Source organism: Bombus impatiens, unplaced genomic scaffold, assembly GCF_000188095.3.
Source record: "Bombus impatiens unplaced genomic scaffold, BIMP_2.2 scf_0049, whole genome shotgun sequence".
NCBI lineage: Eukaryota > Metazoa > Arthropoda > Insecta > Hymenoptera > Apidae > Bombus > Bombus impatiens.
Genome location: NT_176468.1, coordinates 31,407 through 94,619, shown reverse-complemented (window position 1 = coordinate 94,619; position 63,213 = coordinate 31,407). Strand labels below are relative to the sequence as shown.

The 63,213-nt window shown below is 34.4% G+C and overlaps 2 long non-coding RNA genes across 2 annotated transcripts; one reads left to right on the top strand and one right to left on the bottom strand.

The window, feature by feature from the left end:
* Positions 1 to 17,772: 17,772 nt before the first annotated feature.
* Positions 17,773 to 43,695, bottom strand: LOC112213805. The gene is made up of 4 exons (XR_002947720.1): positions 43,685 to 43,695; positions 39,618 to 39,627; positions 38,768 to 38,770; positions 17,773 to 17,946 (listed from the first exon to the last, which is right to left on the bottom strand). It is a non-coding gene; the product is annotated as an uncharacterized LOC112213805 (long non-coding RNA).
* On the top strand, positions 23,098 to 43,931 carry LOC117152306. The gene is made up of 3 exons (XR_004462648.1): positions 23,098 to 23,190; positions 38,797 to 38,800; positions 43,918 to 43,931. It is a non-coding gene; the product is annotated as an uncharacterized LOC117152306 (long non-coding RNA).
* The last annotated feature ends 19,282 nt before the right edge of the window (positions 43,932 to 63,213 follow it).

Below are 63,213 nucleotides of genomic sequence, written 5' to 3'. Positions count from 1 at the left end.
CGGCTCGCGACTCGCGACGTACGCCATCGATGTGATCGCGACCAGTGCGCATTCGGTTGGTGTCTCCGATTTCAGCAATTTGTTTCTCCTCTATCGAAAATATTTCATTCGAATGGGAAAAAGAGCAGTGGTCAATCCAAGTTGGTATTCTGGCTTGCCGTGGCTGGGTGACACTTGGGTGCCCGCAACCACCTGTGCTAGACAGCCTTGGGTTCTCTCGGTTAAATAATTTGTATCGCGTGGTTCACGAAGTTCGGAGTCTAAGGTCTTTTTTCTTTGGTTCTTCCGAAGCGGATGATATTTGTAATTAGATATTTTTTAGCAGATCGGATGTTTTTCAGGGGGATGCGTGGGACGAGTTTCTTTCACCAAGGCTGACGCACGGGGATAAATGAATTTTCGCGCTTTTTCTTTGGAATTCTTTCGTTATGGGTGATATCAGGGCGCTTGTAATTAGTTATTTTCGATGCATTAGACGTTTTTTGGGGGTTGTACGGAACGACGAGTTTGACGTTCGTTGCTTGAGATTCTTCGTTGAGGGTAACGCACGAGGTAGATAAATTTTGTCGTTTTTTGTTCGAGATTCCTTTGTAACAGGCGATGTTACAGTGCATATAGTTAGTCACTTTTTATGGCTATTCTGCTGTTACATGGAATTATGAAATTCGTCGTTTTGTTCAAGAATCTTTTCTAACGAATGACACTAGGCTTCCTAGGACGAAATATTTCTGATAAATTGTTCTATTTGGAATAATAAAGCTTGCAATTCGATATTTACGATACTTTTGCAGTACATAACGCTTGACTAGGGTGCTTTCTTGGTGTTGCACGAAATTACGAAATTCGTCGTTCGTTTCTCAAATTTCTTTTCCAACGGGTAATAGTACAATTCCAAGGATTAATTATTTTTCATATGTTCAAATTTCTTACTATGTTATGTGGAATAACGGTGCAAGAAAAATCGCTATCGTTTAGTCGTTTTTAAAAAAGACGACATTAAGATGCCGATAAAAATTGCAAATAATCTTTTAAATGTATGACTTTGAATTTCTTATTGCATAATTCCGATCTCTTTCTTGTGTTACGCTGCAAAATAAAATATCCCGTTTCTTGTTTAACATTCTTCCATATTTTTGACAGATTTACTTCACGTTGAATAATAAATGCCGGCGTCGTTTAGTGGTCTTCCATAATGAGATATCACAAGTGCTGATGCTCGATAATTTCTTTCGGTATAATGGTGTTACGTGACGCGATGCAGCTTGCCATTCAACATTTATTATTCTTCTGCAATGTGTGACAGTAGGCTACATATAATCCCTTAATCTCGATAGCTCGGGCTTCCTTTGCTGAACGTAGAGAACGTAGATGGGGTTTGACGTTTGTCATTTACTATTCTTCTCTGAAGAAATACGACGAGCCACTTATGTTTATCCTCGATCATTGACGTTAGAGAGCATAACAGAACAGAATTTACCGTTCGCTCTTTAATATTAGAAGCAGCAAGATCTTGAGATAAAAAATATGCCAAGGTCTTTAATCTCAACATCTCCTCGTATCTATTTCTGTCGTATACGCCTAATTTTAGTCATCTATGTATATTTATCATCTGTGTATAATATATTTGGATACTTTAGATTCACAATTATCATTTCGTTGAACGTTCTTCAACTCTGTGAGATATAAATAGCATTTTATTTAGCATTTCCTACTAATTGATTCGTATTTAAATAAACTTCTCTCCAAACTTATTCATTAATTCAATCAATTTTCATATCATTCATATTCAGTGTTTTACGTAACCAGTAACGTATTTACACCCAGTCCTACTATCGTATTTCTACTAACACAAAGGCGAATTGGATGAAATACGGTACACAATCTAACTCGATATAGAGTCACACAAGGCTAATTATAGCTACCTACATGCGATATAGATTGGCGGATATACAAATAGCAAGAATTCTTACTTACCATATTTCACTTAACTTGGTTTCTAATTATCACCGAAAATGAAACTTTGTAAATCACCGCGCGTTTATAATTCTTCAAAGTGCGAGAAATATATTCGTAAATCCCGTATCAGATATATAGGATGGTTGGTAACTGGTGGTACAAGCGGAAAGGGGGTGATTCTAAAAGGGGGTGAAAAAAGAAGTCGAAAATATAGAATAAAAATTTTTCTTTTTAATTTTTCCATCGAGACAACGATCTACAGTGAGATCCGTTATAACGAGATGCGATAAAGTGCACGCGTACCGAGCGAAAGTTCAAAGTCGATTTTCTCGAAAACAAAGCCACAAACGAAAAATTTGTATTCTATATTTTCGACTTCTTTTTTCGCGTAGAATCATCCCCTTTCCGCTTGCACCACCAGTTACCAACCACCCTGTAGAAACGAAACTTCTCATGAAACGATTAGTTGAATTTACAAGCAACAGTGGTACTTTTCAAATTATTGCAATTATATTCGAGTTTGAATTACAAATTCTACTGTTTTAATATTCCTTTAATATTCCTGCACCGATTTAACGACACAACCTGTCGACCTTTAATGTCCAACATACACTCAAATATATTCTACACTGAACCACGTAATGGTTAAGTAGAATTATAGTTAGTCGGAGATAAATAAGTACGTATATGTATCTAATCATACGTTTGTTCGAATAAAAGTTAACGTTAATATTACAAAAAATCCTATAGCGATAATTTTGACTGGTTCTATCGTCGAATAAAAGAATTCTACGTTCGTTGTTCGATGTTAACCAGCACTGTGGGTTGCACAACCACCTGTGCCCACGAACTTCACCTCTCGCAACAGGGACCTAACTGCGTGGGTAGATAAACCGATGAAGGTTGCCACTCAGCCTTACGTTCTCCAGGGATTTCTTCGTTGCTTGTCTTTCCTCTCTCTTTCTCTTTCTATCCATCGACCATCCCAGCTGTGTAGAAAATTGACTAGCGGGATAAAACTCGTCGCTGGTCAAGGCTAGCTCGTTTCAACTTGTTCACAAGATTCTTCAGAATCCGACTGTCTCTAATTAAGGCCATTGACACGCAGAGTCAGACAAACGCGGCGTCTCACGGGGACGAATTGCGCGCGAAGAGGAAAGGAAGCATCGTGAATTAATCGGCGAGCATTAACGATTGAGCGGAGAGATGAGCCGGGGAATTCTTCAGCGAACGAGCAGCCAGGTCAAGGCCAGGGCTTCGAACGCATGCGAAACGCCAGGCTTTGTTCTCTTGAATTTATTCCCTCCATCGCCACATTTTTTCCCCTTTTCTTCTCGCTGTGGAACAGCTTCCACCAAGGGTAATGCCTTTCTTTGAGAAATGCGCCGTCTTCCGGGAATTCAAGGCCCTCCGCGTCATTCTACGGTCGCCAACCGTACGACCGGAAATTCGTAAAAAGACGGAGAACCAGGTCTGCAGTTGGTCTCGGTGACGCATTGGAATTTCGTGGTGTTTTGGTTTTTCTGTCGTCCTGTAAATTACCATTCGTTGTTCGTATTGTTGGTAATTTTTGGAAATTGTTGCAAACTTGTAGCTTGCATCGGCGATTTACAATCAGCTAGGATTTTTGAAAAATGACAACAGCTAGAACAACAATAGCCGTGCGGTATGAATGTCCTGTTTCGAATCAAATACGCGATACGTTTCTCCATGTGCCATAACATTTTTACGATTACGTAGTTTGCGTATATTGCGAGAATAAAAAATGTTGGAAATCGCTACATTACGACCATACGATTGAAATTCGCAAAAGGAGGTAGAAAATGAGTCGAACTAGAAGAATTCGGTTGAAATTAGCGATGTGCCGGAATTTCCAGATACAATTTATCTTTTGTATAATATACGTCATAATTAGCACGTCGTTCAGTATCTGCTGCTCGTTTATAACGTAGTTAATTATGGAAATTTTCGGAATTATAGCTGTGGGAATTACTGGAGGTTTTTTCATTTCTGTTTGTTTTAATACCGGCAAGATCGTTGTAGGAGAAGATGGAAACATTTTTCTACAGTTGGATGATTCTTCGTTAGCAATATGTATTATGTAGTAACAATACATAGACGTTGGATAAATAATTATAGTTAGAATAGCACAATGAAGATAAACGTTACTATCGTAATAAAAGTCATCGTTATATTTCTCAAAAGTATCTGCATCTCTTTAATAATCATTGCAAGAACAAAAGTCTCGAGTTCCTAATTTTCGTCAACTTATTAATTCCAATGTTATCTACGAGAGAAAATCTGTCGGTTCAAAACGGACAAAAATTTTTATCCTAATCAAATACCTAATATAAGCGATGATTTGTAACGATTATTACAAATTCTTTCTTACATAAACTAAGAAACGTTCTGATTCGAAGTTAAAGTTAAGTGTTAGCAAAAGAGAGGACAAATATTTCTTCATGCTTTTCCCGTTTGATCTTCAATTATCTATTTGATATCGGGAACTTCCAGATTCGAAATTAAACACTATCAGAAAATGAGGAAAGAGATTATTCCTGTCTAATAGAAATTTTTACCATAAGTTGACTTGAAATTAGCGATCTATCTAACACGAAAATTAAGGTCATCGCAAACCTCACAGCAATCAATTCTAATCCTTATGATTCCGCTACCAATTGCGTTTCTCCATGAAAACCAATTTTCAATATCGCTTTATAATATTTTCAAAATCGCTTTATAGTACGATTGCATAAAAAAACAAATATTTGTTCCACTGCATGAATCGTGTCTACCATCGTGCACTTGAAAGATCTCGATCGCCGGATTTTCCCCAGTGTATCCAGTTTCCGGCAGAAGTGTGAAACACCGTGTCGTGTCGTTTAAACGTGCGTCGAGCAAACATGATTAAATTGATGGTTCAGCGATCGTGCGCCAAGATGGACGAGTTGATTTCGATTGAACTGGAAATCGTGTTGCCGTTTTAGCGACGTGAAAGCATTCGAACAAGCTGTATTCATCGAGACTGGACGCGTCGTTCAAGGAGATCGCACAACGTCGACAGGATTCTTTTCCGGAAATGATCGCTTCCTCGGAGCAGTACGAGGTTGGTATTTTAATTAAGTTTAATCGAATTGTATTATTATTTGGCAATTGTTTTAGTAAGTTTTCAGTGTTACTTATTATGTATTTAGTTAATTCTCAATATTTATTGGATTTTTGTCGATTTCAATAAATGTCAACTGTGGAATATTTGTTGCTTCGGAATACACGAAAATTATACTGAAAATTAGCAGCCGATTACCATGATGTTAATGAGAAGGGTTATAGATAACACAAATTGTCAAGGACGAATATTTATGCAACGATACGAATTAATCGTCTCTACAGAGAATATTTTCACGAAGGACAATACACGTACACTAGAAAATAAACTAAACAGTATGAATCACTTTTATGTAGAAAAATATCCTCTATAAAATAATAAACTATTCTAAATAACACGATAAACCTAGCTAACTTAAATAAATCAACTTAGATAACAGTCAATTTGATCTTCTTCGAGTAGAACATATTATCCCACATTATTTCTACGTTAAAACGCTAGAACATTAAAAAGCTAGTATAAAAAATAAAATACGATTAAAGTAGTAACTAGCTAAAACGTAAATTAAATAAACTCCCTGAAAACTTAATGATGTCTTTCTCCCGATACAATTTCAGTCATTACAAATTTATACTCTTCGATAAACGTGACAATTTACGATTTATCGTTAATTTAAGTTTAATCTTGAGAAGTGGACCGTCTCTCGATAAAAATAGAAAGTAGACGCTGCATGTACAGTGTGCTTCCAAACTAAACGATTAAATTGTACCGTCTCGAAGGCAATATTGGATGGACGAAGGTTTAAAATCGTCTCGCTGAGCAATTATAGAATAAAAATATTGAACGAAGGAAATATTATGATAGAGGGAGAGAGGTGGATGATATTTATTTGGTCTGTTTGCTCTCCACTTGCACGTTATTCGATATTATTGAAGTCGATGGATGTAGCTCGTATCGGTAATAACGAGACATATAACCTTTGACTTTTTGATTGATGAAAGGTTCTTTGAGATGGAAAATAGCTGTAAATCAGTTTGTTACTTTGTTCTTGGTATTAGCCCTTGGCAAAGGACTTGTTAATACTTTTCATTTCTTTTCAACCTTTCTACGACGATATTAGAATATTTTCAATTTTAATTTACTTCTACTCTACATGTAACAAGAGCCTTTTCTTAGAAATTTTCTCACAAGAGAAATCTTTTCCTTGTAGCGTCTGAACGATTTTCAAACTATCGAATGTTTTATTTTAAAAGGCTCTTAATTATTCCAAGCGAAATATCCTATCATTATAAATAGTGCAGGTAGCGGCCTAAGCAAGCGTAGTATAGGGTCCAATAAGTATAAATAATGTCCCAGCTAATAACGTTGCGTTATCAATAATGCTTTCACGAGGAACAAACCTAAACGTTCAAGACTGAATGAAAAAATTTCAATACTTAAAACGACAACTTTTATATTACATACACGATGGAGCTGAAATTTCATTTATTTCACGTTGCAAGTGTGACCATTGCATCGCGTTAAGTGGATCGCCAATGAGTCACTATGAAACACACGCGCATTAGATCCGTTAAATACATTTAACTGCACATTAATTGTGCATTAATGCCATTAATTGTACATTATTATGCCATAGATATTCTTTAATATCGTACTCAACAAAAGTACCTGCGTTTTCACGAAACAATCTTTTCTATGACTCACTTATGGTTCACAAACATCGAGCAAAATGAAACCTGTCAGAGTTTCTCAATGAACATTAGAACTAGCTTCTCAAATACTCAAAGCTATTGATGTATACTTTTATTAAAATTTACTATGAATATCAAATATTTCAAGTAATCGAGCGAAGTGAAACTTGCCAGAGTTTCTCAATGAACATAACAAGTAGCTTTCCAAATGCTCAAAGCTATTGATGTATACTTTTATTAAAATTTACTATGAATATCAAATATTTCAAGTAATCGAGCGAAGTGAAGCTTGCAAACACACGCGCATTAGATCCGTTAAATACATTTAACTGCACATTAATTGTGCATTAATGCCATTAATTGTACATTATTATGCCATAGATATTCTTTAATATCGTACTCAACAAAAGTACCTGCGTTTTCACGAAACAATCTTTTCTATGACTCACTTATGGTTCACAAACATCGAGCAAAATGAAACCTGTCAGAGTTTCTCAATGAACATTAGAACTAGCTTCTCAAATACTCAAAGCTATTGATGTATACTTTTATTAAAATTTACTATGAATATCAAATATTGCAAGTAATCGAGCGAAGTGAAACTTGTCAGAGTTTCTCAATGAACATTAGAAGTAACTTTTCAAATGCTCAAAGCTATTGATGTATACTTTTATTAAAATTTACTATGAATATCAAATATTCCAAGCAAGGACAAAATAAAATAAAGTATCTAAGGATAAAAAATTTTAAAGTTAAAGGTGAAGCATAAAGAAAATTGCTATATACGAAATATAGAAAAAAAACGCAAGAGTGTCCCATGCATCGCGAATGACCCATAAGCCACAATAAACTTCGACAGAGAAAATTAATTTTGTCAGATGGGGCGCGCGACTTTTCGAAGGGAAGAAACCCACGGGGTAAAAGGGACAAAATTTCCCAGAGGGTGGCAGGGGAGGGAGAAAAAGAGCACGGAGGCTCGCCGGATATTAAAGCACGTGTACCTTTTACGTCTTCGTGTTGTATAGCGGTTCGCTGTTGTAATACGAAGACTTAAAAGTGCTCGTGGCTTTAATATTGGCTTTGTTTCCGATTTCTGCCTCGCTATCTTTCGCGAAATCCTTTCGCCCGAGCGTATTCCAACGGGCAGAAAAAATACATAAAAAATAGATAATAAAAGAAGCAGAAAAGCTTCGGTCGTTATTGCAAAAATAAAAGAGACAGGAGAAGACAGAAGGAAATATCGATTAATATGGAGCGAACCGTGAACGTATTTCGATACAAAGATCGATACAATCGTGTTCCTCGTTTGCTCGTCAATTTTTCTTCTTTTTCGCACTGTTTTCTTTCGTTTATTTGATGTACTTTTAACAAAAATAGGATCTTAATTTCCAGTGACACGGAACAAGCAGTATCATCGCGTTGATATTCAATTGATAGCGTGTATTTTAATTAAACATTGACGAACGATTCGCGAGTTGCAGATTGATTCGTGTGATTCGTTTATCGATTTCAATTTTTGTTTTCTAGCGATTGTTTGTTTGATACGCATTTGATATTGTTGTTATTCGCGGTGTTTCACATTCGCTTGCACGTTGTTTAATTGGATTAGAGAAGATATTCTGAGAAGCAACGCACCTCGTTTGTTTTGAGGTGATTCGTTATCATAACAAGATCTTCGATGACGGATTGATAACGATACTTCGGTGACCTGTTATCGGTGTCGTTTATCGAATCGATCGACTGGATTATCGCCCTTTTTTTTCGACGCTGAATTTTCGCTGGGAAAAACAAATATCGCTGAAAATATTTCCGCGAATTCAAACAGATGGAAAACAACGGAATGTAACTGTTACGATGAAACGTTGCACAAAATATTGCGTATGATAAACTGGCCAAAATGGTATTAACGAAAAGATACGGGAAATAAGAAAATGGCAACAAGAGTGTCATGATTTTATAATTGCACTTTTTTATAAGCAACCAAGGTTACGTGTCAAATCGTAAACAACAGAAAATCGTAAACCTGCATAAAACCATAAAACTACAGAAACGTCACGGATTATCTTGCAAATGAAACAGAAATTTTCAAATTACGAAGCACAGGGTTGGCTAGAAAAATTTAACAAACAGCGAGCAGATACGCGCAACATCTTTTCCTCGAGTTTCAAACCTTCGCTTTACATTAATTGTTCTATCTTAAACCCGGCGATAGGTTCAAACCTATTCTAAACAAATGACAATCGTCATTAGTAGAAAGCCGCGAAACAAACGCTTACATGGAAACTCGACAACAGGTGGCAGGTTTTTTTCAATTTTAATTCTTTACAATAATTTAGATTCGTTATTTCTCAGTTTAAATCTTCCAATAGATTTCCGATGAACGTCATTAAGGAAAATTATAAAGCAAGTCAAACCTGGACAAAAATCGCAGAAATTTCATAGTGTACATGGTAGAAATGTTCAAATCCTTTAGAATTACAAGCGGACAGTTTCAAAATTTAAAACACCCGACAAACTAACATACAACAGAACCTGCTTTCATCCGAGTTTCCATGCTTTGCATTACGTTAATTAGCCCACCTTGAATCTGCTGCTAAATTTGAAACAAATCACAATCGTAATTAGTAGAGTAATTAGTAGAAAATCGCAAAACGAACACTTAAATGGAAACACGACATTAAGGGATGCATCGACGGATTACGACATTAACAGACAAAATTTTCTTTTCTTTTTTTCCTTTTAATGCGATCCTTTAAAATTTTCTCCAGCTGCAAACTCTGACGAACACTCGACGGCAAAACAGAACCGTTTCTCCTCGAGTTTCAATCCTTCGCTTTGCGTTAATTACATCGCCTTTTTGGCGATAGTGTCGGGACAAACGTCATTAACAGAAAATCGCAAAGCAAACATTTATTGTAAATGCGAGCAGAACAGGCCGGAAACTCGACAATAGATCACCCCAGCGAAGCAGAAACTTTTTCCAAGCGATGGTTCCCACCGATAAAACAATAGACCGCGTGTGGCCGGGGTCATTAGCGAAACTGGGTTGCGTGGATTCGCGTGGTGTTGCGTGCCTCGAGCACTACTCGCTCTCGCGTCCATTCCTCCCTCTTTATTTTTTCCCACTCTATGCACTTTCTACTCACCCCTTTCCTCTCGCTTCGACGATTCCGCAAGCCCAGCCGCACCCTATTCCACCCCTGGCGTTTCGTAGGTACGAAAAGTTGGCACAGTGTCTCTAGTGCACCTTGACACCACTCGCCCCTTGTTGCAGCCGCTGGGGTTTGCCAGCCAGGAAATTAGATTTCCTAATTTTTGCGCCACACTCAAGCACGGTGGAGGTTTTGTTAGGAAATTTCGGAGGAACTGGCTGTGTTCTATAAACAGGACATTTTTGAATATATATATATATCTTAATATCTGTAATCTCTAATATTCTATTTTTATATGATTTAATATTATACTTATTTATGAATATTCTTTTTTTTTTAATTTGTTTATTGATTTATTGGTTTTTCCTTGACTCGCAGAGGACGCTCAATGAATCAACTAATGTACTAATAATAATAATAAGTCAAGTATAGGGTTGGCAACTAAGTGATTGCGGGTTTTATCATTAGGTGGCATTGACAAAATCCGCAATCACTTAGTTGCCAAATAATATCGTTCTTCTGGTCTTTTCTATGAATCGAAGAATATTTATCTGGCGCTTCGACGCTCAATAAGTTCGTTTTATGTAATTTTAATGGTAAAATTTCGTCAGGAAATTTTCGTAAAACAGACGATATTCTGCGAATAGCAGTGTATATCTTATCCGGTCTCTTTATTCACTCGGAGAATTGTTAAAGATTTTTCTTTTATACTCTTAAACTCGTAAGACTCGATGAATTAGATTTTCGAATAATAGTCGACATTTCACCTGGGTTTTCCTATGAATTTTTGGCGAATCTCTTTGCGTTCTATATATAGCATACATTTTCACATCTTGTTTATTCTCTTAAGGTTTCTAACACTCGATGAATTACATAGTTTCATGCAGTAACGATTTTGGGATAATAATATTCCGTATTTAATATAAATCTTTATTTATACTTCGTTTGTTAGTAAGACAAACCGAAGAAATTTTATTTTCCCCTTCGTGATATTCGCCGTTTGGTTTTTAAAGCGTGTCTTTAACAAAGAAAATTGAAGCAACTAGTTGGAGGAGTTGGTCGGCCTTGCGAGAAGACGCGGAGTTTCATTGTTGTAGACTTTGAAGAGCATGGTACAGCGGTCGCGATAAAATTTTGATAAACAAACCGCGTTCCTTTGTGTATTTTATTCTTCCTGTTTTATCCTAGTTTTTACCGACTCTCTAGAGTACGACAATCAAGACAGCTCGATAAAAAAGTCAAGCTACTTTCACGCGTAAACGACTCTTCTAATTGTTTCAAAGGCATCTGTTTCTTCGAATAATCCAAGTATGATTCAGTTGTTTTCCTATTTTAATAAAGATATTCCTTTACTTACGTCAACTTTTAAACGTCACTGTGGTTCTATAAATTTCTTAACGCTGATAGATCAGAGTAGTTGATTGATTTTCACGATTTAATTCGCCAGAGAAGAGAATCTTCACTTTGAGAAAATACATTTTTTAACCGCTACAATGACATAGGAGGAAAAGTTATTGCGTTTCCTTTTTCGTTATCAAAGGGACTAGAGTCTCTTAGGAAACTTTTATTGCATGAATCTTTTATCGCTTGAAACGCTGACAGATTTAAAGTTGAAAGCAACAGAGTTTTATTCTATTTCGTTTCTCGGTGTTTCTCGTGATCAATGTGCCAAGCTTTCTATATTAGAAGATTTTTAATTTATACAAATATAAATTTTTAACATTTGTATATAAAGATGGACAGATCTATTACACATGAAATATTTATATGATTTAATGCGCGAGACCTAGTACAACTCATCACGAGTCAAAATTTGCCGTTCAGACTTTCACATTTGTTTCGAAGACCACGTGTTGGATCGATACATTCCATTCGATTAACACGAACATAAACATATTAATGTCTGTCTGCATAATTTGGTAATAACGGTTGTCGTTAATACGTCGTAATTGGAGGTTAATGATGCGTTGTTGTCGATAAGATCATGTCGACAACATTCCACATTACGTGCTACAAAATAGAATTACTACAGCAATAAATATGTAAATCACTAGAAATCATACAATATTTGTGAAATTTCTAAAATTTATTCCCCTACAGTTCAGATAAAATCGTCGCTTAGATATGTCACCAGTTTGACAAAATTTATTAGCAGAAATTCAAAACTCATAGGACATAAAGAAATTTATTAAGTTGTGTGATACCTTATCACCTCGAACGATGATACTATTAAATTCCATCGACTAATTGAGTTTTAAGTAATAAAGTGTTAAAATCTCCGAGAGACACAATGTACAGTGACTCACGAAGGTATTCAAAAACTTTTATAGTTAGCAACTCTTTATGTTGTACAAAACGTTTGAAATTTCGTTAAGACTGTAACGAGGCACCGCTATCGCGATTATGTTGATAAAATTTCCAACGAATTTGAAAATCTATATACGCAAGTTACAGGATATTTATTGGATGCATAAGCTTTGCACGCAATTTGCACGCAATTTGCACGCAAAGTTGCATGCAAAAATCACCAAAATATTTGAACAGTCAATTGTTCGCTACATTAATAAGCCACGATATACAGTGAGATTAGTTTTAGCACTAATATTTATTGATACTTTATTTTAACACTTTAATACTTTATTTACTAATATTTATTTTAATAATTTACGATAATTATGCTTCATCGAAATGTTAAGAAATTCCGTATAATTCACGTGATACGTTTATAAAAAAATATGGTGAGTGTTGGAATATTTTCAGCAACAACGAATACTTAAAGCATCTGACTGGTGAATATTTATTTTGCTGATAAATCTAGATATCACGTCGTACGCTTTAAATTCGTCTTGTTCGGCGTTTTTATAAAACTTATTAGACGATACGAAGATACACCGGAAATATCCTGTCGAGGCTGGCTTCCGCATGTCAGGAGACTGTCGTTGCGTGAAACTCGTCACCGGTTTTCCTTCGCGCCCTTGGGGAGTTTTCCAAATTCGTTCCACTTTCTAAAGATATTTCTGAAACACGACGCGATGGACGTGTTCCTCGAACGCATTAAGGATATTAAATATCGAATATTCTACGAGTGCTGGAGAAGAAAAAAAAAAAAAGAAACAAAAAGGAAAGAAGGAAACACGTATTCCGCCCTATTTTCGAGTTTACAGCGCATCTTCTATTCCCCGCGGTCCGTTTTCTTCTTTATTTCGTTGCGGTTGATGTTACACGTTGAAAATGCCTCCAAAGTAGTACGTATATTAACACTAGAACTACCGATAGTTAACACGAAGCTTTCTGCCGAAAAGCAGTCAAAATGACTGGTTTTTAAAAAATAATAATAGAATATTTAAAAAGTAATAATAGAATATTTTTATATTTATTGATTTATTACTTTCTTACAGAAGAGATTTAATGTTATGTAGTACATTTTTGGTATTATTAATCCATCTGGGACCATGGTCCCTAAACGAGGGTTGACACATTTATAAAATTGTAGAACCAGTCATTTTGACCGCTGTGGTATTTCTAGTGTTAGCATCTAGCGATCCAACGATTCGGAATTTTCCTGATAACTGATATCATCATATCGAATGATAAGCAGTAAAAATTTGAAAAACGTATAGGAAGTAGTACAAAACGAGGAAACTGGTTAAATTGAGGTTCGATAAACAGATTGCAAGACCCTTTTACACTGTGATAAGTACCAGTCATTGTGACTGGTATTGGTACAAGTAGCCTTGATACAAAATTATTTTCAGCTTGAATACATAAAAAGGAAAATAAAATTCATTATATCATTCTTTTAGTTATCGTTGCGAAAGTCAATACATCATTGCGGAAAAAATATAACACGAAGTAGGAATTTGAAGATAAAATTATGAAACCAGTCAACCTGACTGGTGTGGTAGTTCTGATGTTAAATCACGATTGATAGCGAATCAGATATTAGTATTTCGAGGACAGATTGAAAAGGTGAAACGTGACTTTGTATGTAAATTCGATCGCAGTCTATTGTAATCTACGTATTAAGGGTGAATAGTAATTTCATATAGATTTCGATAATTTAGACTTCCGTCTAAATAATTCCCCTAAATAACACAATTTTTTAACAAATTTATTCTCTAATTTTCGAACGCTATAGAACACGTAACGATCCTATCAACACACGGTAATATAATTTCCTTTACTTTAATAGATATTCGATTGAACGATTTTCGAACGTAACACGATTCTAAACCACTTTCCTCTGATTCTCGTATTTTATAAAACGCACAACGACGTTCTTATCGTACTGCAATATAATTGACTATATCGTACTGTGCATAATTACCATTTTCTACACGGACAGTTATTGATTTTATTGTTACAGATGACCTACAAGATACAGTCAGATATCTGGGCATGATTCTGGATAGAAGAATGATATGGAAATAGCACATCGTAGATAAATCCAAATAACTGAAATTAAAACTAAAAAAATTCTACTGGCTCATTGGCAGACGCTCCAACTTAAACACGCAGAGTAAAATAATGCTATACAAAGCCATATTAAAACCTGTTTGGATCTATGGGATCCAACTATATAATTAATGTACTTTACCTCGATAGATTTTTGATCACACGATCTCACGAACATCACGATCTCATTTCCAATTTAATCCTAATTTAATTGCTCTAATTTTTCTACGATCGTATCTAATTTTCATATATTGCAGAGTAAAATAATGCTATACAAAGCCATATTAAAACCTGTTTGGATCTATGGGATCCAACTATAGGAAACAGCGAGTAATTCCAATATAGAAATTCTTCAACGATTCCAATCAAAAACTCTAAGATCCTTACTAGATGCACCTTGGTATGTTACCAACGAAACAATCCATCGCGACCTTAAGATACCTGCAGTTAAAGTAGAAATATCCAAATTCAGCAATAGATATAACATAAGAATTAACGACCACCAAAACCCACTAGTTACTCAATTACTTGACACGACAAATCAGATCCGCAGGCTAAAAAGACATTACCCTCTATATTTAAACATTAGATTCAACTAGAATCAAACATACGACATTTTTTTAAATTTTTTTAAATTTTTTAAAAAATTATTTTTTAAATTTTTTAAAATAATTTCTTTTTTAATTTAAAAAATTTTTTTTAAATTTTTCCATCGAGACAACGATTTATAGTGAGATCTGTTATAACGTACCGCACGCGTACCGAGCGAAAATTCAAAGTCAATTTTCTCGAAAACAAAGCCTCAAACGAAAAATTTTTATTGTATATTCTCGACTTCTTTTTTCTCGTAGAATCACCCCCTTTCCGCCTGTACCACCAGTTACCAACCACCCTGTATAAAGTACACAATATCTCCATTATCACAGAGTAGTAATTTTCATATCAAAAGTTTCTATGATTTCAAATAAAAAATTCTCGAAATTCCAATGTAATGATCGAATATATACCCACGATGATTCCAAGCTTCCCGCCAAACGTATACTTTCATCGTCGGTTATTTCGAATCATTTGTCTCGCAGCCTCTAAATTACGCAGGGCCAGTGCAAGGCAGATTCAGCGCGTTCGCCGGAATCCGCCCTCGCGATCTACGAAAATTTCCCAATTAAAAAACAGCGATTTTGATTAACTTCGTACAGAATGCTGATACCATTGACAGACATTTTTTATGCAAGACATTTTTTTAGTGACAATGATTCAGTTAGGAGTGACAAGAATAATCAAAGTTCAGTGTAACTCCCTAAAATCCTCATATCCTGGAAACTACTTCAGATAAAAAAATCCAAGCGCTTCCGGAGAAATGTACTTTTTAGAGAAATTAAACTACATCAATAGTTCTTTTTCAAAAGTCACACATCATTACAGATTTTCTACTTTCATTAAATTTTTTGCCCCTTGAAAGCGAATTATGGATGCGAAAAAACATTACTTGAATCTGTTTAAAAAAACTGCTTAGAAAAAATACATAATATGTAACAGCATTTGTAAATAAATAATTCCTCGTTGTAAAATTTAAGTGTAGGACTTGAATGTGTATTCAGGCACCGCAAAATCTCAAAAGCAGGCCCTGAAATTACGTTCAATTTTACGAATGATCAACAACGAATCGTTGCTCGGATTTCGCCAACTGATTGACAATGACAGGCAACGATCGAGGAAGATTCCTTGGATCACGTAACACCACGTGTCACACACGTATATCAACAAGAAGCTTCACGGTGAAGGGTAATCTTTCCGCTGCACTGCCTCGTTTATCGGCTGGATTACGGCGTATTTATTCGAGGCGCGAAGGAAGACGACTTTCTCGATAGCTTCTCTCTCTCGATATTTTCATCGGCCAGGGAAACTTACTACCCCCTTTCAATTTCCCTCCGTATTCCTCGAGCATCCGCTCGCTGCATCAGGAATTTCGATAATTCGTTCCCTCGTTTGTGAAATATATACACGCCCTTCTCTACGATTCTCCACTTTTCTTTTTCTTTCATTCTGCTGCAGCATCTCCTCTCTAGCATCTCATTTGTTTAGATTTATTTGCGTTCTCTGATAATTTAGCGAGATAGATGATCGTATATTTCAAATATTTTAGTAACGACGGAGAAATTTTGCGATTAAATCGGTGATAATTGATATCTTTTTTTTTTTTTTTTTAATTAGAATTCTACACACAATATGCTATGTATAATATCGAAAAAAGCAAGTTTAAAACTGATACTTGCTTGGATCAGCATACGTGGAATTTGTATTAAACGTTTCTTCTGTACCTGACAATTGTCTGTTACAGGACAATTATATCACAATTATATTGTACGATTGTTTCTCTTGTCAGTCATAATTCAGTTTTGTACAATTACAGTGTTATTTCCTCCCGTTTCTCCTCTTGAAACTTTCTTTCGCTCGTTACCGTAGATATGAAGCTACGTAATTGAAATTGTTTCGTTGCACGATGCATTATAATCATTCCATTGTGAAACTTTAACTCTCTCATTGATCGACTCTTTTATCGACTCTTTAATAAGACTTCGCCTAAGAAATAAGAAGTAAAAACATTCGAGGTAAAAGAGAAGCTAATTTTAATCGACAAGAAGAAAAAAGATAATCGCAAAGTTCCAAAAATAAATAAAATATTCCTGATGCGATCTATCAATTTACGATGAACATAAACAACGATATAAAGTAAATTGCAATTCTTACAAGAGAAAGGGTTAATATTAGAATGATTCGCGAGCATCCACATTCGTTGCGCAAACAAAGAAACCGCTGGAAACAATGGAAGGAGGTGACGACGTTATAATGGGAAAAGTCCAATCGATCTTCGAACACTCCGTTTCTCCTCGTTCCCGATTATTTCCAGCTACCTCTTTATTTCGCCTCGATTGCAGTGCAAACGATCCGTTCTGTTTTCGCAGGAACTTTGCGATTGTCCTTTGTTCATCCGTTCGAATGGTTTGCAGTATGAATAAAGCCCCGTTTACATTAGGCAACTTTTGGTCCGACGACTAAGTAGATCGACCTTAACTCGTTCAATTAAAAGGTTTACGCTACCACATCGTTATTCGACATTTTGTTGTTTAATCATGGATTAATGCAGTGCGTAAAAAGGTTGTACGCGTATCCTCGGCAATTGCGTTAACACTAGATAGTTAAGCAATTTGCATCATGGCTCTACTTAAGAGGACTGGTCCCAATCACCGCGCGCGGTCGGTCGTAGGTGCAATAAATGACGTCCGAATTCTCCATGGAGTTTATCGAAAATTTACTGTTCAAAACGATTGATAGACAATGTTACTTCGCAAACATCGCATCTTACATTCTTGACAACAGAGGAAAAAAGAAAAAATTGTTTATTTTAAAAAAAAAACAGAAATAAGGAATTAAATCATATTATTTCTCGTGGAATTCTTTAAAATGGTCAATGCAATAAACTGATATAGGCGAGATGCTGACAAACGGGTCAAACGTGATCTCTCACATCTGAAGAATACTTAGCGACTGAAATAAAAAGCATTCGCAGCGCGCGTAACAATCCGCGCTTGGTGATAGAAGACAGTCATCCGATTGCGTAATAATCATGCGACAAATGGTTTAACACGAAGCTATTTCTACCAAACCAGTCAAAATGACTGGTCTTTAAAAAATACGTAATAATAGAATATTTTTATATTTATCGATTTATTATTTTCTTACAGAAGCAATTCCGTTGCAATTCCGAAAGCAATATCGTTGGTTTGTACAATCGGAGCGAAGTTAGAAATAAACATATGGTTTTTTCTAGTTGATTTTTTCACGACGTGAAATGTGGGTGAAAAAATTGGTGGTTTAAAGAAATATGAAACAGTATCATATTTGTTTTTAATACAAACACAAGCTATGATTGTTTTCATCGAAAATCGAGGATCTTCCGGATCTTAGGCGAACAAATGAATTGCGTCCGACCGAAAGTTACCTAAAATAAACGGAAGTTAAAGGAGACACGTGTTTTACCAACGAACGCGTCTGCGTTCTGTTGAAATTGCGATCGGAACGCGTTGTCTATGAGCGTCGATTTTAGCACTTTACCCGTCGAACACTTTTCATGTTTGTTTTTCTTTTTGGGAATTTTATTTTCATGGATAAATAAATATTAATCCACTAAAAGCCAACGCTGCGCTAACAAGTTAACTGTCACGAATTTTATATATTTTGCCCTGGAAGCTGCAACAGCTTGAAATATATTGCACCGTAACATTTATTCTTTGCTAAATACTATACTGCATTTACGTATTCTTTTTCACAATGTTACGTAAATCATTCACATTGCTGAAAATTTCTTAGTCCATAAACATTATCTTATCTTATTATTATTAATCATCCGAAAAAAATGTTGTAACACGTTACACACACTAGTAGCACGATATTCCATTTTCGAATTTCTGATTCACAGATCTTCGGAAGATTTTCAAATCCGTTATCGTACGACAATATTACGTCAAAGAAAGGCTAATCCGTAATTAAATGTTGGAAGCGTAGGAGAGTGTATTTCTGTGTTTCTACGCTATCAATCTCACTACGATTGTGTAAACTTTCGAATAGAACGTCCTACTTGTTGTTAGAACTTCGCTTGCACTCCGGATCACCATGTCTTTCGAACTTTTCCAATTACAACACCTTCTAAATTCTAAGCCAACATTCGAGATTCAAAGCTAATCAACGCTTCAACGTTGTATGTATTTCGTGCAACAGCACAACCGTATTGCACCGTAGTTGAATAGCACTTTGCAAACCTGGAAGTTAGAAATAGAAATTAGAAATTATGAAAAATATTTTGACAATATTCCATGCAAAGAACGTAGGTGCAAAGTTTTAGAACCTGCAAACATCTGAAGTTGTTAAAATTATTCCACATAATATGAAAATTATTCGTTACTGCATAAGTATTGGATTGGCAACTAAGTGATTGCGGATTTCGTCATTAGCTGGTATTGATAAAATCCGCAATCACTTAGTTGCCAATCCAATATATCAATACACTGAGTGTATCATCGCGTATTACTGATCTGATCATTTTGTGAAAAATATTTGTTGCGTCCATGTATGCTGTACACAACGATAGTAATATGGAAATAAAAGCTATCAGCATAGCTTACTAAAAATATTTGTGTTGTCTCTTCATTTAATTTTATCACTCTCGATTGCAAAGAATTGATGATTTTTAAAGCGTTTACTGATTTGGAACGAGCATAGTGTAAAAGGACAGAGAAAAGAAGAAGGAGAAGATAAAAGTTTGCAGTATGGAAGAAATTAGAAATAAGCGAAATAGTAAAAATCGTAAAATGGTTGGAAGCAGACGAATATGAAAGGGAAGATAAATTGATACAGAGAGTATAGAGTGGAAAAATGGTGCTTTTATCTTTGATATTGTATAAAAAGTGACGAATGTCGAACAATCGGCGAATTCGACTGGTTTATTTGATATTTTTTCGAAATGGTATTTGGCTTCTGTTTTCGATTTGACGTGCAGTCAAAGGTAATTGCTTTGGGGGCTAGCAACAAGTGTAGAACGAGAACTTACCTACGAGAATTTAGGATAGAAATTATTTTATTCGCAAAATTTAAGCAAGATAACATGTACAGACGAAATAATATTTTCTCTACTATATAATCTACCAATTTATTCCTTGTAAATGAAAAGCCAACATTTTTAATTCTAAGAGCTACAATAAAACTGTAGCTTAATATTACATAGATTTCTCATATGAAAAATACAATTACAAGAATGAAAAATTCCCATATATATATGTAATATTTTAAAAATACTAAAAAGTTTTAGAGTCGTGACATACAATTTCTAAACAAAACACATAGATAAAAATACCGGAATACGATAGATTTCGGATAAAAATTCAGAAAAGCTGCAAAATTTTTCAATTCAATACTAGGTTTCTAAGCAATAGTCATCTAATAAAAATGATTTCACTGCTTCATTTTTCCATTCCACGTTTCATTTACTCTAACAGTGAGACGCGAAGTCCTGCTCGTGGAAACTGACTTGCAACGTCGTTCATCTCACAGTTAAGTCTCTCTCCCTTTTAAGAAACTAGGCGAGGTGAATTGCAAATACCTTCATTATTCCGCGTTTTCTTTTATTCATCGAGGACAGCTAATTTTTCCAAGAGAGTCGTTCGTCCTGTGAATCGATCGAAGCATTCTCTTTTTCAACGCTCGACAAGCCACAAAGAATCTCCCGTTACGTATTATTATTATTAAATTAACCATTTATCATATTCGAAATATTCCACTGTTCACGGTTAATAGATTCACGATAGATAAAGAAACAAGAATGTTAATGGAATCTGAAAAATTTCATGAATTTTATTGGATTAATAGAAAAGTAATGATTCTGTGTTAAATGGTTCATTTAATCGATCATATGATATCTGTTTCTTCTGATTGTATCATCGCTTTTGATATCTTCGTACAAGCTTCGTAAAAAGAAGCTGATTTCCATTTTAAAAGCATTTAAAAGCATGTTGTCCGATTTTAATCGATTTATTAACCCTTCAACTCTTGTAAAAATATTATTTTCTTAACATTAACTTTACCAGGCCTGGTCAAAATTTAATTAAAAATTCTACATTCGCTGTTATTTATTTTGTTCGTCTAACTTCATGTAAATCATTATATTAAGAAATATTGAGAAATTGATTAATCGGATAATATAAGAATGTACATGAAGTTAGACGAACAAAAGAAATAACAACGAATGTACAGTTTTAATCAAAATTTCGAAGCCGTACACTTGACGGGGCCTGGTAAGGTTAGTGTTAAGAATAGTTATTTAAAAAACACATCAGAACAGATGTAAAAAATTACGAAGAAAATTCTCCTCCTCTTCAATTCTTTCATAAGGTTATCCCTCATCTAAGACACGTCAGGATAAAGGTAAAAAGTTACACAGAAAACTTGTTGCCCCTGCAACCCTCACAGAAACTTATTTCTTACTTAAAACACACGAGCATTTGAAAAAAGTTACAAACAAAATCTTCCACTCCCTTAATTCTCTCATAAGGTTGTTTCTCGTCTAAAATAAGTCAGGGCAAACGTAGAAAATATAAAGAAATCCTGTAGAATATTCTATCAACTCGTTGAAAAAAATGATTTCTTATTCAAAACACGTCACGACGGTGGTGTTGTTAAAAAATTAACTACGTTGTACACAAGTTCGCGCGAGCACGTGCGCGGAAAGAAGACGAGGAAACGTGTCACATCGCGGCTATTTTCTTGGCTCGACGACCTTTAACGGCGGCAACAAGCGACGTCTTGAGGGCTTGTCGGCTGTTTAAAAGTCACGAAGGCTAGCCAGCATCCCCCGTGCGGCTTTGCTTCGAGTGTTTACCCTATACGAGAATCGTTATACGCGAAGAACGTGTGTTCTTTACACTCTTGATAGCCTCCGAACGAGTATTTTCTTTCGCTTTGTATCTCAGAATGAGTCGAGTGAAAGAAGCGTGCGCTTGAAACCTGCATAAGATTTGAGAAATATTCCGATACAAAGAGTGAATCGTTAAATACAGAAATGAAAGTCGAAGGGATGAAAACGGGATAGTTTCTTATTTTATTTTTTACTTTTGTCGAAATATACACCCCTCGTCAAAAAGATAACCCAGGTGTGTTATCTTTAATTTCTCAAAGTTTTGCAAAGTGCTATCTTTAATTTCTCAATAACGCGTGTAAAATTTTTCGTCTGTAACGTGTAATATTAAAACATTATGAGTTAAGAATATGCAGTTCGTTGAAAATAATTAAAAATGTTATGAGGTTTAGTATGTAAGAAAAAAAATTGTTTTATTTTAAGAACGAAATGATAGCACATGTACAGTAAAAAAATAATAAACAACATAAATTACTTATCAAACATATATACTTATTTAGTAATAGATACGAAATAATAAACAACATAAATTACTTATCAAACATATATACTTATTTAGTAATAGGTACGTTTAATAATAGGCCCTGAGAGTGTGCAGGCTACAGATGCATTATCTTATTGAAAGATTTGGTCAGTTCCAGAAATGCGTTCTGCATGATTATTTATTTGTTCTTTGATTAAATTTATGTATCGGACACTATCCATTCTCCCATCGATGAACTTGATACTTGTCTTGCCGAAATAACCGATGCCGGTCCAAACCATCACGCTGCCTCCTCCCATTTGTCGTCGAATTGCTGACATTGTCTCTTTTCTTATGTCATGAAAATAATATTGGAACCCATCAGGACCATGCAACTGAATCTTCTTCGTCTGAAAATAGTACTCTTCTCCATTTCTTTTTCGAATGCATTCTTTCTTTTGCAAAGCGTAAACGTTCTGCTTTGTGTTTCGTTGTTAACGAAGGTTTCTTTTTCAATTCTAGCTTCTTGATATTTTTGCAGGATAGTAGAACTCGACGAACACTTGAAACACTGGCACTAACACTAGATTTTTCAATTATTTGTTCCCTTGTTAACTGCGAGTTAGAAGCTACACGCAAAATTGCCATAATCTTCAACATTTTTTAAGAAATTGTGTATTACTTTACGACATCTTTTTATTACTTTCGATATTTTTGCTACTGATAACTGTTGCTGTTTTAGTTTAAGACTTTGCTTTTTTTCAGACTCGTTTAACTTTTTTCCGCGTCCCATACTTATAAAGTTATATAATATTGCACTGTAATCTTTACTCGTTGATAGATCATGAACTACTGAGCAATTTCTAAACATATGAACAGAGTGTGTTATCATTTCGACCTTAGTATGGAATAGTTTTTCTTTGTTACACAATAAACCTCATAATATTTTTAATTATTTTCAACGAACAGCATATGCTGAGCTCATAATGATTTAATATTATACGTTACAGATGAAAAACTTTACATGCGTCATTGAGAAATTAAAGATAACACACCTGGATTATCTTTTTGACGAGGAGTGTATATATTTACACCGTTAAATATTTTATGTTTCCGTGGGAAAATTATAGAAATATTGGTTGGAAATTTTGTTTCTTAGTTGAGCTAAAGAAGGCCATTTTCCTCAATTTCTACGTTTGACTGAAAGAAGAGATTGTGGACAATTTTTTACTGAGAAATATATATATTTACGTGTATCCTGTTGAATATGTATGTGATATATTTTGTACAAATTTTGTGGAATTTCTCTTAGTGTCAAGTTAAAGAAAGATAGTTTTCCTAATTTTCATATTTGGTAAATAATAAAATTCTGAAGAGATTGTGAATAGAAAATGTTTTTGTAGCGTTAAAGAACGGTAATTATTTTATTCGCGTCCGAAGAGGACGATGAAATGGACAAATTTCCTGAAATCCGACAATTTGTTCTAGTGGAAAATATATTTACAAAGTTAGATAAACAATATGAGAAACATATGCCGCATAATAGTGAGAAATTCCTAGTTCCTTTCATTGTAATAGGGGCAATTCGCCTGGCGGCATGCGATCAAAGGCAAATTCTAATTCGCAAATTACAGGCGCCTAAAGGTATTCGTTTTAAAGCAGCTCAAGGAATTAATCCGTTAAACCGACGGAACGGGGCTAACGAAATTAGACGGAATTAATTTAACGACTTACGCTTCTCCTTCGGTTAGTCGCCAAAGTAAATCGATATTCGCAAATTTTACCTCCACTTTCTCAACGCCAAACGGACCATTCTCTTTTGTTTCTATTGTGTCATAGTAAATCGATGAAACAGCAACGTCCGTTTTTGATCGTAAGAAGAAAACCGCTTTCGTACAGACTTCTGCACTTCTGTTTGTAAATATTGCAACTCTTATAGAAATTGAAACAAACCAGAAAAATCATTAGACTTATCTTTATAAATATCAATTAATATTTATGAAAACATTATGATTCTCTTTACGTCTTAAAGCGTAAGCTGTGAAGAATTCATATTTTCTATGTTATAATTAGCTTCCAGTAAATGATAGAGTTGAACTCTTCTCTCGTTTATATCTCTCGTTTTTTTCTCATTCACTGTGCTTGCACCGAATTTTTTCGCATTCGTACTATTGGATTTTTTACTATGCTTATTATTCTCTACTTCCCTACAATCCTCTAGTATCCTACAAATGATTTCACGAGTCATATTTAAATTTCTGTAGATTTTATTGAATTCGTCGATTCTGTCAATCGGGTTCAGATGAAAAAAATCGTACGCCTCAACTTTTCTGTCCGAATACTTCCGTAAACTGATATATATATATATATAGATAATCTAAGAAGACGAATAAATTATTATTATCACTTGGTTCATAACATTTAGACATAGCTAATTTTAATTAGGCGCAATTGATTCGATTGTAATTAAATTACATTGAAAATATGTGAGCGAGTGTGGTATATATATTTTAAATTTATCATACAGAGAACAAACGAGTTTCTCCTCGCAAACCCAACAGCTAGAAAATTCGATAGCATCCTAGAAAATGCACGTTTCCGCGCCAAACCTTGTTTCACAATTAAAACTTGTCTCGTTCGTGGGACCCGTTAAAACCTAACCTAATTAACGATCGAAACTTTCCATAATTTCGAACGATCACCGTGACATCAGTTGTTTTCAAGCGTTGTATTATATCGTAGCAACGTTTCTGCTGATTTCTTACTTTGGAATCAATTCCAGTTACTTTTCCAAAATCTAAAAAAAAAAAAAAAAAAGAAAAAGGAAGAAGAAAAGAAGAGTAGGGAAAAAGAAAAAGAAGAATAAGAGGAAGAGGAAACGAAAGAGCCTATGGGGAGAGCGAGTTGTTTCGGCGAAAATTAAAAAAAGGAGGGAGAGAGAAAAAAAGGAAATAGACGAAACGTTCCTCGACGAAGCCACGCGGGACAAAAGTATTGCACTGACCCGATTCAATCGTCGATGTTCTCGTTCGAGACGAGCTTAGGCTACGTATCCTATGAAACAATGGACGATTCTTCAACCTGTTAACCGGGCAAAACGAGGTACAGATCGTTATTTGGTTTTACGTATCGTTTTGTTTCTCTTCAAACTAATTAGTATTATGTCCGACGCTTTTATCACCGTGTGGTACATCAAATTCAATGTCCATAGCAAAAATTAAGAAACACTCGATTTTTATCGACGTTAGAAATTTCTATTATATGAATTTAGATATTTAAACAGCTATTTTCAAAAGTCGAAATATTCCATATCCATATTTTACAGCTTGGTTTTTCATCCATTTATGAAAAATTGAAAACTGCACAGACGAACGGAATACATATAATACAGAAATTATCTTTATAGTATTTAGTAAAATAAAGCTGCGAGTATATTCAATTTCTTTCATTCTATTCCAGTTTATTCGTAAAAATGTACATCGGCGTGAACATGCTATTCATACTACGTATGATTGGATTAACCGATCGAGTAATAGTACAAATCTAGAAAAATAGCATTTTCATGTATATATCGAAGAAGTAACTTTAATTCTTTAACTCAAATCGTACTAAAACATTTCCTTTCAGCCATCAAATAAAAGCATAAAATATACAAAGATTGATATTGTAAAATATACATCGTAGAATAGCGTTTGTATAATGGAAATGAATTGAGATTTTACAAAGATTGTGTGCGCTTAATCAATTTCTTCCTAAAGACTTCACATTGGATAGAGATTCTAGGCAAATGTAACGAAGCTGACGAAGTTTCTTGCTGATGTTTCCTTTCAATCCCTAGACAATTCCGAAGGACCAAATTAACCAAAGTTCAAGCTGGCGAAAGTTAACATTTGGCCAGTGAGAAATACGAAGAAACTTCAAGAAGGAGAGCTTAATTTTTGCTTAAAGATATTATTCATGCAAGTTGCAGAATAAATTTAGAGAAATCATGAAGTATCCTAGACAGATCAGGATTGTTTAAAAGCTAAATTCGTAAGTTTAAAGCATCGCCCGATGGCACGCGAATCGGGAAAATATTCTACTGCATTATACTTTACAAACGTATACTATTTAGCAAGTGAAATAGCTTGCCACGTAAAATTTCCGATTTGAATAGACGCAAAATTGCATAAAGCTGTGACCTGAATTTGCCAAAATGGCGTGTTGTTTCGAAATACCAGGAAAACGTTATCTTCCCTATACGCTGCTGATATACTGATACATACTATACCGAATCTCTAATTTTGTTATTGTCTACGAATACAATAATCTGATTTACCACGTTTACGTTGATAATTTATAACGGAATTGAACTTAATTCTACATTAATCGAAATTTAATGAACATTATGTAGAGATTGTTTATATCAGAGTACGTTATGGGAAATCAATTTATGCTACGAATGTATTCAACTGGATGTTTTGAAAAAGAGCATTAAAAATATTCGATTATCTTCAAAATATCAGCGTCGCTGAATTTCTTACTTTGTATCGATATCAACTGATTGCGTTGATCGATTATGCAAACGAACCTACGATTAATCGATATCACGAGAACGTGTTGGATTATTTCGAACCAAATTATTCTATCATCTGTTAAACAGAAACTTTTCTAATCTTAAAATTGTAAGTTAATAAAACCAAGTCAGTTTCAGTTCGATCGTTTTTAATTCTTTCACGTGTAAATATTGTGAAATTTCATCTTCATCTACAACATCGCTGTATAATATTCGTTGAAAGAAATTGAGCCGAAGAACAGCATGAATCCAACGGTTTTGATCTTATGTATTGAAAATTTACGGGACAAGATTAACCATAAAATTAATCCTTCCTTAATCCTTGAATTGGAAATTTCAATTGCAAATTCGCATTTTTATGAATCCGAATCTAAAGATAGAATTAGAACAGATATTTATAGAATATTTTATATATTTTTGCACATTACATTGTGAATTCTATGCATCTTGAACTACCGTTTTTCTTCTTAAATCACAGACAATTTTTAAATTCCAATCTTAGCATTCAACACAATTTTACTACTTTTTCTGTATCGCGTTCTTTTTATCAATAAAGTTTTTCAAAAAATATATATGTGAAGAGACACAAACGTGAAGAAGAATCGAAGAGAGTAACAAGGTTCAATTTATTAATCATCATTTTGTCTCGCTAATTATCACCTCTGTCGTCATATTCCTGTTCTCGGATTTATCAGCGGTGCACAAAATGTTCAAACAGAAATTACACACACAAAAACGTCCAAGAATGTCCATAGCGTATTTCGAAAGTCCCCGAGAGCTTGTTCAGCGAGGGTCAAAGGAGAGATTCGTAAGCTTAGCGACGCGAAGAAGCTGTTCCCGTAAGATAAAGCGATTTAAGTTCGTCAGACGACGGCCCGCGTTTAGGCTAGCGTTTCTCACGCTCGTTAAAACTTGCTAACGGAGCTTGAAGGACTCACGAATCGCGTGCACGCGGTCGAACGGTGAAAATCGAGGGAAAAATCGTCGAACGACCGAGTAAGTCACGGTACGTTGACTTTTTCCAGGTGAAGCTCTGGCTTCCGTCAAAGATCTCTACGCTCGTTAGGTCTACGTTTAGTATATTACTACGAATATTTCTTGGCAACGTATCATAAACTTTTCGACGTAAACATCGAAATAAAATTTATGAACGTGTGATTTATTCTTGGTCCGTTGGCGACGAATGATCTATTTGAATGACACGGTGAGACATTTTGTTCTGGTATCATCTTATCTTTCATTTGATATTCACTGTTAGTTATCAAGATAATAATTTACAGAATTAGCTCAACTTATTATTGATTTTTCTATCGAATGAAGAATCTGAGTTACGTAAATACAGTTTCTCGAATTCTGTTACTCGTAAATTTATTAGTAATGGCGATCTCGTGTTTTAAGGATTTTTCATTTAGATTTTAACGAAAATCTGGAATTTTCACGAATTGCGTGATGCATGTCTTTAACAAAATTCCAACTTGCTTCCTGTAGCTTTATAAATATGCGATGCGTGCGGTACACAAATAAACTCAACTCGAATTGCTGCATGGGAAAGTTGGCGATGTAAAATTTTACCCTTTTATCGCGTTCCATTATCGCACATATCGTGATATTACGCTACATCGTCGATCTACAAACATCGTTTTTATTTATCTAACGAGGTAACTGTGATAAACTTGATGTAATTATCCGCCTCTTTCGTTAAATTCTTCCAAAGCATACTCATAACAAATTATAATAAAATATTCTTGTTTTTCAACAATAACGTTTATTAAACTCTTAACAATTAACAACAAATAACGATTAACCACGACTAACGATTAACAACGATTAATAACAAATAACAATTAACACTGACTATCAAGAGTCAATAACACGTTTCTCTGATTGTATTGGCTTCGCTTAACCTTTCGCACTTTGCAGCTCAGAGCAGAATGAATTTTTTGGTTCAGAACCAAACAGTTTCTTTCCTTTGTTGTTCCCCGATATCCCCACTACGCGCGCGTTTATTAGAAGTCCGCGACGGTTACCGCGTATGCATTCTTCCGAATAGTCGGCGAAAGAACCGTAGGAATATCGATGGTACATTAGGCCTTTCGGCCTTACGCTTTGAAAGTATAGCGCTTTGTGTCGCGAAACCGTTGGAAATTTTGTGGTCGAGTGCCGCCACATACGCAATACAAACCATTCTACATGCAATTATTTCCTTAACTTTATCGTTTGGCATCTATTGCACGATAGATATATTTTATTTTTTTTTATGTAAATTACAATTCCAAAGGTTTTCCACGGTACGGATCCTGACGATCACGATACGCAATCAGTTGCCAACCCAATATACAGGGTGGTTGGTAACTGGTGGTACAAGCGGAAAGGGTGTGATACTACGCGAAAAAAAAAGTCGAAAATATGGAATAAAAATTTTTCGTTTAAGGCTTTGTTTTTGAGAAAATCGACTTTGAATTTTCGCTCGGCACGCGTTTCACTGTTTATCACCGATTCTTTATTCACCGTGTCATCTCTTAGCCGGAAACTGATCGCAGATAGTCGGTTTCTTGCAACGAAAAATCAGAAAGTCGTAACGCGCCTAAATTCGCGCGTGTTCTACAGTGGCGAGATGGAAGGGAAAAAAAAAAAAAAAAAAAAAAGAGGGAAGGAAGGGAAAAGAGCGGGTGTCCAACGAACGCAACGCGCTCATATTTCATCATCGATACGCAAGCGACAAAAGCCTGGCTCCGTGATCTGTCACGGATAAGAAGACTATTGAGAATCGAAGCGAGCGGCATTTCTATGCGAGCTGCTCCCTTTTGTATCGTCATCCTTCAATGTGCACGCTCGATAATAGGATTTTTCTCTTCCTTCTCTTTTTTACACCCTTTTCGAAGGCACACCAGAGAAGGCAAGGCCAGAGAATACAATTTCTAAGAGAGGGTTCAATGTTTTTTGGAAAGAGTGCATTTTTATATTTTTGTTTAAAGCACGCACGACCGTGTCCCTCGCTAGAAAGAGGTGGATACTGCTGAATTCTTTTTTTAAGCCTGCTGTTCCTCTTGAGTTTGCACGGCTCGAAGTGAAAATTGCGTTATAGTACTTACACGGCGTATGCTTCACGAATTTTTTGTTTCGCGCCTTCTTGTATAGGATACAAGAAACTTCGTTGAATTCTTCGTGCAATTACGAAGAGCGTAGAGATTTGAGAAAAAGAATTCTAGCGATAAAAAGGGAATAGCCCATACAGTTGCAACTACGTTCGTCGCGTGCACGTGTACAAAAACATAGAAATATTTTTAATATTTCCGCATTGCAAAAATTACTTTGCGAATGGAACAAGAAATTTTATTAAAGAGGATCATCCTTTACGATTAAAACTAAAAGTAAGCGAAACTCGTATGCTCATAATGCAATACTTTCGCAGAGGTAAAAAATTCTTTGTTAGTGCTATGAGGTTTTTGTAAAAGTCGGCGAAAACTGACAGTTTTTACAGCCAGTGGAACGACGATTGAAACTTTCCTCAGTTTTATATGAATCGCCATTTGAATTTGCATAAGATCCCAGAGATACGTACAATAGTATAGCGTACAATAGCGATCGATTTCACTTGCAACAGAATATACGTATTAATGTAATTCAGTTTTCAGATTTCGTTTCATATATAGTGGCTAAAAAAATATTTGCACACCGTTGTCTTATCATAGCGTCTATTAGGTTGTCTGAAAAGTTTCTTTCGTTTTATGAGGAAATAGTAGACGCACAATGTTTTTTGTTTTATATTATTTTGTCGAATTACGTACGATCCATTTTGTTCTGTTGAGATAAACACCGCGACATTTCACACACTTGGTTTCACGTTTGTATGAAGGTGCACCGTTGTAAAAAACACGTTTGCGAAAGAAGGACACTTTTCGGACAATCTAACACATACTAAGTAATTAGATCTAATTATATAAGTATAATAACTTCCGTATGAAAGTTCCCTATGATTCCTTTTTCCTACGAAAATATACTGTAGAAGCTAAAAAATAAATAAACTGTAGATTTTTAGGATTTTTATGCAATCTCATATTTTTATTTGCTATACTAAGGAACTAAAGAAATAGAAGCTACATAAAAATTTCCTTAACTGATAATTACAAGAAGTATTCCTCTTTGAATATTTTATGTATTCATTATACTACATGCAATCTGTGAAACTTTGCACGTTTAAATTTATTATGGATGCATACAAATACGCAATCTACTGACAAAAGATGTTCTATTAGAAATGAATGACACCTATGTGCAAGTACATTTTGTAGCCATTGTAAGTTTTTGCCAATTTTTTTGTTTGAATAGTCGATCATGCAAATTTTTATATGTAACCGACCTTGCGATCTCATTACACCGTGGAAACTACTATAAAAATGGTCTTTCGAATAAGAATCGGAAGGGTCGTGTGCGCTTGACAGGCTGATTTTATCGCGCATCGATCTTAATGTTTGATGCTGGCTTATTATCGGGTTGCACAAGCCACTTTTACCGGCAATGCTGAAAGTAACGAGGATTTGTGGAGATGATGATGGCGGGCTCGCGATATTGGGATACTAACACGCCTTTTGTGATTTATTGCGTTTGTAATATGGAAGTTTCTTGTTTTTGTATCGTTTCTAGCCAATGATTCTCTAACCAATGGCATAAAACTGTCGTATAAATAGGAAATGTACGTTTTGGCTATTTTTCTCGCCGATTGCAATCGACCGTTGGGTTTCGATTCTGGAGTTTCAAAGATTTATTCAGATTTTACGGTCCAAAATATTTTCTGTATTTGTCGGCAATGTACGAATATAATAATATTATAATATGAAAAATAAGTTTTATCTAAAATTGACTTTTCCATTATTAACATAAAAATGATACAGAGATAGGAAAACAATTGAATATTTTTAGTACGACAAATACATGGAAAATGAAAATCTTATTTTAGTTACAATGATCTAACCATCATCGCTAATCACTATCATTGTATTACAGTTAATAATCGAATTTACATTTTATTTCATAATCTCGCAATTAGATTTATTATCTTAGAATCATTTCTAATTTCATGGTCTATAATTTACATGTACATTCTTTATGATTCTTTTATATAATACAAAATTTCTTTTATACTATAACTCTTCGAACCTTTCCCAACTGAATTCTCCCCATAACACTAGATTTAACCACTAAAGTATAAAGCTTCTATCAAAGGGATGAAAATAAGAGACATATGAAAAAATATATAATGCAACGAAGAAAACGACCCTGCAGCCATACACTCTGCAAATAATCATTCGAGTCCCAAGGATCTCTAAACTTGCTACGAAACGCGCAGGAATCTACAAAATTACTATAAAAATTCCGGAAATCTCTATGAAAATTTCGACGTAAAATTTCAAAAATCTAAAATCCCTAGAAAACTCCGGTGAAATGTATGAAATTTCTGTGGAAAAGCGGAAATCTCTAAAATTTCTATGAAACTCCTTCCTTCTAGGAATCTATAAAATTTCTACGAGAACACGAAAAATCTAAAATCTCCACGAAACTCGCGAGAAATCTACGAGATATCCATGCAGAAGCCAAAAAATCTAAAACTTGTCTGAAAAACAACGACACGTTAACCATTTTATTCGCTGTGACAGCGGCGATATTAAAAAATCTCCAATGTTGAAAAGAAATTTTTCATTAAAACGCTACATTATATCCTGCATCGTGCGAAGATACCACAGATATTTGTAATCAAAAGATGTCTCTCGCTAATAACTACCTTCCGTTTCCCTCGAAGCGATCGCGCAAGTCGTCTGAAATCCAAGTGCACGGTAAAATTAAACGCGCGACACTCGCCGAAGCAAAACACGTTATTACCCTGGGAGCCATCAGCATCATACTCCTCTAATTGCCTCCGCCTTGTGAACATCCTCAACCGGAACGTGCATCCGCATGTACTATGCACGAGCATCGATGTCGATATCGCGACGATGAAGGTGGCTCGTGCACCATAATTGGCCCGCTAACTCACACGGTGTTTGCTCATAAAGGAGTCACGAGGGCTGAAGTTAGGTGTATTCCAGGGTTCTCGTTGGTGCATCGCGTTAATTATGGTGGAACGTGCAACTTGCATCGATCCGACGATTTCAAGGGAGTTGGCCAACTGAATTCGACGGATTGATGATCTCCCTTCCCGTTCAAATCGATTCATTAAGGACGTTGATTTTAGAAGAGAAGAGACGAAGAGGGGGTCCCCGATGCTTAATCGACCGTAATTAATACGTTTGACTGACACGTGAATTTTACATACGATTACTCGCGTTAATATTCGCACACGGCACTATCTCTGCATTTGTTGCTTACGAAAGGGGATGATTTATATACATCGTGTTGATCATTCTATGAGAACATGAACCGTTTATCGTGCATTCAAAATATATGAACAGTATCTTTCTAACAATAACGTTTGATTGAAGGGAAGAATATTAATCTTGATTGTAACCTTTGATACAAAAATATTATTTTAATCGTTTTAAGAAATTTAGTGAAAGACGAATGATTAGCGTGATAGTGAACGTGTTAAACAATGCATCGCGCGTCACGTGTTCCTGACCCCAATATATCGAGAGCGCTGCATCGACTCTTTCTTTGAGACCGTAGTCCAAGGGGGAAAACAACGATGTTTCGGCCTTTTACGTTTGAGAGCGCCGTTTGGTAAAGGGGAACGTTCGATTGGTGTACGCTAGAGTGCTCGGTAATTACCTGTGTAGGGTGAAAGTTGGTTTCGATAATGGAGACATTCGCGCTTCGAACTAGAAAATATGTGCGGCGAATACATTGATTCATGAAAGTATTCGTATTCTTGTAGGCAGCTTTTACGAATATTATATTACTTGTATATATTTATGAAAAATTTAAAGGTACAAAAATGTACGAAATACACATAATATTACGTAACAATATAAAAATACTTATATGAGATATGAAAAACGTACTCTACTCGTTACAGTACTTAGTAGGTAAAATTTTCCAAGTTACATTTTTTAAATTATTTTTATAAATATATAAGGTTGCATAAGTATCCGCCGTCTAATTATATGTGTTATGAATTTGGAATTTTAAAACGTCACTAGCACTGTGTCGTGACTTGTTTAAAGTTAAAAAAATGGTCATTTCGAAATGAAAATATGTACATATATTAAGAGATTTAAAATTGCTTTGTTTTTAACATCGTCAAATAATTTTACCATTATTTAGCACAAATAACCAGATGAAATTGATTGCTAAACTTTCTAAAAAATATCTTCTTTTTTGCAATCGCATTGCATCTTATGAACTAATGATATACATACATACATGCGTTTCTATACTTTTTCTATTCTATTCTAATATATCTATTCTAACGTACTACGTATATCTACTTTTTGGAAAGTTGGCTGGACTTGACTTGGAGCAGATTGCCTCTCTACAAACTTGACTCAATGGATAGTTAGCTACAGAATTTGATTTACTGTCAGATTTTGTGCAAGTTAAACTTGGCAGAGACTAATATCAAAGTGTACTGTAAACTAATATGGTAAACTTAGAAGCTAATCTCTTTTAAATCCTTTGTACACCTATATATCTTTATAAATAGAAAATTATAAAAAAGAAGAAGTAATAAATGATTATTTCGTTTGAAGTTTTTTTTTCATGCCTCTGCTTTGGGTCATTTATAATTTTCATGTTATATCATTGAATTGTTTCTTCGCGAATATCATTAACTTTCAACGAGAACAATGATCTATCTGATTTCCTGTTAATGATACATACAATACTTCTCCTCTACTTCTCTTTTCATTACAAGTAGACATAATCTTTGCGAAAATATTTTCAACAAAAACAAGTAATGCGTATAATCTCGTGCTACTCGTTTTCTTCTTTTACGTTTGATTAAAAACTCAAACGACTGTTTCGTTTTAAGCGACATCGACAATTAGACTACTATTTTGCCCCAAAGTACCGCACATATGTTATCAAATATCTTGTACAGCAATGTATAAATTACATATGCATTTCATAATTAAATTCACGCAAACCACAAATTATCAAAACTCTCCGTTTATTGGGAAACCTACCGACAGAATCCCCAGAGACAATCCTAAAAATATTCCAATATTTACCACTGTGAAGGCATCAAAGGCTTCTATCGAAGAAGCCAACTCTAAACTATATTACAATCGACTGTTCTTCAATTTCCTGAGGATCGTGGCAGAACCAAGAAAACAAAAAAAAAAAAGAAAAAAAAGAAAAAACAAAAAGAAAAGGAAAAAGAAAAAGAGAATCTCCACCCTTCCTTCCCTAGAGGAAAAAGCAACGAAAAGGGACCTTCAACAAGTCGCGAAGAACCGGTGGAGTGGTCCCGGAAAAGGAAACACTCGACTCGCGAGTATTTTGTTAATTAACATCGAAGCGACGACAGGGTTGGAAAGCAACGTCGAACGAGAGGCAGAAATCCAACGTTAGGGATGGGATCCAAGGGAGAGGATCCAACGGACTAATCCACTTGGCCGATGGAAAAGCGAGCAAGGGAAAAGCCGGACCAGCAATTTACCGTATTCACCGTGTATAACGTAATAGCTTGGCCTGACTCCAATAAATGAATACGAGCGAAGCTACGCGCGAGCAAAACACGCGATAGAATAAAAAGCGAAACGTTATTTCTACGCGTCGGTCGATGAAAGTCTCGTCTCCACCGTACCGTTCTTTTCTATTCTTTTCATCCTTCTCTATTCTTTTATTCTCATAATACCCTAACACGGGATACTGTAGTTCATTTCGTCACCATAGAAGGATGCGTTACGCGATACAGATAAATTTTAGTATCTTTCGATGGGAGGTAGCTTTCTCGTTTGGACATTTTCTGGCTTCGGGTATTCGCGCAATTTATCGCCACCGGAGATGTACGGCGTAAAAACAGATCATTGCTGCAAGGGTTTTTGTTCGATAGTATAAACAAACGATATATAGTCTACACGGGGAAACTGAAAGTTGCATGATGGGAATATTTTTTGCCGGTGTTTGAGGTTTTGTTCCATTTCGTGAATGGAGATGGTGATTTCAGGTTAGTTGTAGGATGTGGATGTTATACTAAAGTAAGTAGCCAATCTTTTGAGTGCTCACTAAAGTAACCAAATACAGCCGAAAAAGATCTTTACCCTTTTCATAATTGGAACTCCGACATTTGTATTTCACGTATATTGAAGGTGATGGTAACGATTTTACGTTAGTTACGCGATATGGATGTTATACCGAATAAACAATTGATTCTTTGAGTGCTCCTCTAAGGTAACCAAATGTAATCGAAGAAAACTTTCTAATTTTGTCTTTTTATAATTTCCACTCCAATGTATCTATTTCATATACATGGAAGATGTTGGTGGTGGTGGTGGTTTTAGGTTAATTATGATGGTTAAATATAGATAATTAAAGTAACCAAATATAGTGAAAGAAAATGTTTTTTTTTAACTCCCTTACCCTGAAAACCTTCTTTCTATAATTTCCACAAATAGGTCGACAAAATTGTAAAATTCACCCCGTGAAGTATTATATAACTAAAGCAACAGAAAACGGTAGAATTTTCGCGAGTCGAATACGTAATCAGAAATCGATAAATAATATTCAAAGGTGTGAAATGGAAGGTTTTAGGGAAAATTAGACGCCATTATCGAAGGAACTGGAATTTGCCCGACGAAAGAATTGTTGCGGCATTTTCGTTGAACACGTTTCACCGCTACTCGCTCGTCGAATAGATCAGAACGCAGCGCATCAGGAATTTCAAATGGTTCGCGGTGAGAAATTCATCTTGCGCAATCTGTTAGAGATGATGAGTTCTAGATGGAGGATTTTCGATACCAGTCAGCTTCCATTTGGACTAGTTCAGGTAGACGATTAGAAGGTAGTCTATCAAATATGAACCATCCTAATTGTCGTATTGTAGATTCAGTTCAGAAGATCATCCTGAACGTTCAGTTTATTCTGTCCTATAATACTATTCTACTATCTGGAAATTATATCTAGATTAGGATTCTGCCCTCTTGTTGCGTATCAAACGATCCCAGATGAAAATCTAATTGTTCGATGAGACTTAATTTAGATTAGATTATTACGTTTTTCTATTCTGTAATTTTTCTGTCTCATTTCTGGATCGTAAATTCTTCGTCTTTCTTTCATTCTGTAATCTTGTAACATACGCTTCACCAAAATACCTATTTTTATTCTGTCGAATTGTGACTCCATACACAACATTTACATCCAAGTTCGTATCGTATCGTTTTTGCATTTTTAGCGAACAATTTTATTAGATTTTACATTTTTATATAATTTATAAGATATTAAAATCTACTTTTTAATATTTTATCCTATCCGAGGTTTCGTTACCTATACACGTATTGTTATTCTTGACAGAATAAAATAAAATTTTGCTTAATGTGTATGGTACTTAATTTCTACGAAAAATCTTGATTTCTTAAAACAGATGTCGATCAAGAAGAGCTTCGAAGCTGTCGTTCTATGCAAAGGTAGCACGGAAAGATATGACAAATCCAATTTTATCGATTTCCTGACTCTTATGTCACTTGATAGCTAACACGAAATATTTTAATACAAAGTAGTTGGAAAAGGATATAATTTGACACTTTCGAAGATGTAAGACTTTCGAAACGAATAACATTGTGTCAGTTTATCTCGGTTAGACTAGTCTATGTATTCTAATCTGTTCATATATATTTTAAACGTTCAAGAGAATGACATAAACACGTACATATTTATTTCTCAAAATCGAGCGGAAAGACAGCTTTAATATGCAATTGGTTGACGATATATTGAATTTTAATATTGCTCTTCTATAAAAGACGAGAAATGACTTATCATAGTTTCAAAATCATTATAATCATACAACAGATTTATATATATATACATACATCTTCAAAGTTTTCATCATATGATCTCATCATCCAAAACAAATACACGAAATGTAGAATTCGTGGCATTATCAGACTCTGCAGCATCCAACTCGCGTGTTTCTCACGGCAAATGGAACGAATATTAATATTTCAGAAACTGTTGTCCAATTTGCGGACTAGCGTTACGGAAGCACGCGAAATACGCCTGGAAGATTTGTTTAAAAATGTAAACGAGCTTTGCATACCAAAACGTTACGATTAGCGCGCGATAGAATTTTCTAGGGAACTACGTGTTGCATTAGAAAAGATATTGCCGTAAATGATCGTGCAGAAAATGCGACCTAAATCTTCCCCTAAATGATCTATGCTCGTTCTGAACGAAATGACACACGTTGAACAGTTGAACAAATGATGGATGGTGAATTTAATGCGTTAAAATGATTAGATCAATGTCCGATAGATATTAAACAAGTGACTCAATGTCTGTCTTTTGTCTTCTATTGCAGTGTTCATTTTTACGAGCATATTTTATATTTGTCGCGTTGAGAGAGATCTTAAAATTTTTATTTAAGTTTAATTTAAAATAGAATAAGTTTTAATTTAAAATAATTTTAAAAACACGTTTTATCTCTCTAGAAGAACGATTGTAAGATAATTTTTGTATTATAATATTCTTTAATATCCTAATTAGAATAATAAATGAAACAGAAATACAAGAAATTAATCGATTTAGATTTTGAATAGACTAAGTTTCGAAAAACATTGTGCAAGAAAATTTCACGAATATGGGAGTTAAATTGAAAAAGTGACACTGAAAGTTTGTATAACAGAATAGTATTATAATTTTATTCATTTAAGAATTCCTCATTTCTGACGCCTTTTAAGAATGTTTTCGTTAAAGATATATTCGGAAATATTTCTGATTAATAAGATCTACGAGTCGTAAACACATTAACACTGTTGTTTTACAACAATTTGTACAATCTTCACTTATTGCGAATATGCAAGAGACATGTAAAAATCAAGTGAAATCGATTTCTATTTTAATCTGAACTTCCTTCGCCAATTATTCCAAGCATCGCACGTTCCACAATTCTTTTATCTCTTGTGTGAGAGCAGAACTCCCTAAACAACCTCGATCTTACCATCGTAAGAAGGTCATTAAATTAGATTCACCTCGATAACGAAAACTCTCCGATCCATTCACGAAATCGGATTCGACGAAAGTTTCGTAGCACGAAGTTCCTTTAGTACTTTTCGACTCTGCACGAGTCTCACACGTAATCGTTCGTAATCGTTTCCCGGCCGAACTCGAAGGGACGTGTGTTGACCAGGCGGAACTTCGTTGCTGTTGTACCGTTTTCCATCTCCGCCGTCTCTCTGGAGACTTTTCCTCTAATAGCATCGGCTACTACTATTAGTCAATCACTACATTTCCAAGATAGAAAACTTTTATGTTATATCAAACTCTATGTTTTACATAATATAAAACATATATTATTTTATATGTTTTATATAACAAAACATTTTGAAATTTCATTAGCATCGCATGAAACCGAGACTGTTACGGTTATATCGATCAAATTTGAAAGCAATCTGAAAATGTATATAGAAGTTACGAAATATTCATTGCAAACACATACCTGGTAATTAATTAACGATATAAATGGCCATAATTAGGAACATAATAAATGTTAAGTACGATCGCACTGAAAGTTAAGGTTTATTAACATAATGACTGATGTTTATTGAAGTAATTGATCGTTTAAATACTTCTCGCTGCGAAATATCTATGCGTATACATGTGTGAAATATCCTGCAATTTCCAGACTAGTTGCAAACTGTGATAATATAATCGTGATGCCTCATACAACACGTTTGACATATTCACAAAAGATTTCTAGAAGCGATCGAATATTATTGTGAGCACTTGTGTGCTTCTGATACTCTGTGAGACGAGTAATTGTAACGGCGAGATATTAACATGTATGCAATTGGTAATTTCACCGAAATCTTAGAACATAAAACACGAGACTGTGTTTGAACTAAAGCGACGAATAAATTCCGACAAATATCATTAGTCATTCCGTTAGTACATTCGTAATGCAACAAAACATGATTTAAACATGTCTGGATAACCACTTAATGGTTAGGAAGATGAGTTTTCTTGCGAGATCAAAAACGTTCCCACGACAGCGTTTGGAAAGCTGCCAAAAGGTTTTCAAAAGCTGTAAATTTCTTCGCGTCTAATGCATCTCTGACATAGAAATTCACGTCTAAAAACAATCGTCGGTATTTCAACTACCAAATATATTTTAGTCTTCGCGTGTACTTTCTAGAATAATAGCAATGTTTTTGAAGTCATCGATGAGGTCACGAAATTGATCATTAGGCTAGTTCGACTATTTACTCATTGATTATTTCTAATAGCAAAATTATTTCTCTCAATTATTTTCCTACATATATATATATGTATAGTATCAGCCATAAGCTGACAGAATATAGCGAGGAAACTAATTAATCTAGATCTGAATACAAAGTTTACAAATGAAATGAATTAATTGCCTATACATATTCTTGCACTTGTATTAAAATTCTCTCATTTAAATCATCGTATTAGATAGTAATTTTGCTTTTCATTGTAGATTTGCAACAGATTATTCCTAAACACATATAATACGATGCCGACCATAATCATTAGGCTGTGACGTTAACTTAAATCGTATACCTTCCACTGCTTTCGCTTCTCAATTATTTTAGTATTAATTTTTATTCATATTGCCTTACGATGTAAAATACTAAACGAAGAAAAATTTGTTAGAATTTTGCTACAACTGTAACGAGTAAATAGGTAATCCTAATGCTTACCAATAGCCAGCAGTATGTACGTGTGTGTGTGTGCATTTTAATGTACCTTAGAACGAACTAATGTTACAATTTAAAAATTTTTAAAATTTAAAATTTAAAAATTTAAAAATCGTTTTAGCATATCCTACTATATTCGTCATCCCTTAAATCGACAAGAATATTCGACGTTGAAGGGGCTTTGCACTCGTAAAAATCACTTTTTCAAAACTAATCCACCATCGTAAAAGTCCATAATGTCCTCCTGAGCGAGCGTGCTAGAGGTTTATCTCGAGTACAAGATCGCGTGGCACAGCTCCCAGGAAACCAATAGCAAACGTTAAACGGGATGGGTTACAACCCTCGTTCGAGCCGAATCGTGATCAAATACATCTCGAGCAAAGGCGCCCGTTCAAAGGGGCGATTTCGCTCGCCGTAACCTCCGTGGAATCTCTGCGGTTAACGAGCCCGGAAACCGATGACACGAACATCCCCACGGAAGACGCGTTAATTAATCGATGTAATTGAATATTGTTCGCCGCAATCCCCTAACGTGTTCCACAGACGTTTTACACTTATCGTGTAAACCTGATTGCACACGTGACCGGTGAGTTTGTTTGTCGTTGATAAAGAAGAAAGGAGAGAGAAACGAGAAAAAGGAACGGGATGGTATACGGATAAATAAAAAGTCGATTGAAGAAAGGGAGAACATTTAATTGGACTAATTGATGTTATGTAATTTTCTATTGTATTATTTAATACTGTAATATTATATTAGTATCATAACAAAGATTGGGAAGAAAAGAAACTTAAAGGGTAAAAAGGAAAGGGAAGAGAAGGAAGCAAAGGAAGATTTCCTCCATATTTCATATACTAATATTATAATAAAACTTGGAAGGGAATAAAACTTGGGAGGGAAAAGTTTAAGGGGGAAACGGGCGGAAAGCAAAGAATGCAAAAGGAAATCTTCTGCATATTTCGTATGTTAATATTACGATAAGAATTGGGGGGAGGGGGGCCAAATTCAATGATGAAAAGGGAGGAGACTACTTCTAATTATTAGTTTGTCATCAATTTGTACACTTTGGTAATATTCCTATACCGTTACTGTACATCGACCAAAATATTAGGTTGTCCGAAAAGTTTCTTTCGTTTTATGAGGAAATAATAGACGCACAACGTTTTCAGTTTTATATTATTTTGTTCTGTTGAGATAAACACCGTGACATTTCACAGATGTGGTTTCACGTGTTGTAAAAAACACGTTTGCGAAAGAAAGACCATTTCGAACAACCTAATACATGCTACAATACTTGAGGATGCAGCAGTAGCAAGCAGAGAAGTTTCCAAGACAACGAAAATTAGCGAGATCCGTTCGATTTCACTCGAAAGTAGGAAATCCACGAGGCGTAATCCACGGCGATTATCAAAGTCAATTAGCGCCAACGGCAAGAGTCCATCAATAAGCGAGAAAGAATCGGGCCGTGTAATCCTTGACACCGTGCACCAGCTTAATGGTTTAATTTATAACCCTAACTATTCACCAGAAATTTCCACCCCTTCGCTGTGAAACATCCCAAGAGCGATATTTTAACGTGAGGACGCGATTCACCGCAAGAAATCTTCCCCTTTTTCGTGCTAAAGATTAAAAAGAGAAGGAGAAATATACGTCTTCTTGAATCATTGTCTTTGACGTGAATTTATCGGCGAGGCTGAATGGTGAATTCACTTTTCAGCAAGCTAGGTTTTGGTGTTTAAAATCTGCGAGCTTCGTTTGCATCGAATGGAAATTAAAGGCGTTACATATTCATGCCCTGTTCGCTGCTTCTCTTGTAAATACGCACCCTCTTTCGCTGTACTTTGTACGTGATTTTTTTTCTCTTCCGGTTCCTCCTTTTTCTCTTTGTTTGTTGGCTTTTAGTAGATTTCTTTTAGAAAGTAGAATAGCAGGGGTAGATAGACGTTTCGCGGTTCTTGCTTCTAATTGGCAGTACTGGCGAGCTTTTTGAATGTAGATTGCGAAATTGTATTCTGTTTTTCTGCTTTTGCTTATTTCTTCACTTAAGTCAATTCGTTTCGTTTGGCAAAGTTATGATTATTTTATGGAATAGATAAAGAAGAAGACTAAAGCGAGAAGAATTTACAAAGAGCTTTCAGTTATGATTCTTCTACATTATACTTATAGTTCTGTATACTTATATGATGTTCTGCACGAGAATATTCCGTAATTTTGAGTTATAATAGAATGTATGAAAAGCATCGTTATTGCTTTCAAGGGTTTATATGAAAACACTGAAATTTTAGTACTGTGTAATTGATTAATCTATTTTATGTAACTATATCGATCATAATCGATTAATTTATTTCACATGTAGATATGCATGGCTAGTCTATGGTAAATCATATTGTAGCTAGAGAAAATAATTTTGGCAAACTGAAGAATCCAAAGGAATCTAATAGATGTTGACTCACAATCCAGATCTAATATATCAACAAGCGATGATTAAATAATTTTCTGCTAAAGATAAAGAATTCCAACAAGAAAAAAAGGAAAAAAATGCAACTATAACGAAAACACTGAAGTTCCAGCAATTCGAAAGTTTTGAGAACTGGTCCCTAATCCTATTTGGTGGAACCAGAAAGTGAGGCTAGATCGTTTTAGGTCCATCGTATGTAAGTTCCAAGCACAATGCACGTACCAGTTGGAAAAGGCAATATTATTCCGTGAGAAACGTCGCGGTAACAAAATACCGACCCATTCGACTGAAAAACCAATTCGTACTCCGTTTCTACACATGGTCCACAGTCAGTTGTGTTTTATCTTGGACGTTGGAAAATGCTTCATTCCAAGATAGCCGCGTGTACGGCGAAAGAAAGAAAAATAGCAATTGCCTGGTGTCCACCTTTCCTATCCAGCGATTCCGGAATCTGATCTCGCGCTACAATGCGCTTTAAGCTCGTTTCAAAAGCTTAACAGCTAGCTTCATAATTCTTCTCTTTTGATAACCACAACCGACGTTCAAGAGTTTCCAGTCGGATAAAATTTCGTGTAACTGGTTTAAAAAAGTGGCTGAATGTATATTATATTTAAGGATTCTTTATATCTGAATTCAGAGATAGAATTATACAAATATTCTAAATGAGCGTGATAAATAAATAAATATTCAGCGTGATAAAATCATGCATTTCTTCCAATAAAAAAGAATACTATTGTAGTATCGGGGGAAAACCCTGGGTAATTAAGAAGGTCTATTTGACCATGGAACATGTGCGTACCAGGTATACAGTGTAGTATCGGGGAAAAACCCTGGGTAATTAAGAAGATCAACTTGACATGGGACATGTGCGGGTCAGGTATGCCGGAGCCAGGGTATAAAAGGCAGCCGTGAATGAATTGGGAAGCTTTAGTGTTGGCAGTGTGGTAGGAGAATGTTTGCATTGGGAGTGGTGTTGTTAGCGTTGTCGAGTGTGGTCGGCGTGAAAGAGAGCAGTTGTGACGAGAGAAATTAGTGACAAACGATGACTGCGTGCATATAAACTGACGAAGCATCATACTTGATTTTGTGTTGGCGTGAACGATATTGAAATAAATCTGAGGTGTAAAAGTATTGTCCGTAATAATTGTAGCTGCTAGCTGTAGGATGTCGCTGATAGGGTACTGCTGATTTTCTTCCGTTTTTGATGCGTAGAAGAAAAATCGGACTCCGGTCGCCGGGATTTGAACCCGGGTCCCGAAGGTTCGTAACCTAAGATGCTAACTACTGCGCTGCTGTCGTCTGACATTAGTGTCGAGTGGTGGTATTTGCTGTTGAGAGCCGCCACAAGTCATACCGTTAGCAAACCTATTAGCACCCTAATTAGTTTTTCCCACACTACTGCTAATGTGACTCTTGTGACGAAGGTAAAGTATCAAATTTAACGCGATCCAGTCGTCGCTTCCTGTACAAGATACGAGGATCATTTCTGAGGAAACTGCCCTACATAAAAGATGTATGCTCATAAAAAGCGACATTATATATCCTTCCGGGTCTCCTTAGCAAGCGAGGAAGAAAGAAATCTGAGATTAAGTCTCTGTATAAGTTAGTTACGCGATCTCCATCGAATTCAAATCTTTCACAGTCTTAGTGGATTTCGAGTCATCAATGCTCGATTATATTATACATTTAAATTTCAACGATGTTGGCTGTCGAGCCGCTCGCAAAGACGTCAGGCATCCTCCTGATAGATCTCATAAGGATCGTCTGGTAATGCACTATCAACGATAATCAATCGATAAACGAATTTCCAACCTAGCTAACGAGCGTATTTTACTTAACGAATAGGTGTAGATAGCGAACTAAGAACCCTGAGCCACGTGGCATCAAAATGATTAATTAATGGAACGTGATGGATTAATGAAACATGTCAGAGGCACTTTTGTTCTTCACTCATTACAGGAAATATTGAATTATGGGAAATTAGTTGTCTTCGGTATCGGGGAGATCCGATAATTAAGGATTTAGGTAATTCTTCGTTAGTAATGAATTGTTTTCTGATTAAAGGGAGGATTAATAATTAAAGATTAAAAGAAGATTAAACGTTATTTTTGTTTCATGATAAGGACAATAACAATTGCTCACTTTTAGGAGCTAATCATTGAAGAAGTTATTTAACGGATATGTGGTGTAACTGTGTGTTTTTCAAAAAGGAAATATTGTACCATTAATCTCATATGGATTAAAAAATACCTTTTCTTCTATTTATTAAAAAATCTCATAGCTTGAATTTGATAAAATTGTTAACCAGGTATCAAATATAATACCATTCTTTAGAGTGTTTATGAATACAAGAAAATGGTACCAGCGCGGAAATTTCAAATCCGATTACGCTATTTAATTGCATCAGGCTAATTATCATTGTCTTAACAATGTTGCTTTTGTAATTCAAGAGCAACACGCGCGTGGATTAATCGTGCGAGTATATCAGTTACGTGTTGCAATAACTCTCCAGTAAAATGTTCCACGGGTGGCGTTCTGCTGAGTAATTACGTGCGGTCCAACTCTATTGTTCTCCTTTTCATGCTTTCTTTCTCTCTATTCATTGGTGGTATGAATTTGTTTTATTTACAGCGGAACGTTAAATATCGAGTTATAATTAAAGAACGTAATTAAGCAATCCGCGTGTTATAAATATTCGTCTGGTCAAATAAAAGTGGTAAGTACAAATTTGTAGACTAGAAGATGATACGTTGAAATTAGGATTTATTTCTGTAAATTTTTAAATCATTATCTATATGCGTGTATCTGAAATGAAATTTTCTTCTATCGAGTAAACTATACGAAAAATAGTAAATCAGAAGACTTTCGAGATGAGAATGAAATATCAGCTAATTTAATTAGTATGAAGAATTTCGATGTAAAATTAGTACAAGTCGATATTTAAATTGCAATATTTAATCGTTATAGATAATATTTAATATAAAATGTTATTTTCCAAATATGCATTAAATCAATTTATACAAAAATGAAATGAAGAAATTTGCTCGTTTTAATATATCTGAGTGTCAAACTAAAATGGACAATATGAATTTATAAATTAGAGAATACTACAGCACGTAGAAATTATTTTCTTATTGTAATATATTTTATATATCTCTGTAGATAAACAATTTTATATCTTAAACACTATTCGCTACCATTAACGAGAAACAGTAAAAAATGATATATTTCTTTCTTCTTGCGGACTATTTTCCAAAGAAAGAATGAAAATGTTAATTTGCAACGATGCAGAGACGTGAAAACATAAGTGTACCTTTATACGGCACAATTTGGGAGGAAGCGTGTGCTTCCGGTCGAATTAACCAAAGGCAAGAATCAATGACATTTATATACCTATGGTTCCTCTAGTTAATTATACACGTACGCAGGTCAATTAGTTGGGACAATGTATATTTAATTGAATTAGGATGCTGGAAGCGTTAACATGATGTTGACTAATTAACTGAAACAAAGTAACGCGACCTTAATTGTTCAAAGAGAATTACTCTAATTATTAGACATACTAGCAAATCACGTTGTCCTATTTCGATATCATCTTTCCGAATGTTCGAAAAATATACATGTAGAATGATATAATTATTATTTTGCTAAATCGAATCTTTCATAACATAATTAACTTGTCGACTACACAGAGTCACTATAATAGCAATTTATGAATTCTTTTCTGTGTACGAATGATTATTATGTATTATGAATTTACATGGAGAAGAATTAAAATATATTAGTTTATACCAGTGTATTTTATTACTATAGTTTACTAATACGTGAAGTATTTAATTTTTTACTCAATAAGATCATTCTTGCATCCAAGAATACAAGCTTTCAATAACCAGACTTAATAAAATTTAATTAATTTTGATAAAAAATATCCAACACATGAATAATATATTAAGTATAATTTATATATGACTGCAATAATAAAATGAACTAATTAAATGTTGTCATCCATTTTGCAGAGTAAATAACACAGTCATGATAGCACTTTTTGACCACTTTCACCATAGTGCAATGGTTAAGACGCGCTTTGATTGCCAACATTTCAATGTGCCGATACGAATTTAGCTATGCCCGATAGCGGAACGCGTTTCGATAAATCCATCAACGAGCTTTTATCCGTGGGATCTCTGCCTGCCCGGCAATCCTCGTAAAGCACACTGCGTATTCAATGCGAAAACGCTCTCGCGCGAATAGAACGAAACGAATTTCGAAAATCGTTTTAAACGTGACACTATAGGACAAACAAAAAGTCGACCAGCGAAATCTCTGTACTCGATAATAGAAGAAAAACAGATCACAAAACAATGACTCAGCAGTCTGAATAAATTTTTGAAAGTATGCAGAAATATATAAGATATAAAACTGTACACGATATCTGAAACGATCTACGATGAGATTGCACAGAGATGAACATTTTGATTATTACTTGGTGAAAATGATTAGATATTCAGATTATCAGTACATTCTGTTTCTATGCGTTTCAGCAAAATCATTTAGGAAAGCAAAACGTGCAGTGGGCAATGTGTTCGTGCAAATCATATTCATTTATTGTATATATATGTCGTATGTATGATCATTAATTTTATTATTAAAATAAAGCTACTTTCTATTTAAAAATTGTTAATTCCATATGTGAACACATAGTAACATTTTTTAGTAATAAATGTATTAAACGATGTAAATTTCCGAGTGGAATTTTCTGGTTTCTGTTGCTAAGGATACAAGGAGCTAACTTTTAGCACACGACTGAATTTTTACGATATCGGCGCGAATAATAATCCCGAATTTCTCAGTATCTTTACACAGAATTGCTTTTGGAAATTATCACGTGGCGAAGCGTAGCTCCACTTTCGGTTACTGATAACTGAAAACGTTGAAATAATTAACAAACCCGATATCCAATATCTGTGGTAATATTCGCACACCCTCTTGCGGTTAAAACGCGGGTCACGGTTAAACAAGTTTCCGAATTTGAAATGGAATTTCCGTTAATTCTTAATTTTTGGTCATTTAATCTTCCGACATTTAATATTTGCAAAACGACCGCTTCATCTAGTAAACGTATTCCATGTTGAAAATTTCAAATATTACAAATACTTATATAAATTGCGAAGAAACGATTTAATTTCCATACAGTTGCGTTTCTCGACATGACTTACTTTTATTACAGGCAAATGATCTACTCACAGTTGTGTAAACAGACATTTGCAATACGATAAGAGTGATGAAATTGTTTGTAAAATAATTATACATAAATAGAGCTAAAAAAAATCATTTGGAACGTCAGAAAATACAATATTTTGCAACATTGTTAAGAATCGCTACTGGTTTGGAATTCTGTTGGCCTTCATATATTAACATTTTGCAATCTAAGTTGAAACTCTCTCTAACTGATTCACATTGGATAAATTGCTTCTAGAATTTGATAATTTAATTGTATTTTCGTATTTTAGTAACCGAAAGCAAATACACAGTTTCAATTAATCTAAGTTTTCATGCAAAATAGTTGCCTGTCTTATAAAATCATACCATAAATTATTTGATAATCGATGAATTTCTAGTTGACCTTTACCCTTATGCAAATACCAATACTGAATATCACAAACTGTCTGATAACAGCCAGATGAACTCCTAATTAATTTCCAACTATATTTAAATGCCAATATTGAATCCAATTTGGGGTTTCTGTTAATGTGTAAGTATTAGAGAAATTATAAAGATCGACGTGAAGGACTTAAGAAAATTGAAGCAGCTTCCTATTCTAAAAAGTTACATGATTAATTTTCTGGTAATAGATGAATACGTAATTAATCTTCAATATGGAATGCCGATACTGAATCCAATCTTAGGTTTCTATTAATGTCTAGTTATTTTGAAAATTATTATTGAATCAATGTTTAATTATTGTGAATATCAACCTAAGATATTTCTCTTATTCTAAAAAACACATTCCATGTACGGTAAAAATGAAACAAAATTAATTGAGGTAGCATGTCGAGTTCTCAGACATAGGACGGCAAAACGACCATGACGGAGAGGAAACGCGTGCATCTAGCAATCCGATCTACCAATTAAACTATCTCTTCTGAAAAATGGCCAACGTCTACAGTTGCTGGATTGCCAGAGAAACCAACTATTAATCTTCATCGGTGTAGCGACAACTAATTCGCTTCTGAAAAGTAACGCTTGAAAGAAACATGTGCTGGTGGTACTATTAGGTTGACAACTAAGTGATTGCGGATTTTGTCAATACCACCTAATGACAAAATCCGCAATCATTTAGTTGCCAACTCAATAGAAAGAGAAAAGCATCTAAAGCGTCAGTTGTGGAAACTAATTTCTGGAATGTGTCGGGGTATCTTAAACCTGTTTGCCGATATGTGGGCGGCGTTGCGATTCGTGGTAGTTGTCGTCGCGATATTTGACCAAAAGTCAGCGGCCTTTAATACTAAATCGTGTCCATTGTGCGATTCAGCGTTGAAAGACGGCACAGGGACCATAGATGACACCTGGAACAATACAGAGATTGAATTATGTACCGGAAGGGCCCTTTTCATGGGCTCGTATGCGAACACGTTCCTTTTGTTTGACCATAATCGTAGAACAGCTTTTAAAGACTTTGATCTGAAGTTTAGTAATTTATAATTTGTACCGTGTCATTTGTTAATAATAGAAATAATTCTGTTTAGTAATAAAAGTCATTTGACGTATGGTAAGAACAGTCAGAAGTATCAGTGGTTTATTTCCGACAGGGTATAATTCAATCAGAATTTCTTCATGGAAAAGAAAATTTGCAATTATTTTATAGCGCATCATAGTTATTGCTGGAATATTATAACACGTTGAAATTGATTTCTAAAACTTAATACGATTAGACTTGCCCCAGGTTTAGATTTGCTCCAATTCAATTGACAAATACCACAATTAAAATAAAATTTTCAAGAATTGAAAATTCAATTTTCACGTTATCTGTTTAAATAGTAAATTTTAAAATTAAAGTTTTGAATATAATGAAGTAACTACAAATTGCAATTATTCTGGATTATAAGATAAAAATTCAGAAAGTATTATTTAGATCAATTAAAGTTATCTTATAAATAAATTCTCATTTTAATGTAAAAGTTAAAAATAATGGGTTTTTTGTATTTTTATACAAATTCAAATGAACAATAGATATAGTTAAAAAAGATACAGACTCGGTAGAAAGTTGTTATGCCTGCTAAGTATTATAGAAAGCCTCAAATTTTGATTTTATTTTTCATACTTATACTTTTTCATATTATGTGCATTCTGTGCAGTTTTGCACTTTCAAATTTCCTATAAATGTATAAAAATCGCAAATTGGCATTTTTAATTGCTCAAATCCTTATCCGATAATTATTAATTTGTCATTTAATTTAAGAAGTTGATAGTTACGAGATAGCTGTTATCATGGGACTGCATGAAATAGTTTCTATGAAAATTATCTCCGGGTGTAAAGATTAAAATTTCTTTTGGGATGGAAACAGATATCCGAATTTTCGGACGGTTTGAAAAAGTAACGTCACTGGTGAGCAGAAAGATCGTAGAGATATTGGATATTCAGGGGATCCCAGTTAAATGTAACTCGAGGACTCTTGAGAAATTTCTCAACTTAATTCAACGTGTCACATGCAACTGGCGGCACGGGATCATTTTCCTTTGAAATTTTAGGTCATATACCGTGATGGAATTAATAAAACTCGGACATTTGTAACTAGCTGCCCGGAAGGAAACATTATGAGGAGGAAATATGCGAAAAAACCTCGAACCAAGGACTGATTTTTTTAAATGACGCAATTTTTCTTATTCTTGTCAGAACTGACAGCTTTAAATTATAAATCACGTAACCTAGAATCGAGGATGAGAATATTTAATAAGAATAAGAAGAAAAGCGATGAACATGAAAGTTAATAGTGATAATTAGACTATGAATGTTTATATAAATTCATATTTTATACTATGTTGCAAAATGTTTTCATATAATAGATACCTATTAAAAACATAGCATATTTTATTATTTATTATGCAATTTAATATTCTATTACACGTAGTTATAATAATTGAATCATTTCATTTGGAAAATTATGTAAGAAAGATTAATTAAGTGTCTCGGTATTAAAATTTAAAAAATTTTACAAGCTGGAGTTGGCCTGGAAACGGCTCGCTTATAAAGAATGAAATCGTTATAATTGGATTGGATCGTAACTTTGTAATTAAAAAAATTAAAGAACATTTTGTCAGAAGTAAATGAAAACGTCTTTGCGCCTTAAAATTTTTCACCTGTAACATTTTCATAGTCTCTCGCGTTAAAAAAGACAATCCATTCAAAGAAGAGCTAATATTTATCTCTATCGAAGGATAATCGATGAAAAATCCAATACGATATCCTTTCTCTTCATCTGGATTCGCTCATAATCGATCATATCGACAGTCATGTCGTTTTAATTCCACCGTGTGCGAGGATCGGCCAATGCAATCTCGTTGTCGTGCCGCGGTATTAATCACTGTGCAGGAGTTGCGAAAGGTTAATATTCCATTCGGGGTATTACCGGAGAAGTTTCAAGTTACAAATTGTAATGGAAATCCAGAGAGCCATGGATTCTCGGAAACCCTGAACAGGCTGATTGCGGTTGCCTTGCACCAGAGATTCTCGAATAAAGACCGAAGTTCGATGGCGGTGCTTGTTAACGATATTGTTACCGATATACATATGTTGTTACTATCGGATCACCGATAAACGCGATTTTTGTAATTATTTACATAATTAGAAAAAGGACATATTAAATCCAAAGGTGTACGAGTCTTTTAGAAATAGATATCTATGAATTTTAATAATAATGAATATATTGATGAAGCTATATATGTAAAAATATATGTCCAAAATCAAATAAAAGGAAAGTAAGATAAAGCATAAAAAATGTGAATTATTATACTTTTTCCTGTGATTTTTAAATATTAAGAATGTTAGAGAACATTTTTGCTGTATAACGTTCTCCACAATAATCCATTACAATTTTTACATTTTTTCAATATACATATATAATATATTGGAGTAAGACGTCTTATACTATGTTACATAGAAACAATAGAAATAAAAAGCAAAGAAGCAGTAATACATTTACAATTATTTATAAAAAAAAAATTAAGAAAGCTACGATTGTGACACCCTGATGAATATTAACTTTGTTAACACGGACTCAGAAATAACTCTATTCACTTGGTAAATGCTATTCTAATAAAAATTAGCTTGAATAAAAATTACTTTTATAGAAGCAGTAAGTTAACAATAAGCTACGATATCGGTAGAAACTTATATTGTCATAGATTGTTTTCTATGATTCCACTGAATGCTAAATGTGAATTTGGCTTCCGATTACTAAAATACTTACATATATTGTTACCTAGAAGATCGAAAAATTTCACTAGAGTTAATTTTATTCCGAACTTCCCGAATAACAAGACGTTGCTTATCATTCTAACTATCATCTACTTCTTTTCTAACTTCAAACTTCCTTGCTTCGTTTTATAAATCCTAAATTTAATGTTTTTTAATTTAGTACAAAGAAAACGAACGCTTCTTACTAAATTTGGCCAATTTACCAATTGGAAAGTGAGTTATATTATATAATCAATAATAAAAGAAAAAAAAAATTAGTGCAGGGAGTGCAAAAAAAGAATTCAACCCAATTAAATTTATGCAATACGTTGAACATTTCTAATTATACTCTTGGGAAGACAACCTTCAATGGAAAAGTAATTACTGTGTTAAATTAAAAGAACTCGAGCAACGTTATACTTCGTGCACGTTAATCGATAACCAATCGATGATCAGTGCCATTAACAGCGCCAATGGCGTACGATGTCTCTGTGTTCGCGTGGCAGAATACACAGCAGTGAATTTGGTCTATGGATTGTACGGTCATGACACTACCGATAAACGCCATCCATTATTGGCCTTTTAAAAAATTTATTTTAAAATACTTTGCGTACAAATCATGTTGCCATAAATAAAATGACTGGTATTGAATTCGACAGTCCCGGGCCATTGTATTTTCGTACTGCAAAAATTTACAGAGAATGTGATTAATTCCATTGGTGAACGTATAGGGACACGAATGGAAAATTAATAAATCCCTAACATGATCAATGAAATTCGTGTTCAAATTTGTTCAATCGTTTCTTCTATCAGTTACTTGTACAAGAAATAAAAACGAATAAAAAAGAATGGAAAAATAGGATTAATATGATTTCAGATTCATCAAAAAATATTATGGTAATATTTCTATTTGAAATACGAGGAACGTGTATATTCCACGAATCACAAGTCACAATTTATTTCGAACGTATCTCAGGAACGTAACTCGTAACGAACTAAAAAAAACAGGTTAGAAAAATACGATCACGTTTTATCGTAGTTTATTCGTGATCACGTGAATGATATTCGGTATCGACATCGCGTTTCCGACTCGCATTTCGCAGAATAACTAATTACGACAAAGGGTGACTTATTCCGAGAGAGGGCCAAAGAAAATAAAAAAAATACGCGCGTCGTTTCGGCGACAGTTTCAGAAGCAAAAGTCAGCACAACGGGTAAATGGTAACAGATGCCATTTCTCCTGGCTATACCTCCGGAAATGTGAGTGCTTGTGTACGTATGTAGGTATAAATCACGGATGCAGCAGTGGCATACACATTACCCGGCTGATGCTTTATGCATCTTGCTTTATTCAACAGGCAACGCTGGGATAATATCAGGGTGTTACGCAATTCTGATTGAAGTCGATATTCTCCACAAATCACAGTCGCCAGCGAATGATCTATGTGTAAATACCCAAACCATTCGTTAAAAAGACCAAGCTACGACGTTAATAATGTTATAAAATATTGCAATGAAATTATAGCAAGGAGAGAAATATCGCGAGGTTAGGTTAAAGAGAATCGCAAAAACATCATCATAAATCGCAATAGACGCTAATGCAAGTGAAAGAGGGCGCGATATTACCTACTGTGGTTAACCTCACAAGCACAGGGGAAACATTAATCGTCTTGCAAGTGAGTGACCCAAAGAGGTTGAAATGGTTCGAAAGAAATCTCAGTAGAATGGTTGTCGTTTTTCATCCGTGAATATTAAAGAAGAGCGAGAAAAGTGAGATTCTGAGGAAGATAACCTCAATTGCGACAGGTTACTGGTCTGATTAACACCCGTAGGAATATCGATGAGCCTTTTCAAATCTAAAAGTTAATTTTCTTTACTGATAACTGCCGATTTTCATTTCGTAAAAAGAGACTGGAGTGCAATAGATGATATTGGGAAAAGTCCTGCATTGCATAATTAATCTCTTCTAAAATATGAATCGCAGATTAACAGATACGACAAGTCAATACACAACTCACAAATCGATCTATAAAATTCAATAAATTGCACGCGAGATGAAAACTGATTCTTTCCCCTGCGTTACAGATATCTTCATACATCATTCATCTTAAATTCATTACCCTATATGTATAGTGTATGTAGAGATGGGAGCTACAGTCTATAGACTATAAATCCTCCATGAAAAGTACATTCTATTTTACGAGTATACCGACTGAATTATCTTAAGAAAGATTAAAAACAAAATAGCTGTGTTGTAAAAAACATAACAAGACATTTAGATATAATTGATTAGAGAATATATTCCATTTTTTATTTACGTAGATTCATTTCACTTCCTTGCTTATTTTATGAAGGGAGCCTCCGCTTGTCGATAGTCCCATGCTTCAATAGCTTTAATCCAGCACTGACTACTGTATATTGGATTGAGTTGACAAATACGTAATGCAAAAATGTTTACGTAAAAAATCGTTTCTGTTCTTAAAGCAAGAGATTATTCGTAACCTACAAAACGCATGTACAGTTTACAATCTGAGATTTTAACGCGCAATTTAAGAAGGTGTTCAATGTATTTCGTTAAATCTTTTTAGTTATTTTGATTTGAACATGAACAATGAGAAGACGTATTTTCGTACAGTTATAACTTTTTACTGTCGAAAAGATACAAACCGATAAGATGAAGGTAAAAATACAAACAGTAAAAAAGATTTGTGATGTGTATGTGTATCCAAAGGTCGTTCAAAACGTTCCATGATTTTAGTTTTACCGATCGTGAACATTAAACATTCTGGCGGATCTATTGAGATTAATAACGATCAAATTTCCAGTCTATACCACACGAGAAAATGTTGAAATGTTAGCAGTATCTAATCTTTAGCGTTGAGAATCGTTTGCATCAGTTTGGTATAGTTTCATATCGATATTATTTTTTGGCCAACTCAATATAATTTTTATACTTTAATTGGCGTCAGCAGTTGCATTAAATGACTACCACAACTACGAACAAATAGCATCATGGAAACCATATTCTTTTAGTGACTTACCTGCACAGTCGAAGTTGAATAATTATCATTAGTAGCGATAGAATGGTAGATGAACGTTATTACTTCGAAAGATTAATTTCCACGCTGCACTGGTTCGACGATGTTCGGATAATTATTATCATAATTCCATCGCACCAAATGTTGAAGCCCGGTTAGGACGTAGATGGACGGAGTACCCGGCACATACTGCATACACATTATCATGAACTGAAGCCACGTCCTGTATTTCCAAGTCGACCTCTTTTGGTTATATTTCCGCTATCGAAAAATGATTTGATTGACTTCAAATAATTAACGAAATTCTAGATGAAACGAGCTGAACTGTGAATTAACGCGAAAAAATCATGACACAGTGTGGCAAATGGCATGCTGGGAAATTATTAATTACGACGCGACACAACGCGGGGAAATTAACCACATAGAAAATTGCTTTTACATACCTGTATGTTAAGTTTCTGGTTTGCTTATTATCCTTGTCAACTTGTGCTCGATCGTGCTTTTATTTTATGGAACTACATTTCACTGTGAAACACGTTAAAGAATTACGCGATCAAAAGTGCAAAATTGATACTATTACGATGATTAGAAAGTTCCGGTAACTGACGCCATTATGAAACGAAATTACGCAACACTGTAATACTACGGTAAACAGCAATCTAATTATATTCAATAAAACTATTTATTGAATTTTAATCAATTATTGAATTTTAATTTAAAAATTATATTGATAATTAATATAAATATTTTTAAAGTGACTGAAGATGATTATTATATTTAAACCGCGATTTGTAATATATAGACAGGAAGTTTTAAACTAATCAAGTGTTACAAATTCAGTTCGTCTCGCGGAATTACGTCGTTCGTAGCGTCTTTCAGTCTTTCCAGACAGTTTTGCAACTTCTTAGGTGTTGTTAATAGTGTTGTGATAAAAATTAATATGTGATGTATAGATATTGACAGCGAAACAAATGTGTGATAGGTTATAGTGCTAATTGTGAAGTGTATTGTTAAATTAAGTTAATTCCTGTGATGATTGCTGTATACAGACTGGATGCTGCCATTTTTGCTATTCAAGTCGAACAGGTAAATTCTTAATATTTTTGTTTTAATTTTTCAAATGTATAGCTTTTATGGATATAAAAAATACTTAAAGTTAAGCTGACATTAGCGTTTGTTTACCATTTCTCTTTGTTTTTAAAGCTTTTGTTTCGAAATCCACTGTAATTCGATATAACTGTACATATTTCGTTATGATTTATTTGTCACTTTCTAATTGTCCACGAATATTTCATTTATAGAGAAATATTTGTTTTTCAGAGCAAAAATTCATTTTAGATAATATAATTATGCTTCACGGAATAATTGAATGTCGGATAACGAAATTTCACAGGGCACTCCTTAGATATATTTTAAATTTAAAATGCATATAAAATTAAATTTGAAACATTTAAAATATTCATGAAAGTATTTTAATAAATAATCAATATATTTTACATATATATGTGCTTCTACAATTTTAATACGATTGTTAGAACCTATAACTCATAGGTATCACTATTTTATTAATACAATACTAGATTAGGATTAGGCTTATGTTTTACTAGGTTCTTGTCTTATTGCCTTCAATCATACAATTCTAAATCAATTTAACTCGAATAGTATAATAAATAAACTGCGGATTTTTATGGACTAATGAAAAATTTGAAGGTATAAAATGAAGATATAAAAGCTATAAAGAAAATATATAAAATGTCTAAAGTATAATATCCCTTATAGTATTTAATAGTTCAAACAATATATATTATTTTAAAAGATCAGAGAAATTGTCTATTATTAACCAAATCAATCATCTAATATCTATTATCAATAATGCTTTTATTATGTTATTTCTATTATCAATAATAATATTAATTAATATACTAAATATTGGATGATATTATATATTGTCTAATATTTACTAAATATATAGTAACTATTAGTAATAATTGAAAAAAAAGTTATTTTTACGTTCCAAAAATATTTTGTTGCAAAAACATTAACTAAATTATGTGTATGTCTGTACATAGCTGTAGCATTGCTGATTTAAAGTTATGGAAATTATCAATGTATATACACATATTCGCCGTGATCCAGGTTTATCTCACATCGATACATATTTCAAAATTACAAGTGCCTAGCTCTATCAATGCGTTCGTAACTTTTGTATAGCGATAGTCATAAAGTGAAACACTCGAAAGACAAGCATATCCAGGTCTGGCACATTGAATATCCTCCACTTCCCGTGTATTTCTCCAGGGTTTACTGGCTCGAATTTTTTACTAGCTCAATACGAATATTTCGGCCGTCTTTTTACGATGTAACACGGAGTACTTCCTCATAAACTAGAAGTACCAACGAACCCCAAGCGTTGAGCACTCTTCAAAGCTCGCTAGCTTAGACGTCCAGCCTGTTCCATCAGTAAAATCTGAGACTTTTCAGAAAGATGGTATGCAAGTAAAGGATCTTGATTTCCAATTTCAAGTACACCCTTCAATACTTTAATTTCGAAGCTTTGAAAGGTCTTTTAAGAAATTCAGATCCTCTGTCTTCGGGTCAATACACTTTAACTTTAGTAACACGGGACGATGTTAACTATGACTTTTGCTTTTTTTCTGAGGCCACGTTAGTCTGTTAACTGGGTCATCAATTGAGCCCAAAATGTCTATACTCTTATTTTAAGAAATATTTTAAATATTTATAAATTTTAAATGTAAGAAATATTTTAAGAATTATTTTAAAAAGTTAAAGAATTTCAAAGTTTGAGTATTGATTCCTTCAATCTTTTTTCGTATCTAGCTTTTTAGTAGGCAAATGATAAGAAATAGTATTTTTTGAAAATTCTGGTTCATAGATACACCATACTAATCAAGACGTATTTTCAGTTTTCCTTTAAAATAAACAGAATAATGAAAACTGCGTCAGTCATTAGAACAATTTTTTAAGAAAACTCTACGTAATACAACTCACATGCTTTTCATTATTTTCACTTGAAAAGAATGGTCAATATTTTCCAATCATTGACAGATATGTACGCAAGAAAACCGACTGCAAAAGTCCTATGATTCCTTTGAAAGAGAATCTCAAAGGTATCTGAAAAGTAACATTTTAAAACAGAATGGCCCTTAAAAGACGAAGTCAAGGGAAAAGTGGCAATGTTAGTCGGTCAATAGCTGTCAGAACGCATTTCCAGTTGAATTAGGCGAACGCGTGGCGAATCGTTGATCCGTAAAAAAAATTCTTCGGTTCTCGTGATCGCAACGCGCCGCCGACGACGACGACGACGAGCAGATCTTTCCAGTCGATAGAGCAAAGATTTAGGTGAACCGGAACAGCGCCTCTGAAACCGCCGCTGCTAAAGGTCTTTAAAAGCTTGCACTCGCGCGAAAGCCTTGCAAAAAAACGAAGACGGGAAGAGAAAACGACAGAAAGGGAATTGAGAAGAAAAAAAAAGATAGAAAAAATAAAAGCGTGGAACCAAACCGGAGACAGAATGCAATGGCATCAGTAGCTGAAAGAGCCCGTTGCTCGGTTCGTGAAAATGCTCTCTGAGCCCTCTCGAACTTGGTTTGAAATTAAGATAAGCCGACTCAAAGTGATACTCGGCTCTATTGAAAAGTAATCCCGTTAAAACTTCATCTGTCTTGGAAAAAATGCGTCGCTTGACGACGGAAGATTCTCAGTTGAATAACTTCGTATTAAATAAGTTTTCACTGGTTGAAAATTCTACACTAGCGTCCGTAAGTATTTTTAAACACATGGTGCAATTCGATCAAAATGTTTCATTGTCAGATGTTTATTACGTTAAATTGTTACATATGAAACGGTCGATTTTACAAACTGTGTAAAAAATTATTCAGAATTTAGCGACTGGAGGCGATGTTAAATAGTATTTGTTAAAGGCCAATTCAAAGCTTGAAGCTAACCATATATATGCTTATAACATTAACATGTATACGTTCTAGAAAAGCTACATGAAAAGGAGAGAGAATTTGTCATCAGTGTGAAAAATTTCGATTGGAAAATACAAATGTGAAAAATGGATCGAGAAACTATCTACAAAGAACAATTAAACGTTTCAATTTTAACGATTGTCATTTTGTTTTACAATGGTCAATATGTTTTGAATCTGTTGTAATTGGATCGAGGACATTCGTTTGAAGTTTATTTTACACATTTACAATAATTTGGAACTGTCCAAATATGTACTTATGGAAGGTCGTATAGATTTGATTGAATAAATGAGTCTTCCGTAAAGTTTGATATGAGCCACTGTTAATGTTAGTAATTTAATTCAATAAAGCATTTAGGGGCACGTTATCAGAAGTTTGTTGTTAACTGTGTCGGAATGGCGATTGAACTTGCAGAGGGTTTGGCTGTGAACAGATAAATTTATGTCTTTGAAACGATCAAAGTTTAGTTTCGAGTGATCATGTATAACTGTAGATATGCATAGTACCTATACGACGTTATTTAGCACTGGTAAGTCTGAGTTTCCATTTGGTCCCTTTAGGCAGAGATATATTTCTAACGTGACAAAACGTTCAGAAGAAATAAGTCGAGGAGATTGCAAGTTAGAATATATTTCATTGAAACAAATCAAACAGAACAAAATTTATCATTTCAATTGAGATGAAACTGTAGCTTCAAATTAATCTGATTTAAATCAACTTTATGTTAATCCCGAATTCTCGAAGATTCAGATACTTAATACTTTAGCATAAATGATAAAGTTTCAGTTATCTTCAATTTCGAAATAATAGATAGAGCATTTTAAATCAGCATATTTAACGTGTAAAAGATCTGCTCAATTTAAATCCTATTTTTTCACTTGTATTTATGAAAATACAAATTTACATGAACAGCATATTGTAATCATCATATTACTGGGAATCATGCTGAACACACATGTGCCAGTATCCCTAGAGAAATTAATGTGGTATCCAATTTTCAACTCAAATTGATAAGCTCATTCTTATAATTGAATTTCAGAAAACGAAATGCAAGGGGAATTGAAATTTTATTTAATTAAAAGCTGTCATAAATGTATGAAGAAACACGTGTCTCTCGTTTCGTGTGGATAGCAATTGCATTTAAATAGTGGGAATTTTCGATGACAAGTATCAGAATCATGATTTTGGCAGTCAGGCGAAAACACGTAAATGTGCTTGGACGCTAATCTCTATTTCCCGTTGATCTGCAGCTGATCAAATACACGATCAATCGGAAGCACGGCTAAGTACCGAAAGCCGACGAAATGAGTTGATTGCCGTACTACAAACGTTTCGAGGCCGATTCTATGTATCGATTAACGTCGGCTCCGCGATCATCGCATATTTACACGAGAAAATTATAGGCTACTATAATCGGCTCAATTAACTCTTTTCGATTTAGTGAAACGCTGCCTCACACATTCGCCTATGACACACCGTCACAGGAATTTCTCTTCTTCTTCTGCTTCTTTTCGTCTCATTCGCGACTGAAATTCCCAGAGTGGAGAAAATTAGAAATTTCCCTGTGCCTATCCGAGCTACTTCAGAAGTCTGCTGGATTTTCTTTTGGACGTAAAATTATTAAAACTAGGTGAGGCTTTTTATTTAAGTGGAAGGGAATTAGAAGAACCCGCATTAGAATTACCTAATGGAAGTTGCGTTTCACAGTGAATGATCACGTTTCATGATCGAGCTGTTCGTAAGATAGTTACAACGATCAATTTTACAAGTTGAAAAGAAGAACGTGTTGAAGTAAATCATTCGTTTTTTGAAATATTGAACACTAATCCTGCGATAAATTACTTTCGTCTTCGTTTTTTATTCGCCCAACAGTTTGTTCGATCAATCCTTCAAGGGATTGATAAATTGCTCAGTAAAACAATTGAAAAATGTAAAAAAGCTTAAAAATTTATCGGTGTATCCCGCGAGAAGCTTAATTATTGAAAGTTGAAATTTAGGATACAAAGCTTGATTAGATTGACTACTACGCTGCAGATTTGTTATGCAAATTCATACTTTTGAAAATGCAATTAAAAAAGAACAGATAATTGTCTCATCTTATGTTGTTAACTTATCACCTAAAAAATTTTGCATGAAAATCCCGAGTCTATCGACTAGTCGTAGATATATTTCTCGTTTCAATTTCTTCGATACAAATTTTATACAACCAACGTCGAACAGTTAGGAACATCCGAGAAGCACGTTTGAAAATCTTCTATCAGAATCAAAAGATCATTTGATCGTATAAGGCTATTAAATTAAACACGTGGATAAAAAACAAGGTGATCGATTGATCGCGTGCAGGTGGAAGCATTGGATAACGTTCTCGAGCGGATTACAACCGAAGGATTGCATTCGCGAATTTCCCTGTGTTTACGAAACGTTCGATCGCCCATCCGCAAACAAGATGCAGATCGCGGGGTTGTGAACGAGCCCTGTTCCCCCTGTTAATTCCCCTCGTTCCCTTGATTGCACCCGCTCAAGAGAACCTACAGGAAGCTGTTAGCCCTGTGTTGTTATGCGCCAGACATAGTGCACACTGTGACGGACGGCAAATATTCTGCTTCTCCCGAGACGCCAACGCGTGTTTGATGCTTCAGCTTCTCTACACACAATGAGAAATTCCGGTGTTTCGGGTTGATGATGGTCAGAATACATGAAAGTTGGAAAGAATTGAGCGTACGATTAAGCAGATGAAGGTTGAAGTCCAGATGTGCTCAGATTTTAACATCGTTTTGTTGTGAAATTTTCTTTGGAGGGTTCTTAAATTGTTGAGTACAAATATCGTATGGAATTGTATAGCATGTGCAAGTATATATCATCATAAAATATTAGAATTTAGGTATTGTTAGATAAGATGGTAAATGGATTTTTGACGATGCTCCTTGGGAAGTTGTTAAATCGTAAAATGTAAATGGTATATTTTAGTAATGATAATTTGCGAAAGTCAGCGCATACGATTGATTAAGAATATGAAGATTGGATTGTAGGTGTCGAGGTTGGTAAAGTTTATTGGGAAGTTATTAAATTATGGCTATGTGAACAATGTGTTTTCGTTTCTGTGGAAGTTAAGATGTTTGATTAATTCAGCAGACGAATGTTGTCTTTTAGGTATGAGAGTATAGTATGAAGTTATGATTGAGTTTTTGCTGAAGATATTTTTTCTTGTAAATAATGAAATAGTGAGATGTGAAAATTACAAATTTTGCTTATGTATGATATATATTCTTTTCAACAGTTTTCTTTGAAAACTGTTAAACGTTAAACTGTGAATTCCATATTTTCATAATGGTAATTGCTGGACCTTTAATATCATTATATCATATTACTATTACCATTGCTTTCTCTCATCATTTAATTATTTATATCATAAATTTCTCACTTCATAATAAACTCACTTCATAATCAATTCCATGGCCACGAAGATTACCAACCGTTCAAAGCGAAGCTCGTGAGATAAATTTCAGTGCTTGGAAATGCATCCTGCAAGGGCAAAAACCGAAGATCGTTTCGTGTAACAGTTCTCTTGTTCGCAGTTTCCGTTCGATTCCAGTCGCGTCCGACTAGATTCCATCGTAACGAG